Genomic DNA, 54,080 nt, shown 5'->3' with positions numbered 1-54,080 from the left:
CCTTTCTTTACTCAAAACAGATATATATTCAGTTTCGCATCATATAAACCAAATTAAATGTATACAACATATCTAGGTCAAGAGTCAAGACAGAAAAACTTATCATATTAAGAATTAAGTTTATTTTAATTTAAAGCTTAGATTTTGATAAATTTGCAACAATAAATAGGAGTAAGTCTCAGTTTTCCAGTGTCGGACTATACATGTGAAATTTATGATAGTTCTAAATCCCATAATTGTAGTTTTTAATAATCTTATAACATAAAGAATTATCATGAATTTTACATAAAGAACTATCCATATAATTTTTCTTTTATTAATCTTTTTTAGATTATAGAGAGAAGAATGATTGTTCTATATATAAAGTAAGTTGTAATATATTTAAGATTACGGTTGAAGCATGTACAATGTAAGAACCCTACTCTCTCTCTCTCTCTCTCTCTCTCTCTCTCTCTCTCTCTTTTAATTCTTTGCTCGAATGCAGGATCGATCGGTCGAGATTAAGTGTTCGATTGTTCGGAGAAATTCTCGATCGATCAAGATATGTAAAATTAGTTTTCCTGCAACTTTCTAGATGACAGTTTTCTGGTTTATCAAACAGCTAATATTCTATGTGAAAGTTATAATCAACAAAAGTTTCTCTCCAAAGGTGCCTATTGAAGGGCCACACCCTCTTGTCTATAAATATGATCCAATGATTCATATGAATTTTAAGAGTGAACTTCTCTCTTCTCTTAGAAACACAAGAAATCTTGTATGTATTTTTCAAAATTGCTATTTGCAAAACCAAATAGACTTAATTGTATTCTGAGGATAAATTTGTAATAACTCATTAGCAAATCTTATGTGGGGGCAAATATTATCTAAGGAAAACATTTCTTTTGTGCTTCCAAATTTCTATTTGATATCTAAGTTACTTTGATCTTTCAATTGTTCATATGCAAATTCCCAATAAATGAGTCTTGTATTTTATTATGACTCATGATTGTTATTTCTTTTATAATGTATTTAAGACACAAAGTTTTGTATTTTTTTTTTCCTTTTCTTTTGAATCCTTCATGTAATATACTCATGTATTAATAAAATATTTAGGGATTTTCTGAAAATTTCCTTTATAAACTAAATTAAGTGACGATTTATTATAATGTAATTCCCTCAGTTTAATGGTGATATATCACGTATTTATAATTTGAATCTTCAACTTGAGATTTGTTATCTGGAGGATACTAATAAAATTGGGTCCCTTCGAACCGCAGTTCTCACAGCAGCAGTTAAATCTAATGATGATGATTTTAATTTTCAATTATGAAGTGTGAAAAAGTGTAGTTGTCTCACCATTGTTTGCCAGGCAATTTGGTAATGTTTGTTGAAGCTAATATGAAGACCATAATATTATTAAGCTTTAAGGATGTTCTGGATCAATTCAGAAAGTTGTTTGGTTTTTCAGCCAACAAAAGCAAGAGTGAAATTTTTTTTTGCACTTCAAATTAGTGAAATGTTTTTTTGCACTTCAAATTATTTAAAAAAAGCAAATTTTAATTGCTCTAGGATTTTAAAGATAAGAACTTGTCAGTAAAATATTTAGGAGTGCCATCAATATCTGGAAGATTATCTCAGAAGGATTTCAAGCACCTTGTGGATAAAATCATTGCTCAAATCAACTCTTGTAGTGGAAAAGTTTTTTTTTTTTTTTTTTTTAATATAATAAACTCGTGAAGTGGTAAAGTGCTGTCATTTCTTGGAAGGTTGCAACTTGAAATTGATAAATTCTATTTTATTTCGCATTTAAAGTCCTTTGGTTTGGTATCTTCTTCTTTCCTAAAGAAAGTCATTAAGATGGTTGAACAAAATTGAATGCTTTGCTGGGGTCTGGTAGAGTTGCTTGGGAAATGATAACTTTCCATAATACTGGTGAGTAGAACGGTAGAACAAAGATGTTGAGACAAATTTATAACTTATTTGGTCAAGTAAGTTCCATTTGGGTTGTATGGGTCTGATTGTATCTTTTGAACAACAAAAGTTAATAAGACATCCCTATTCTTAGGGCTATTAATGGAGTTAAAGGAAATTGCTTCAATTGAGGGTCTTAGCTAGAACTTTGTTCAAGTTCAAGGTTGGTAATAGGACTTTTATTTATGTTTGGCATAAAAATTGCACTATGATAAGCATTTGATTCAAGAGGAAATATGGTGTAACAGGTATATGTAACATGCTCCTCTCACATGGGGATAGACCTCACCCATATGTGGGAGGGGCATTAAATACGGCTGTTATACAATTTTTAAATTTTTTTTGAATCAATCATTTAGGTATATAATCATTTATGACATATGTAGTTTTAAGCAATGTTTTAAAGTCTATTATTTTCTCTTTTTTTAATTATAATTTAATAGTTTTTTTATATAAAAAAGAAAAAGAAAAAGAAAAAGAAGGTGACAAAAACATTTAAATGAAAAGAAAAAAAAAATTAAAAGTGACAAATAAATGTCAGTTGAATTACAAGACTTTTGCTAAATCCGTTCTATTATAATTAAAGCTACTAGTATTTACCATGTCGTTACAATCAAACTTTATATGCATTTGTTAAAACTTTATACCTTATTGGATTGTTTTACTTATTTGGGCAAATTTCAATCATTTTTGGCATGTAAACTTTTTTTTTTATCTAACTTGTAAATTTCATTAAACTACTACCATATGTCCCTCTCTATCCGGGTCCTCACCCTCTACTGTAACTCCTTCGAGTTAGAGAGATGAAACTACTAAAGCTGCTCCCTCATTGGTGCTGATTGCAGAGATGGTCTGTTAGCACCTCTAGGTACTTAGTATTTAGGAGTTTTGGACGGGGAGGATTAGGTGGTAGTAGGCCGGGGGGTTGTTGATTGGGTGGTATTAGGTGATTCTAACCGATCTAAAAATAAAAAAATCAATCATTGGTGAAATAGAAATATATAATTTGGGTGCTAATGTTCCTTAAAAAAAAATAAAAAATGGGTGCCAATTGTAGAAAAAGTTGCCCAAATAGTATTTCAAGTTGACATTAAAAAAAAAAAGTATTTTAAGAATACTATAATGATGATGTTAAGCATGACGTTGACAATCATCATATTATTTATTTATTATCTCATAAATTAATGGGTATTCGATGAAATAGCTCTGGATTGTCTAAATTTTTATTGGACTGGGTCACTTGAGGCTGAACATTAGATCAATTTAGGGCCTGGAATTTAGTGGCTTATGAATCTGTGTCCAATACTTCAACTTTAAAATTTTACAAAGATTGGGTCGGCGCTATTTGGCACCTAAAATTTTTTATTTTTTATTTTTGGTTTGACCCTCTAAAATAAAAATTTAAACACATTGACCCTAAATTTTTTAAGAGCAAGACTTAGATATAGTACTTAAGTACTGTTCTTTAGGTTCTCTTTTTAAGATTTTGCCATATGGGTTTTTATTCATGGGATAGAAGTGTATTTTTTAAGTAGCCACATGGCTCAATCTTAAATGAGGAACCTAAGGAATAGCACTTAAGGTATTGTACCTAAGTTTTGTCCATTTTTTTAAGCCCAACTAAATAAGCTTAAATATAATCATTTTTAAAAATATTTTGGTATTTTCAAACACAAAAAAACCCAACAACAAACCAATTTTATTTTAAAAATTGGGGGAAAAATTAGTAATCCCAAGTGCCCAACAACAAAAGTAGAAATTTGTTTATATATCTTAAATCTCAAAAAAAAAAAATCATTTAGAGATTTTAACAAATTTGAAATAAACTAATGGAAAATTCTTAGTTTACATTGTACTGTCAATGTAAGATTTACATTGTTTTTAAATAAATGTATACAACATTGTACATGTATATGCAAAATGTGTACAATATTTAATATTTTTTTGCAAATGTGTATAATATTGTGCACAGTCTACAATGTTAATTCTGCATTGATATTACGATCTAGACATATAATTGTCCTAAACTAAAGAGTAGATAAAATCATTCAAAACTTTAATAATTAAAGTTCACTTAACAACAATAATTAATATGTTTATTGTATTTAAAATTAATAAATTATTTCCAAAATCTAATTTTAGTAACAATAATTAATATATTTACTATATTAAGAAATAATATGTCAAATAAACTTATAATTTATCCTTTTATTCTTTTACTAGTACAAATTTGTATGAAATAAACCCATAGATAGCAAGATTCATTGTTTTTCCAATATTTTTCTTCTTACTAGTACTAACCCCAAAACAAATTCCTCGAGCGGCCATTTATTGCTGCTTGGGCCCAATTTGTAGCTGTACATGTGTAAAAAAAAAAAAATTTGGGGTAAGTATCACGTGTCCAAGATTTATACATATTTGAAGTCCTAAACCCCTAAGCACTCTCGGCATTTGCAACCTAGAACTAATAAAATTGAAAAAAAAAAAAAAAAAAAAAAAAAAAAAACAACAACAACAATTTCACTGTGTACATAGCTATCACTTTTTCTTTTTCTTTTTTAATTTTGTTTATAAATATAATTCAATTTCAATCAAGAAGAAAAATGAATCTAAAGGAATAAAAACAAGATTACAAAGAATAATAAACAAAAGTAAGTTTCGGTAAGCTCAACTGTTAAAGTCTTTAATGGTTAAATAAGAGATCTGAAGTTCAAATTTCACCTACACTAAAAATTGAGTGGTGTCTTAGTTTGATGATAAAAAACTATCATCAAAAGCAGGCACCATAGGTTGAAACTCTCTAAAAATAAAACAGACAAAAAAGGGAAAAATAAATAACGAAATCACAAATAACAATGAATCGTGAGGGGAAAAAAGGAAACCTAGTCACAAAATTCTTTATTTGTCAGGAGGAATTGAAAGGACGAGACTTGCACACACAACAAAATGAAAAAAATTTCAAACCTCTTTTTAGGTAGAGAAAAAAATTTAGATTATTTTTTTAGGATTTTGTAAAGAGATAGCTTTGATGATAAATATTTATAAAAAAAAAAATAAAAATACAAACTTAAAAAATCGAGGTTAAGAAAGAAGAAATGAGAATTGAGTCGTTTAGTACAGTTTCAAATTGGATCTTTTAATTTTAAGGAAGAATTTTACCTCCAAACTGGTTTGGATGAAACTTCTTTCAACCTACTACATGGTGGTTATAAATACCATTCATGTGTAATTTTTAGTGACATGGTCTTTTTAATAAGTCATGTAACTTGGTTAAATATGGACAAAGCTTGATTTCAAACATGTTTGGAGGCTTGGAGCTATCTTTTCCGACTTGTTATGTGACAAATTATAAAACTATCCATATGTAATATTTATACAAGTTACACAACTTAAACAAAATTATGTAGTTAAAATTACATACAAATGGTCTCTTTAATTGTCACATATTAAGTTGGAGCAAAATAGCTCTAAACATGTTTTGAGCACAACTTTCTCCATTATTAAATAATACTAGTATGTAACCCGTGCTTATGCACATGAATGATGAATTGTAGTGGTGCTAATGATGTTAGTTTGAGTTATTAAACATATAGAACATAGTTTGGTTAAGACATTTGGAGGTACTAAAATAGTTTTTCTTTATAATTTTCATGATATTGGTTATGCTAAATTTCTCATTATATTGCTATTATGCATATAATTTTGAAAATCACTATTGGATCCTACATATACAATATCAATTCACAATTATTATCTGTGAAATTCTACTAAATATAACACAAAATAAAATAATAAATTGATCAAATAGTATCTCATAAATTGAATGAGGATGGGTGCATGAGATCGTTTAGCTCAATTATAGTTTGTTATGTTTAATATCTTTGAATACAAAACATCTAAATAGAAACAGTATAAAAAAATATGTTTATTAGTTCAGAGAAAAAATAACAACAAAAACTAAACAATTTAATTTGTATGGAAAGCTAACAAAAACAAAAACAAAATCTAATTTTGATTATAATTGAATTTTCTCTAAATTTTGGTTTAAAAAAGCAAAAAAAAAAAAATATATATATATATATATACACATATATTACCTAATTAATAATAAACCGTACATAATGATAATATATTACATAAATGACTTATAAATTTGATTTTTTTTTTAGTAAACAATAATATTTATTAGAACACACACGAAAATAGTAATAATAGTGTTTTAAACCAGGTTTATAATACATTACATTACCAGAGTACAACTACAAAGTGACTTAACCTTTGTAGTTGTAGACTGAGATTATAAACAGCAGATAATAAACACATACAACCAGTAGCGGAGTCAGGATTTTAATTTAGGAGGGGCAAGATGAAAATAAAGAGCTGAAGACAAAATCAATTTCAATTTTTTTAATTAGTATAATTAAAAAAAATACTTAACTAATTAAAAAAAATTGATTAACATATAAAATATAATGTTAGTGTTAAGTTTTTTTTTTTTCCCCCTCGTGTGTAACATTAGATTTAGTATAAATGTTGTTGTACTTAAGATACTTCATAGGTGACTACAAGTATATTTTTCAAATAAGTAAAAGATTTTTAAAAAAATCAATATATAGTCATTATTATACGAAGTTAATGGAGCTTCTTACTAATCACCGGCCAAGAAAAGTGTATTAAAAGTGGAGCCAAGAGTGACAGCCCCGTAGCACAATTACATGCAGAGTTGAAGACCATAAGCTTAGAGCAAACAGAAACATATATAAAGCAAGACTAAATCTAAAAGAAAGATATATATATATATATATATATATTAAGGGGGTGGGGTTTGGGTGAGGTCAGGGGGGGCAATTGCCCCCTCTCGACCCCCCCAGCTCCGTCCCTGCATACAACCAATGTGGGATAAACATCCCATTTTTTTTTTAGTAAACAATAATACTTATTAGAACACACACAAAAATAGTAATAATAATGTTTTAAATCGGGTTTATAATACATTACAAAACCAGAGTACAACTATAAAAAGGCCTAACCTTTATAGTTGTAGACTGTGGTTATAAATAGCGGACAATAGACACATACAATCAATGTAGGATAAACTCTCTCTTCAAAAAAAATGGTAATAAATATAAAATTATTCAAACTCTCTATTCCTCTTATTTTATATATAAAGTTAGATATATGATTTTGTTTTTTATAGTTTATTTATATTAGACTCCTCGTTTTCTACACTAAATTAACTCATTTGATACAAAATTTTAAAAAATTAGATTAAATGGGATATGTGACGCAAAATTAAACCCTAATTGAAATACAATATTTACATTGAATTAACTCACTTGGTACAAAAAATTAAAAATTTAGATTAGATGGGATGTGAGTCTCAAAATTAAACTCTAATTAAATTCCAATTTGAAATCTAATTGGATTTTTTATTAGTTTTACCTATATATATATATATATAGAGAGAGAGAGAGAGAGAGAGAGAGAGAGAGAGAGAGAGAGATGGGTACAAGTTACACCTTGTGTAACTTTACAAAAGTTACACATTTTTTACACCGTAAATTTTTTAAAGATCTAATAGTTGAAAAAAACATCATTAAATACTATTCCTTTTCCCCTCATTACCTAATTAATACTACAATTTTTTACTCTCTCTCCTTATTAAATTCTTTCCATTCCTTTTTTTTTTTTTTTTCCCCTTTTTCTTTCTATCCGCAGAGCATAAATCTATTTGCAAGAACTTCAAATGGTACTAGATAAGTTAAGAGACATAATAAGTACAAATCTATTTGCAAGAAATTCAAATGATCTAATCATGGCTATCCCTAAACTTTTTTTTTTTTTTTTTTTTTTTTTTTTTTTGGAGAAATTGTTAAGAATTCAGATACTAAATAGTACTTACTCCTTTAAAATTTTATTTTGTTCTTTTCATTAATTTGCTTTATCCAAACGAACATGCTCTCAGTTAACAACTAACCAAGACGCTAAACAATAATAAACAAGAACTCATTATAGCCACACCACTGTAAACAAGTAAATCTGTAACAACGAAACCATTTCTAAGTTCTAACGTTAACTTGTAGGAGAAAATAATAAAAAATGGACACCTACTTGAAACTAACTTCTCCATAGCACTTTCTCAACCCAAAAAAAAAAAAAAAAAACCCTTCTCCATAGCTTTAGGTAGCCGCACTGATTTTCAAATTGAGTAGAAACATCCAAGGAATTGTAAAGAAAAAGTTTCTCAAAAAAAAAAAAAAAAAAAAATTCAAAGAAAAAGGAAAGAATGAATTAATAAAGAGAGAAAGAGAGACAAGATAAATATTTAATGAGGAGAGAGATAATGTGAAAACTATTAATTAGGTAAGTAATTAATGATTTTATGGATAAATATGTCTTCTTTTTTAACCGTTTGATCTTTGGGAAATCTATAACTTAAAAAATGTGTAACTTGAACCCATCTCATATATATATATATATATATATACTAGTGTATAAGCTCGTGCATATGCAAAGATACATTTAAAAAAATCATAATTACACACATATATGAGTTCAAATTATACCTGATGTTAAAGTTATAATTTACACATTTTTAAATCATGAAATTCTAAAATATGTAATGGTTACATAGATGTGTGTGTGTGTGTGTGATTTAGAATATACGTAATTAGATTTGGACACTTCAGTTTTTGTACGTAGTAATTTACTTGCCACAAAATTAAATGGGACACGTGGTATAAAATTAAACTTTAATTGAAATCCAATTTAAAATCTAATTGAATTAAACTCTATGATTTTTGCACCTAATAATTTACTTGACACAAAAATTTAAAAATTATTTGGGACATGTGATGCAAATTTAGACTCAAATTTATAATTTAATTGGATTTTTTCTCAATTTTGACTTTAAATATATATATAATATAAATACTGTGGGGGCCAGTTAATCAGGAGATACTGTTAAGGCTGTGCTAGCTGGGCCTATGGCCCAATCCAAGGACATTAGACCATCCGAGTAGATCTAGATGAGATTATAAGGAGAACGGAGTAAAGAGAAGAGTAGAGATAATATGAGATAAGTCCAACAAGTGTCTGAGGATAAAAGCCATCTCGGCAACAAGTGTCCAAGGTCAGTAAGAGTATCATATCATCATGGACTTTTTTCGAAGTTACATCATCACTAAGAGTTAGACGTTGGACAAGAGATAAGAAAGGAGAATGGCAACAAATATCTTCAAAAAGCTACTACCTCCGCATTAAATGACTCCCAACCAACTCTCTGGCAGTATTAATGTAGAAGTGATGCCTGAACAGTGATCAAGCAGCCTTACAGCTACTAGTTGATGGTTCTGGGAGGTGATGGATGGGACAGGAAGGAGTTCCCCGAATCTAACCTACACGTGTGTGGTAAGGATGATACCAAGATTGTAGTATATAATATGGGAAGATGTACTAAGAAAAGGGGGATCGGGAAAAACTAAGCAATTTTAGAACAAGACTGCGAACTCTTGTAGAATTTTATTGATCAACATGACAATATAATATAAATTTCTCAAGTTACTCCGATGACAGATTTTCTCATCCTACTTGTGTCTAACAGCCTTAAATTATCAAATTTTATTGTTTTTCTTCTGGAATAGATCTAGTTCTTTCACCCATACTCTTCAAATTTATTGTTTGGGCGGCTTGGGCTAGAACCCAATCCTATATTGGGTCCAATCCAATTTCAGCCCTTACAATTGGCGCTGTCTGTGGGGAGAGATTAATCTAGTCTAAAGGAGATTCGCAGAAGGAATTTGCATGAAGGAATTTGCAGAAGTCACACAGGGGGAAGATCCCTATCTCACCGGGACATTACTCAAGAATACTGGTGGCTAGATATGCAGAAAGAATCACAAGAATATGTTAGAAAATGTGACCAATGTCAGAGATTCGCTCCAAACATCCACCAGCCAGGAGGAGTTTTTAATACTCTTTCCAACCCCTGGCCTTTTGCTCAATGGGGTTTAGATATTGTAGGTTCTTTCCCTAAAGCATTAGGAAATAAAAAGTATCTACTAGTCGGCACGAATTATTTTACTAAGTGGGTCGAAACTGAACTTTTGGCTAATATCAGAGATGTGGATGTGAAAAGATTTATCTGGAAGAATATCGTTACTCGATTCGGGGTTCCTCATACCCTTATCTTAGATAATGGCCTTCAGTTTGATAGCAAAGCCTTCAAGCAATACTGTTTTGACCTGGGGATAAAGAATAGATATTCCACTCCGGCCTATCCTCAAGGAAATGGGCAAGCTGAAGCTGTCAACAAGGTTATAGTGAATGGACTCAAAAAGAGGTTGGACGAGGCAAAGGGAAAATGGGTGGAGGAATTACCACATGTCCTTTGGACGTATCGAACAACGCCTCGACGATCAACAGGAGAGACCCTTTTCTCAATAACATATGGAGCCGAGGCCGTAATCCCTCTGAAAATAGGTTTCCCAACGTCGAGAACTAGTGCATTTACCTCGGGCAGTAATGATGGGCTGTTGGAAAAGAGTCTGGATTTGATCGAAGAGCGAAGGGAGAATGCAATGGTCCAACTGGCTTACTACCAGCATAAGCTCAAGCAAAATTACGATACCAATGTAAAACTGAGGCCGTTGGCTGTAGGAGATCTGGTACTGAGGAAAGTTTTGGGGGCCACCAAGAATCCAGCCTGGGAAAAATTGGGGCTTAATTGGGAAGGACCATATCGGATCACTTCAGTGGCAGGAATAGGTACCTACTATTTGGAAGATCTAGATGAAAAAGCTGTACTCCACCCTTGAAATGTAAATAATCTAAAGAGGTATTATTATTAATAAAAATAGCCCTGTTTAGTTTCCCTTTAATTTATTTCGATCATATGTCATGTGTTTACTCATCTATTGAAGTATTAAACAGAAACTAAGTTATGTCAGGTTCCTCGGACCACAAACTTAGTAGAAATTAATACCTTATGACATCTATTGAAGTATTAAACAGAAACTAAGTTATGTTAGGTTCCTCGAACCACAAATTTAGTGGAAATTAATACCCTATGATATCTATTGAAGTATTAAACAGAAACTAAATTATGTCAGGTTCCTCGGACCACAAATTTAGTGGAAATTAATACTCTATGACATCTATTGAAGTATTAAATAGAAACTAAGTTATGTTAGGTTTCTCGAACCACAAACTTAGTGGAAATTAATACCCTATGACATCTATTGAAGTATTAAACAGAAACTAAGTTATGTTAGGTTTCTCGAACCACAAACTTAGTGGAAATTAATACCCTATGACATCTATTGAAGTATTAAACAGAAACTAAGTTATATCAGGTTCCTCGGACAACAAACTTAGTGGAAATTAATACCCTATGACATCTATTGAAATATTAAACAGAAACTAAATTATGTTAGGTTCCTCGGACCACAAATTTAGTGGAAATTAATATCCTATGACATCTATTGAAGCACTAAAGAGGTTCAATAAAAATTAATACACCCTCGTACTATTAAAATGCTAGTTCAACATGAACTTGAGCATTTAAAGGGAGTAAACCCTTAATTCCCATTCTCGGATCACAGGGTTTGTGATCACCTATTAAAGATATAAACCTCAATAAGCCTATGAGCATCATTTAAAGCATACTGAGGTGCCCTGGACTTAACTTTATTTAATCAAACGTTTGGATGTTTTCTTGAGGTTAAACTTGTTAGAGTAGATATATATGTACTCAAAATATGTCTATGTAATGTTACGGATTCAATGGTTATCGTCCATTTTAACTACCAATTAAAAGCATGTGTAAACTATGTTTTTTCTCTTGTACAAACAAAAGGTGGTCAAGATGAAAACTACTCAAAACCAAAGTAACAAAACAGATAAAATAAAAATGAAATAAATAATAACTCAAACAAATTCAAGAGGGTAAAAATGCATACTTCATTAAAATATGTCTAAAAAAAAAGGGGGGACAAAGTCCCTTACAAAAGTCATAATTATATTACAAAGGAAGGCTCATTTTTTCAACTTGATCTGAAGCTTGGAGGTTTTGTTGGTTGGGTTATCTGCCTCTGAGGTAGTTGTTCCTTCTTTATCTTTGGAGGCTCCCTTAGCAGGCATGACAGTTGAAGCCAAGTCTTGCTGAAAGCCCCGGGAAGTTGCTCCTACCTTTGGAACAACTGCAGCCTTGTTCGAGGGTACTTCTTGAGAAGCATCGGGTTCTTTTATTGGCCCTTACTGGTTGGGAAGAGGAGGATCCTGAGGTTGTACTTCTTTATTTGGATCAGCAACTGTGGAAGCCACTTCGTCTTGAGCAGAAGGAAGGTCCGAGGCTCATATTGTAGAAGGGTAAAATACATTTTCAGGTTTCCTCAACTCAGAAGAAGCCTCAACCTCAGCTCGGTTAAGGGATTCATCCCAAGTCTGGGCGCAGTAAATACGACACACATCTGGGACCTTTGCCCTAAGGGTTTCCTTGGTCTCAACTACTCCAAGGTCGTAACCCTTCTGCTCAGCCTCGTCCCTAGCCTTCTCGGCCTCAATCCTTGCCTTATCAGCTTCAACCTTGGATTTTTCAGCCCGATCCTTAAGCCTTTGGGTTTCTTCCAGTTGTTTTTTGAGTGCTACCATCTGCTCCCTGGCAGCAGTCAATTGATCAGTTGTCTCGCGCAGACGCTTCCTTTGGTCCTCGGCTTGCCTTTGTGCGCCATCTAAGGCCGAGTCAGCACTATGGCGAGCATGCTCCTCCTCAGTCATTTTTTTCTTCAGTTCAGCATTGTTTATTTTCAGCAATGGTAAGTGTTTGTATAGCTGCCGTTCGTCTTTTCTTTTCATCTTCCAATTGCTGGTAGCAATTATTGGTAATTTCCTCAAGCCTGAAAGTGGCTTGGACAGCCTAAAAGAAAAGGATTAATACCATAGCCAATAAAAAGTACATATCTATAAATAATAATTATAAGCAAAAAAAAGGGGGGGGGGGTTAACATTGTACCATGCCCAAATATCTTTTACAATTAAGGAAGACCTCATTCTTCCTCATGCTTCGCAATTCAGACATGTCTTTTGGAAGCAGCAAGGCCTCCTCCACGGCCGAGGCAACGTGGCACCTAATGCTCCCGTTGAAGTCCCCGAGTAATGCATCATCCCTCAGGGGCTCCCCGCCGTGCATGGGTGCGGGGAGATAGGCTTGTGGCTCTGGAGGCTGAGTGTCCAACCTCTCCAGGCCCCATTGTGATGCGTGGCTAACCTTTTGTTGCTTTGCAGCTCGTTGAGCCTCGTCTTCACGGGTCGGACTAGATCTTCCAGTCTCAACCACATCTTTCCCTTTCTGCTCCCTTTTTCCTTTTTGGATCACTAGGTTCAGGTCCGATAGGTTGAGGTGGGTGAGGAGCAGGAGGAGGAGATTTGGGAAGAGGATGGGAATCTGAGACTGTGTGGATTTCCCCGATGCACCTTTTCCAGGTTAATTTTCTATCAGCTCCATTAAACTCCTCTAGGGTTTCCTCTGGACATCCATTTCGTCAAAAACGTCCTTAGGGGGTAGAGTTTGGTTGAAAACCTCGAATTCATCCGAGGAATCTGACAAATCTACAACCTCCTCTAGGCTTCTTTCTTCTTCTTCTTCTTTTCTTTCTTCCTCTTTCTCGAGAACGAGCTGGGATGAGGATGCTCCTATTGAAGGAGTGGCCACAAAAAGTGGTTAGGTGTGGGGAGTATCTTTAGGGATTGGGACACCCTCTGGAACAACGAACGCTTGGTAGGCAACACTGATACGGTGGAGCCAAGGGTCGCGAGCTTTGATTACGTACTTAGGGGCTTGGAAGGCGAGCGAGAGGGGTGTGTATCCAAGGATCAAATGAGCTACTCGGAGTTGACCGTCAGCTTCGTTCACATACACCTCGACTTGCAAAATCCTATCTAAGCTCGCTTTGTTAACTAAGCTGAGCTTGAGTTTGGTAGCACGCTTATCTACAAAACCATTGAATTAGAATAAAGCTTCGTTAGAGACAAGGATGTTGGGAAACAAAAGAGAAATGCAAACCAAAATTCAAAAATCTATGGCTATACCCCCACTTGGTTTTCCCTCCTCAGTCAAACAGGGTAAGCCATCGTGCCATTCCCCATAAAAGATTAGGAAATCCTCCTTTAAATTTTTGTTTAAAATAGGGAGGCACTAGATCAGCCTTACTTCGGGATGCCTCGACTTGAGGTAATATCCCTGCCCTTTCAAATTGTGCAGATTGTATACTCAATTCACATCGTGGTGGGTCAGGTTTAGGTTCATTCTCTCGTTTAAAGCTTCTATACTCCTCAAGACCCTAAACATATTTGGGGCACACTATGTGGGAGATAATCTAAAAAACCTAAGGTAATTCCTAGTAATAGTACCCATGGGAATGATCATCCCTCCCTTTATGAAGGCAATCATGGGAATGATCACCTCTCTTGTTTTCCTAGCATCGACACATTCCCCCTGGGCAGCGTACCTCATGCCCACTGTTGGTGGGATCCTATACTTAGCCCTAAAACTCCTCATACCCTCCTCGGACTTGACCAAACTTTTGAACTTACCAATTTTCCTAAGAGGTTTCGAAGAAAAATTAACAAGTTTAAAATGAAAGCTAAAGGGTTTAAGAAGACTTACAAGTTTGAAAAAGGGTCATCAGACAAGTTTCTAGTATTTGTAGACACACAGGGAGATGAAAGAGAGAGACAGGTTCAGTGTATGAGCTCTAGGATTGTGTGATTGCAGAAAGTAAGAAAAAGAATTGATTTGAAAAGCTATTTATAGTGGCACAGAAGTTACAAGCGGGAAAGTTCCCGCTCGTAAAACGAGAAAAATCTCCCACCGTATGATTTACATCCTGCCATTGAACGTGGGGGACAAAGGCGCTGCCAAAATTTGATGATGGCATGCTCTGGACGCTGAAGCGTCAGGAACGTGCCTTGAGCAGGTAAAAAAACATATAGAAGGTCAGGAATACAGAATAGGACCATAAACAAGAAAGGCTGAGGACGTCAAAATCATCCTTTCCTCCCGGGGAGTCGAAAAGCAAGATTTTGTGGGGCTATTGTGGGGGCTAGTTAATCAGGAGGTACTGTTAAGGCTATGCTAGCTGGGCCAATGGCTCGATTCGAGGACATTAGACCATCCGAGTAGGTCCAGATGAGATTATAAGGAGAACGGAGTAAAGAGAAGAGTAGAGATAATATGAGATAAGTCCAACGAGTGTTCGAGGATAAAAGCCATCTCGGCAACAAGTGTCCAAGGTTAGTAAGAGTGCCATATCATCATGGACTTTCTTAGAAGTTACATCATCACTAAGAGTTAGACGTTGGACAAGGGATAAAAAAGGAGAAGGGCAACAAATATCTTCAAAAAGCTGCTATCTCCGCATTAAATGACTCCCAACCAACTCTCTGGCCGCATTAATGTGGAAGTGATGCCTGAACAGTGATAAAGCAGTCTTACAGCTACTAGTTGATGGTTTTAGGAGGTGCTAGATAAGACAGGAAGGAGTTCCTCGAATCTAACTTACACGTGTGTGGTAGGGATGATACCAAGATTGTAGTATATAACATGGGAAGATGTACTAAGAAAAGGGGGATCGGGAAAAACTAAGCAATTTTAGAACAAGACTGCGAACTCTTGTAGAATTTTATTGATCAACAAGACAATATAATATAAATTCCTCAAGTTACTTCAAGGACAGATTTTCTCATCCTACTTGTGTCTAATAGCCTTAAATTATCAAATTTTATTGTTTTTCTTCTGGAATAGATTTAGTTTTTTCGCCCATGCTCTACAAATTTATTGTTTGGGCCGCTTGGGCTAGAACCCAATCCTATATTGGGTTTAATCCAATTTCAACCCTTACAAATACATTGATAGTCTTATAAATCACTATGTAGTAAAATAGAGAAAGTTTCATCCAAGCTAATTTGAAAGAATGCATTGTCTTAATTTTAATTGGATGAAATAAAATTTGATTACATTATATTATCTTAAAATCATAGGAATAAAAGTTTTGATCTCAAACTTCAAAGTCATATTTTGTACATGTTGCATATCTCACTCGGTGCTTTAATCTAATAGATTACAATTTGAACCAAAACAAAAAACACTATCTCTACTGAAAAGTCAAGCATCAATTTCATTATAAAACCTCTTGTTTTCATTATATTTCAAATTCAAAAAATAACTGCAATAAACTCTAATTTTATTCAAAATTACAAAATTGGATGGAACATAACAACCCATCCTAGTTGCAGAAGTTGCTAAAAAAAAAAACATTGGATTTTACAGGATCAATTGCATAAGTGACACAGTTAAACAATTAGACCAACTTAAGTATCGGTTCACCAAATTGGGTTAGGTCCGATCGGTCTACTAATTAGAAAAAATATTTTGTATAAAATGATATTACATTATTCGTATCAAAATCCAATAAACGAAAGATATGTGTGCAAAAATAACTACCTACTACTACATGTCTTTCAATTATTAGTAAGTTAATTATTTTTGGCTGGCTGACATCCTTGTTCTTATTAGTTATTAGATTTTTATAAAACTAACGTCGCAACTTTTTTACCAAGTCGTTCTCAACAAATAGATACAACCTAGAAGTACAAACTTTGTGCACATGGGTGCGGACAGGGGAAAGCGAACGTGGGACCCAGACGAAAAATTAAAAGAGAATGAAAACGGTTGGGATCCTGTTCGTTGTCAGACATAAACATCTTTATCGTCATGCGTATTACGCATTTACCCTCGTTCCATTGGGAATTTCATTTTCATTTTCCAGCCCTCCCACTACTCTCCTACAAATAATTTCCAACTGATGACCACCCCTCACCCGGTAGAATACAATTAGAATTAGTCTTTGAAGTGATTTTAATTAATATCCAAATTTTAAAAAAAGTTTTGAAGTGATTTTAAACTATTACTTATATTTTACAAAGAGATGGCCTTTATTTATTTATTTATTTTTTTGAGTTTACATTCTCACTCTTATTCCCACTCAACACTTAACCAACCTTAAATACCAATCTATCTATACTATACATAAGAAGATTTTTCTATTTCAACTAGACTTTTAGATGTAAATTATTAAACTTTACTTAAAAAAATAGAAACGCCTTTGATCACACACTTGAGCACGTACTCAAATGCTAGTACTATTTATAAGAAAGTTCTTTTCTTTGGACTGGACTTTTATATGTTTCAGAAATACCTTTAAGCTTTACATTTAATAGAAAAAAAAAACTTGATGACAACCCGGTAAAAATAAATTTCTAATTTTACTTAAAATGCCTACAAAATAAGACACTTTCCTACTAATCCATATCTTCAAAACAAACTTATCCAAAATATATATAAAAAAAAATTATGACAAAAAAAGCCTCATGGCACACGCAAAATGCGTGTGATGAGGCTAGTTTAATTATAGTCTCAAAAACCGAATTAGGTAGAGAGTTAAAAATGAGACTAATTTATGGTATTTTGATTTGACCGGGGTCGGATCAATAGTCATTTATTGTGCCAAGAAATTTATTGTGCATTCAGGAAAAACTTTATTAGCTAGGTTTCAAGAAATTTAAAATTCTACCAACAACAATTATATTTCAAGAATTTAAAAATTATTTTTATTTAATATGTGCATCGTACATACACAATACAAGTCTAATTTAAAATTTTATAAAATGTCATGTCCTCAAATAAGAGACTTAAGTTCGAATATAACCTACATAAAAAATTTTGGTATCTTGATTTAATTGTAAAGAACAATCATAATGAGCTGATGTCATAGGTTCAATTCCTATCACATTTATAAATTAAAAAAATGGATGTTCGTTAATATTCACCCTAAAAGAGAATGTGCAACTTTTTAAAAACATCATATTTTAAAGGTCTAATTATAATTAGACATAATAATCAAAATAAACATATGAAAATAAACTCATCTAAACACACTGGAATTTTTTCATTCAATCCTTCTTTTTATTAAGTAAAATTTTTCATTAGTCATAATGAAGGAAGGGACCTCAATTAATATACCAAGTACCAACAACTTATGGAGATAAGATTTCATTCATTAAATCTTCTGGTTCTCTCCAAGAAACTTCAATAAAATGTGCATGTACCAACAACTTTTTTGGATAAGATTTATCCCTTTAAATCTTTCAATTCTTTCAAATTTTCCTTTAATGTAAATGTAAGATTAAAGAGAAATGTTATATTTACAACATTTTCATAATAAATCTTAGGTAATATGTTTTTTTTTTTTTTCAAAAGAGTTTTAACCTATGACGTCCGTTCCTAATAATAGCTCTTTATCATCAGGCCAATATATCAATCAATTTTTGATGTAGGTGGAGATTGAACCCCAGATTTCTTATATAACCATCAGAGACTCATCAGAGACTTTACCATACAACCATGAGAGAGCTAACATGTTGTTAGTAATAAATAAAAAAGAAATTTCAATAATGAATTGTAAAAATGTTGTAGATATAACAATTTTCAAAATTAAAATATGTTGCATTTAAATTTCAAGAAGATGCTGGCTAAAAATGGGAGGGAATCAAAAGATTGAATTAGGAAAAATTCCTTTCTTAAAAAAAAAAAGAATTAGGATAATTTCAAATCATAAAAACCAGAACAAGAATGGCAGTCCCGAAATATGAGGGGAAAGAGAGAGTGAATGTTTAGATAGAGAGAATTCTAAAATGATACCCAAAAAAACACACGCGTCAATCTCTGTCAGAGTCCAGCTGTGCAAAACCAAAAACGTAGCTTGAACTCGTACAGACTTTCTCTCTCTTTCACACACACTACTTCAGTGCCTCTTCCTCATTCCTTACAGTATATATAGAATTAATAATCATTTATTTACAAAACAACGAAAAAGCACAGAGAAAGCAAAAAAGAAAAGCAAACAGACAATTCAATTTCAATCAGAGAAAGAAAAAGAAAGCAAAGAAGGCAAAGAGACAAAGCGGAGGTCATTTCTGCATTTTCTGACTCAGGTGAGAGAGAGAGAAAAAGCGAAGCTTCCTTCTGACTCAATCGGTGGAATTTTCCAGTGTTTTCTCGCTGGTTAAATGGTAAAATTCTCTTGCTGTCTCGGTCCGAATGAAGGTTCTTGAATTTAATTTTTGCGGTGGAAAGCTTTTTTTGTCTGCAATTGCGACTGATTTTGATGTTTTTGATCTTCAGTGTTTGTGTTTTGTTTTTTTTTTTATTCGCCGTGGTTGAACTGGCAAATCACTACCTGTATTGTCTTTCTTGCTCTAATTATTTTTATTTATTTTGTGATGATGAGTCTATAAAAATGAAATTCAATGCTAATCTACTAAATGAGAATGTATTTTTCCTTTTTTTTTTGGGGGGGGGGGGTTGTATATGAGAGTTTATTATATTCGTGTGATAATGACTGAAATATATTGATGCGTATGGAATTGTGGTTGATTCTTGCAAATGATGACTGAAAAGCAAAGAAAATGCTTAACACAACCCTCATTTTTACTGTGATGGGGAAATTACACTTTTAAGAAATTCCGCTGTGCAAATTGTTTATCTAATGCTGGGACGGAATGAAATTAACATGATCGTGAATGTGTTCGTTGCGTGCTTGATTTATGTAGGTCAACAAGGGTGTAATACTAATTATTTATGTCATTTACAAATGGACATCATTTTGGTTTATGAATTGAAAATCAGTACATTGAGCTCTAGTACTTGTTGAATGTTGAGTGATGCTTCCGCGTGGTAATTTCATTAAACAACACGTAGAAGTAATGCTCCTTGTTAAGCAAAGCACTTGGCTTGGTAAGTAAAATGGAGCAATGGCTGTGATACTATACCAATGGTAACATGGCGAGGCAATGAGGTGAAATTCATGAGATAGGGCTACGTATGACTAGGGCAACAAAGTTTTAACTCAGGCCCATAAGCTAGTTTTGAGAGTGATTGGAGTCTTGCAAGAAACTGTTAAAAATAGTTGAGTCAAAATTGAACTATACAATTGCCAATGTGTTTTTGGCTCAAATCGCACTTCGTGGCTCCTGCTCCTATAGCTGGAGGGTGAGGTCTTAGGTTCAAAAATAAAAACCCATTGCATTTGTGTGTGTAACTTACTAATTAAAAAAATGTAAACCATTAGAAAAATATAATTTGAATTCATTGTGGCTTCTAAACTTCCCTATAAAGTTTCATAATAGTACCAAAAAGTTATGAGTTGTTAACTTGCATTTTTTTCTACAAGGAAAGAAGCCTCCTTTCTTTCATGTAAAAAGTGGTTAGTGCTTTTCATATTTTGAAAGAAGGCCCTTCTTTGATGCAATTCTTAGGAAATCTTTCATGTTTTTGTAAAGCACAATCTCTATCTACCCAATATTTGGCTTTTTAATAATTTTATTTATTATAGTATATTTTAGCTTCAATAACAAGACAAATTGCACAAGTGATCACTAATTTCTATGTCAAAAATACTGTATCCTCAATTTATTCCCAATCATTTATTTTCTCATTGATTGGCAACTGTAGTTCAGTCATGATCTCATACTTTGTGCTGGTCTCAAGTTATATTCTCCAAAAACCAGATAGTTGGATTATTTTGTTTAATTTACTGCTTGATTTTTTAACATTCTTGTTTGTAAATTGTTTTCTTATGGATGGTATTAATGCCAGGATTCTGAAGATCTGGGCCTTGGGATTGATAGCTTCAACAACAATCCTTGCTTCTGAACATATAGAGGACTATATAAATGAAGAAGATGGTTTCAAGTAACTTGATATCTTACTGAAAAGTATATAACTACACTACCTGTTCAGACTGAGTTGGAAACCAAGATTTATGTGAAGTTTTATGAGCATATGACAGAAATTCTATTTTGTACATGTCTTGAGTGGTGATGCATCCTTTGCTAATGCACGGTTACCTTTGTTGGTGCATTCTGTTGGGGTATCTTTATGTGTCTGCCCTTTCTCTTGGTTCAGTACATTATAGAGGTAGGGGAACCGGGTCAGAAGGCTGGTTGCGTGATTTTGGTTCAGCTTTAAGTTATGGTTCTAAAAGTAGCACCACTAAAGATCTCAAAAGATCAATCTTTTCATCCCCATATAATGATTTAGTATCTTGTGAGGACCTAGAAGGTGTTGGGTCATTTAATACCACCTGCTTGCTAAACTCAAACTTATATTTGAATTCTGATCTTTACATTTATGGTACGGGAAACCTAGAGATTCTCCCGCATGTTTCAATTGGGTGTCCTGTTGAAGGCTGTATTATAGTTTTTAACTTGTCTGGCAATGTTAATGTGGGTCAATATGCAACTATTCGTGCTGGTTCTATAGTATTTTCTGCTGCCAATTTGACCCTAGAGCAAAACTCCTCTATAAATACAACATCATTGGGTGGATCACCGCCGCCTCAAACTAGTGGTACACCTGTTGGCTATGATGGTGCTGGTGGAGGGCATGGTGGCCGAGGTGCATCCTGCTTGAAAAATAACTTGACGAGTTTTTGGGGTGGTGATGTTTATGCTTGGTCATCTTTGTCTGAGCCCTGGAGTTATGGGAGCAAGGGTGGCGGCACGTCTGCTGAAAACCCATTTGGAGGGAATGGTGGAGGACGTGTCAAGCTTCTTGTGAAAGAAATTCTATATTTAAATGGATATGTAACAGCAGAAGGTGGGGATGGAGGACCAAAAGGTGGAGGAGGATCTGGTGGAAGTATCTTTATACATGCTGTAAAGCTGTGAGTACTTATTTTTTGGTTATATTTTTTCATGCTTGTACCTTTTGGGTTCTGATGCTCACTAATTCAAAACCTTGAACATACCTATCAAATTAAGATTATTGGTTCTCACACAGTTAATATGCATGCCACAGACGCTGCAGATAATATACAAATGTCTGACTTTGCAGATAATATACAATTGTCAAATGCAGTGGGGTGCCATCGCCCTCCCAAAATTTTTGAATTTATTATTTATTTCCCATTGTGATATAATTATATTTACAAGTAGTTCTCGAGAAAAATACCACTTGACCCCTCAAAATTTTCAAATGTTTGTATTCTGGTTGGTGTATGCATATTTCTAGACAATACCCCAACAAATTAAGTCATAATCCTGCTAAAATCTGTGTCAAGTGATGAATATATATATAGCGTAAGTGTATTTTTTTGGGTGTGTGTGTGTGTGTGTGTAAAATGTAATCATGTCTCACTATCCTTGATTCCTTTATTATAATGTCATTTAGTTTTTGATTGTTTTGATAACATGTTTAAGATTTATAATTGATATAATCACAATCTTGGTCCAATATACTATCAGCAAATTGTTTAAAAAGGTGTTTCATATATGATGTAGGACAAATTGCTGAATTTGTGTACATGTGGTTGTGGTGGGTTTGGTGTTAGGAGAACTCATGAATCTATAGAATTTTTTAAGAAAGGGTTATGGGGTTGTGTTAGTAATTAAAAGCTGGTTTGATGAGTTAATTGATGGTTATTTGAGAGAAGAAAGTGTGTGGTGTGATATGAAGGAAACTGAGAGATTGTCCACTTGGCGTAACCACCATGTGTAAATTTCAATGGTATATGGTGTGGTAATATTAAAGTGGTACATATGAAAGCTTCTCGGAGGTTTAGCCTATCCATAAAATGTAGCGACTCAACAGGTTTTTCTTAGTTTAGATTCTAGATTCCTTAGAGCCGAAACTTCTTGTATTGTTAAGAATGACAAAGTTACTGGTTATAATTACAACACAGCTAATAACTACCAACTACTAGAGGTAGTGTGTGTGTGTGTGTGTAAAAATACACACCTCAAACCTCCTAAGAACTTAAATCTGACAAGCTATTAATGTTGCGCAAATTTGCATCAAATCTCTATTTTTCTTCCGACAAATATTCTAAATGCAAACAAAATTCTCTATATGTATGTGCTTGTATGATGTTAGAGAGATAATATTATATTGTGTCATACTCTTTTGCTGTATGGGTGGTACTCTTTCAGAAAAATCTAGAGTATTTAGGTGATGAGGTGTGCCTACTAGGTTGCCAGCATTAGAATATTCTCCATCATATTGTAACCTATTCTCTCTCTCTCTCTCTCTCTCAATATATATATATATATATTCACTTGTGTACTAGGTTGTCTTTTTTTAGTATATTTTATAATTTATTTTAAAAAAAAAACCTCATTTTCAAAAAATTTCCCAAACCTCAAGTTTGGTGTCTCAAAAATTTCAAATTGAGGTGTGGATATGACTTCTAAAGAGCTTAGGCTACCTTTTTCTCCAATGTAATGGGAATAATTTTGAGTGACCAGTGCTCCCTGTAGTTGGTGTTTAATTAGCTTTACCAAACCAGTTGCACAGTTTTGATGATACTCTAGAGTTTCAACCCCAAGTTATATATAGTTTGTCTTCCAAATATGTGAGCAGTTACTAATCTCTTCCTGGATTGTAGTGTACACCAGCAGAATCCACTATTTGGAACCACAGATATAATTTATCATCTTTATTTGCTTAGGGTAATGCAAAAAATAATCAACAATTATATAGATAATATATTTATTTCTTTGTGTCAATAACCTTGTAGCTCAACTGGCACCTTCTAGTGTTTTCAATGGAGATGTTTAAGGTTCAAATCCCCCTCCCCCATCTATAGAGTCATTAAAAAAAAAAGGTAACATTGGGTGACGTTGTGGATTCAAAACCCACTAGATTTGTGTGTAAATTACCCAAGGAAAAAGAAGTAAGATAGGCTTATTCCCTATCTATTGATTATATTTCTTTTTGCCCTAAATTTAAATATCATAAATATATATATATATATATATTTATTTATCAATATTGCTGAAGATGAGTGATATAATAATTGTATTACACTCATTTCATTACCATAGGTTTAGTTTTGGTTGTAGATAAAGTATGGAGGAATTTGTTCTAATCATATGTATTAGTTTTTTCTTGACTGTAAGCATTGTGTGTGACTGTATAGGAAGGGATATGGTACGATAAGTGCAGCAGGTGGGAGGGGATGGGGTGGAGGTGGTGGCGGAAGAATCTCTCTGGATTGTTACAGCATACAAGAAGATGTAAAAGTTACTGTGCATGGTTCGTACTGCTCACAAATCTGTATCTGGTAGTAGAAGCAACGATTAGTCAACTGCTATATATTTCATTATTATGTAAGAGTCTCAACTTGTTTTGTTGATCTGAAAAATCTGAAAAATTACATGCCAAAAATTGTTATTAACAGAGTTAATTGGTTCACTGGAAATTTATGGAAAAAATATTCTTTTTGGCTGTATAATTTTACTTAATAGTTACTAAGAGTGGTGGGATTAATACTGTCTCTGCCACAATGTGGCACCATGGAGTCTGTCCAACAAGTGATTTTGTTAATCTGAAGCGGTATCAACTATATATGATATTAAGGAGTGAGATGCATCAATTTGAATTGAGTTTTCAATGTTGGTGTTCTAGTCTTAGTGGCAATAAAAAGCTAATATGATCTTTTTCTGGATTTCATTTTGTGGAACTTTAGATTTTAACCTTTGATAATGATAGTACTAGTCAAGATGCATCAACCCCATTACTGATGCTTGATCTTGTCCCAACTGTCACATTTCTGGAAAAGAGGCTCCTAAGTTTAAAATTATGAGTTTGCTGAATTTTTCTTGTGTTAAATAATAATGTACGTTTTAACCTGGAGTTTTCTGTAAATAATTGCAACCCTCCTTTTCCCTATTATGTTTTCAGCTTGGACTAACTGATCTGGTGGTACTTTCTGTAGTGAGAGTTTATGCATGTCCATGGATGTACACATGCACATATGGACAAATTAACATTCACATGTGCATGCACGTGTTCACATGCACACACATACACTCAAACTTAATTGTGTGGAATAAAGAAACAAAAACTTCATTGCAGAGTGAGTATAACAATAGAAGGTAGGAGGAGAATCCCTGGAAGAATCACAAAAAGGGTAAGGAAATTGACTTTGAATCTACAAATTAAAATTGCCACCTAGCCTGGTGGCAAATTTTTTTTTTTTTTTTTTTTATTTGCTGTAGGAGAAAGGGACAATTTGGTGGAAACAAAATCACCGTACGTTTGAAGATGAAGAAATTACAGGGACTCAATTGTTAGCTTAGTGGTTCTTTTTGATTGGTCTCGAGCTTGGGGATTCACTAATATCATTATTGTCTCTCTGTACATAATTTTGTTCTATTGTATTCTTTAGACTCCTCTGTGTTCATGTAGTAGTCTTTTTGGAATAAAATACATCTTACTTGTCTATATATATATATTACATGAGTGTTTTGTTTTAAAATACACTGTATTTAACTACATGGCTTAGAAATGATTTTTTTTTTCAATCACTCTCTATATTGTAGACACTTCAAATAGAAATGTTTGGTTGTAGCTTGCCTCTGCTAAAACCCTTGAAGTGTTGAAGAATACCTAGGAACAAAAGCTTGAAAGCTGGAAGAAGAGCTAAAGTTTTAGAAAAAGAAATATAGCAGATAAGGGTCTGAAATCACTGAGGTGTGAGATAAGTACAGATAGAACTTATTAAAAAAAAAAAAGTACAGTTAGAGGAATTACATTGGCAAGAAAGATATTCACATTATCTTTATGTCTCCAGTGAGATTTATTGACACTGTTACGGACAATATTCTAAAAAACAGCCAACAACTATTAACTCTTGATGACAATAGACTTTTGGATAAATCTTTCATTACCTATCAAAAAAAAAAAAAGAAAAGAAAAAACCATACACTTTTATATATGTACTGTTGACAACCACAGTTTGGTCTAGAAATCAAAATCAGTAATATTGATGACTACGCTGATGTCAATATATGTTCCTTGTTCATAAGTACTTGAATACACAGATGATCTCTTTAGGTGTATATGGGACAATGCCAAGGCCTGAGGTTGACACTATATCAAAGTTCTGTTGATAGTGTGCTAAACGTGTGTATATGTGCTGATGACTAACATATCCATTTCCTACCTTTAATATTTACTTAGATTCATAAACGGCTTGCTCAAGTTTGCTTTAAATATAGGACAACAGAATTGAAAAAACGGCTGCTTTCCTCAATGCTCTTTTTTTCCTTGGTGCAGGTGGTTGGAGTATGGGCTGTCCTAGGAATGCAGGAGCAGCTGGCACATACTTCAATGCAGATTTACTGAGTTTAAGAGTGGGCAATGACAATGTCACAACAGAAACTGAAACTCCTTTGCTTGATTTTCCTACTACAATTATATGGTCACATGTTTTTGTGGAGAATAATGCAAAAGTTTTAGTTCCTTTGCTTTGGACCAGAGTTCAGGTTACAAGATCTGCTTCCTTTGAATAATTTACATATTCATGATTCTTAATATGTTCTTGTTCTCTATACATTCCATGAAGGATGAGTGTTGGTTGGATGCTCATGTTCCATCCATATGTCATCTTTATTATTTTTCTTTTTTCCCTCATAACATGTGTGCACACGCCTCATTTATGGTTGCAAAATGCACAATATGGAAAATAGTGCAATTAATTGTGTAGTTCTTTGTGGAATATCTCTCTATGCTTGGGCAACATTATCATCATCACATGCTTTCCTTTTTGTTCTTTGTACAACTTTATCCATAGCACTGAAGCATCTGAACTAGTAACTTGCTCCCCCCCAGTTCAGATATTTTGCTTAATCTCTCCTTTAACATTCTGTGGTCAATGACATACATTCTCCTTGTCATTTGTCATTAACATATAATAAGTTGATCTCTCACTAAGTTTTTGTTGACAAAACCTTTTTTGACTTGCCATGTAGACCAATAAAGGATGTTCATGCACAGTAGTTGTTGGGATATGGTGTATTAGCATAAGATCAACGTATCAGTAGTTATGTTGCTGACTCTGTAGGTGGAAGATCCATGATATGATTGTTGGAGGGGTTGTGGTACTTTACGAGTTCTGCAACCATTCACCTGTGCATTATAGAACATTGGTGAATTCACACCTCAAGAAGCTTCAAAGTCTGCTTGAGCTGTAAGCAAGAAAAAAAAAACTGCATGAGGACCTATGTGACTGTCATATTTAACAGATTTTAAAGTCTTTATATGGGCTACTGTCATCAACTGCTAAAGGACTGGGTTTTTTGTGGGAGCAATGCTGGATGAAGCAGAAGCGGGAGTGTTGATTTTACTTACTCATCTGTCACAAGTAGGGGCTGAGTTGACTCAACCAAGTTTCTTCTAAGTTCTTGAGCTCAGCTAATTGGAAATAATTAGAAGCTTGAGCTCGACTTAAGTCTGAAGATTGAAGCTTACCCTCAACTCCGTGAATACTCAACGAGTTTGCTGTATGCTCACAAGCTTAAATTGTTTTGTTGACCTTAGCTTGGTCACTTAAGGTTTGCATCACCTACATGGCTGGCTCGTTGTCATATGAGACATTGACCATTTGATGGGTTAAGTCCCCAACTCCAAGAAATAAATGACAAATTCAAATAGTTGGGTTGCTTTCAATAGAGTGCAATCCCCCTCCTTTTCATATCTTATTGGTGTGAGACCCTGAACATCTTTGTAGTTTTATTATTACATTAAAATGACACCTATAAACCACTTATGGCCAATTTCTGATGCCCAGACCCACATCAGGCCTAAGTGACATATAGTAATAGAAGTTTTAGGTATGTCTTATGAAACAAGCTGGCTCATGAGCTTGATGAGGTGAGCCCTGGTATATTTGGGCTTCGTTATCATAATGAGCACCTAAACTAGTAGGCCAGTGTTGAGCTTGTCATATTCACATCCCAAACTACGAATCTTCTTATGAGGAAAGTTTGGTAAGAATAATCATAATTTTGCTCAATTATAGTGTGTCATAGGAAAAAAATGGTCCTACATATTTCATTTTATATACTTTAAATAAGATATGAATAATCAATGTATGGATGACCTTAATTTTACTGAACTTTATGACTATTGTCTGTTATGTCCGTGTGCTGGAATGAGAATGAATAGTGGCACCATTTATTTCTAGCAGTCAATTTAGATTCCTTGAAGAATATGGTGTGTGCTACTGCCATTATCTATACTAAGTTCAATGTTGGTAATCTGGTTGGAATAGAATTTGCAGGATATTTAGGGTGGCATGTAGACCTTTGGAACATCATGTATATGGTCCAATGAATGAAGTAATACGTCTCTAAGGGATTCCAAGGCTTGGCCTTTTTTATGGGATGGAATTAGATATTGGGGTGCCATGATAATTCAACTTCTCCTGATAGGCGAACTCCTGTAGATTGCTATTTTGTTTGAAACTCTTATGAGGTTTGTACAAATCAGTTGGATATGGTTACCCTATGTTTAATGTGGGTTATGTGGAGGGAGAGGAATGCTTATTCGTTTAATGATGTGAAGCATTGGTTATAGAGATGAAATATTTGTTAATAAGATTGTGGTTTCATTGGTCTATTATCCTTGGGGATACTGATTTGAGTTCTATTGTAAATTTCATAGATTCCCTCTCTTTTTTATTGTAACTTTTTCCATATTTGTAATTCCTTATGAGAGTGTTGTGTACATGAGTACATGACATTTCTCCTGATTTCAATACAATATTATTTCTTATCCAAAAAAAAAAAAAAAAAAAACATTGGAGAGGTTTTATTGGAAAATCATTCTAAGGTTGAAATCCCAGTACTTTTATGCAGCCTCATGGAGCTTTAAAAGATGGAGGTTGGTTGAGACAAGGTCGGAGGAGACTTTTAGCTCAACGAAAAATCAAGAGTAATTTTAGGAGTCTATGTGATTAATTTAAGAGAGAGTATCTTGAAATTCTTCCAAATTTCATTGGATGTTTTTTACAGTTGTTTGCTCTCTTTTAGGTAAATAACATTGGGAAACTTGAAACTAAATTTCTTCCTGGGTCCTTTTTCTTTCACTGTTAAAGTATAGTGATACTTATTCTGCCCTTGAATTGGCCAAGGCAAGAGTTTTGCATTCATAATTTAATATCAAGTAAGATTTTTTTTTTTTTTTTTGGTTGTATATTTTGCAGTCTAGTTCCCTCTTTTGTTAGATTTTTTTTCATTCATTGTTTATATAATTTAAATTCTGTAGAAGTCTCTTTGATCTTATCTGTTTAATTCAATTGCTTTCCTTGAAGCTTAATTTATCATCTCTAAATCTTTGCTTGTGAAGGTGAGGGGCCAAATTAGTCTCTATCGTGGAGGGACCATTGTATTTGGACTGTCTAAGTATCCAGTCTCTGAATTTGAGCTTGTTGCCGAGGAACTTTTGATGAGCGATTCCATCATAAAGGTATGTTAACTTTTTTTTTTTTTTGGGTGCTTTTGTAATTCTTGTAGATGACCCATATAGTTAATACAAGAGACTTCAACTTGAGTTTTTTCTTGCTGAGCTTCACCCCACCTTAAACCCAACCCCCCCCCCCCCCCCCCCCCCCAACCCCCCACAACACAACACCAAAACCCCCTTTTGGGGTTTAACTGTCTTGTTGCATCTTTAGAATATCAATACTCAACAACTTATCTTTATCTTTTGATAAGTGAATTTAAATTAATAAAAACATAAAAGAGGGGCACAACCCTAATATATGAGGGCTATACTAGAGAACTATAAATTTTTTCTATGATCATTGTCTTACAATCTATTCAACTTGGGACATAAAATATTTTGGGTACTAGTTTTGAGAATTTCAAATAATGGTAATCTATTTTGTAAGCACTTTTTTTTTTTTTTTGGGAAAATTGTTGTTTTCAAAATTTTTCATTAGGTATTGTCCTATTTGTTTTTGGAGGTTCTTTTTAGATTGAAAGGAAACATTTGGACCATCTCATTTTTCATCATTTGCCACCGCAAGAAGTGCAAAATAATTCTCCATATGTTGCTCAAAGTTCAAAGCTATTTATTTGAGTACTTGGAGCCTAACTGTTACAAATTTGTTTTCTAATAGTTGATAGCACATATTTTTTTCTCTTGTAAAGTGGGAACCTACAAAATGTATTAAAACGTGTATATGAGATGCTTTTGAGTTGAGTTGAGCTGAGTTTTTTGCAAGAGTATATGTTTGTTTACTTTTGTTATATTTGTCTTCGTATTGAAAATTGGGTTCCCAAAATAATAAGCCTTATGATTTGAAAAGCCATTCATGGGTATCTTGGCAAAAAAATAAGGCTGTACCCAGTGCACTAGGCTCTCACATGTACGGGGTATAGGAGACGTGGTTGGTGGGCAGCCTTACCCCCAATTTTGGGGAGGCATATTTTCTAATTTGAACTCGCGACACATTTCTTTAGGTTGAGGGCACTTACCATCAAACCAAAGTCCAATGAGTTCAAGACTACTACTATTCCTCTAGCTCGGCCTTGAGATCTTGTACGTTGGGGATGTTTTGATAAAAAACATGTGACAGGGCTTTCCCTTTCTGGATTAAAAGCATTGTAGCATTGGTGTGAATTATAGGAAGAGAAAAATATTGGTCAGTCAATGATTGAAAATGTTGGAAGGCAACCGGAGTTGATACTGCAAAGCATCTCTGGCTGTTAGTGAAGGAATGAGATTCGCTATTGGCTATATAGATTTTGCTTTGAAAGAGTTGCTTGGATTCTTATCATAAGCTTGCATGACAAAAAAAGAAAAAGACATAATGATTTTATTGTCACATGATCTTGGGCAACATTTTGTCAAAAGCATGGGTGAGACTAAGTGGCCCCCACCCATGCACCCACCCCTTTCTCTGCACCTAGTCCCTCCTCAGTCCCCCACATCTGCCCCAGTTGCATGCCTCACAACTTCCACTCCAGCCCCATGACACAACTGCCTACTCACCTTATTCTTCAATATCCTCTGCCAACACCAGTATGGCCCTTCCGCCCACATAGACACCAATTGTTTCCCTTGGAACTACCAAAATGCATATACCGTAAGCCCCACATCTTTTGTCCCAGGGTCAAATCTAAACCTAAATACTAAACCACAACCATAACCAAAACCAAGGACCATCCCAACCCTCCAACCAGTCCAACACCCACACCAAGCACCACCCCAACCAGTAGCACAACCATTAGGAGTCGCCAACACTAACATCGACAACAACCCATTTCCAGATGGGGTTGGGTGTTAATTGCAATTGATAGAAAAACTGTTGACAGTCAATTTGTCGTAGGCAGAAGTAACCCCGTCAATATTTGCGAAAGAAGAGTAGAATAGTTGGGGAATTATTGGTGGGGCTAGTGGGACTGAAATGGATTGTAGGCCAATTACGTGCAACAAAATCCTATAAGTTGAAGGAGTTATTCTTTAGGCAGTATTGGGGCGGTTTTTGGGCTATCCATATAATTTTGTATGCAAATCTTCGTGGATATTACCTAGAGTTGACCAAATTCCACAGTGGTGGCCATCAAGGAACAGTTTGAGTGGAAGGAAAGGGTGGTTGAGGGTGGGAAACGTTGTTTGAGGAGATTCGCTACTAGTTTATGGGAGTGGAGTGATGTGACATCCCTGGGGTTCAACCTTACTAGAGGAGAAGGGGGGGGGGGGGAGTAGATGAATTGAGAATGGGATGCAATCAGAAAGAATCACGGGATGCGAGTTCTTGCCAATAATGACGAAAAGGCTAAGGGGGGCTTCATGAATAATGATAGAAATTGTGGCTACCAAGTAGAGGGAGAATTTAAGTCCCCTTTCTTGCCTAGTCTATGGACAAGCAAAAGTCTATGGCCAACATAAGAGAGGAGTTAAAAATCGAAGTGGAACTGCTGGCTCTGTTGGAAAAAATTTCATGGAGGCAGAAATATATTGCTGTATGGCTAAAGGAAGGTGATAGCAACACTAAATTTTTGCATAGGCTGTTTCAGTCATCATGTTAGTTGTCTGAAGGTGGATTGTACGGTCTATATCAAGGAATTGGTGATCCATGAACAGATTGTTAGTTTTTGCACGTGATATTATGGCATTATTTTAAAGAAATTTATGATTCTTATTAGTTTGAGAAATCTCTACATGCCTTGTTTATTGCATTAATCCCAAGAAAGAGTAGGGCTTTAAAAATTATGTTTTTTAGACCCATCAGATTCTAGGTATGATTTGTAAGTTGGATATTGAAAAGGCCTATTATCATGTTAGTTGAGGAACTTTGCTTAATTTCCTTGGGAGGATGGGGTTTGGTACAAGATGGAGAGGTTGGATTCATATGTGCATTACGACATTTCGGTTCTCAGTCTTAGTCAATTGCTCTCCTATGGGTCTTTTTGATAGTTCAAGGGGCTTAGGGCATGGTGATCCCCTCTTGTCTCTGCCTTTTATCTAGATAATGGAGGTTGTGAGTAGGATGTTGCGTAGGATGGAGCCATGGGTTACATTTCTAGCTTCAATGTTGGTGTTTTGCTAATGATATGATACTATTCTATGATGAGAGGAATCAACTTCTTTATGTTATAATGGTATTGAACTGTTTTGAGGCTGTAGGTTTGAAAGTTAATTTGAATAAGAGTGAGGCAGTTTCGGAAGGAGATGTTAGGGGACTGGAGGAGTTGGCTGATTTTCTTTGTTGCAAAATTGGGAGTTTTCCAATGAATTATTTGGGTATGCCTTTGGGCTTGTCCTTCAAGGCTATTGCATTGTGGAATTCTGTTATGGAGAAGATGTAGAGTAGATTAATGGGTTGGACAAAGCTATATTAGTCAAAAGGGGGAAGATTACTGTTAATTAAGAGTGCATTGTTGAGTCTTCCAACCATTGAAAATAGTTCAAACATCAATTTATTACATGTATATTTTGAATGTCATATCAATATAATTGATTACTCCTATCCTTTGATTTACTCCAGACAATAAACAAAAATAACCTTTGTGGAAAGTGTCATACATTCCAACAAAAACAATGCTAACCTTTCAGGGTTTAATATCTCCCTGTATATATTGTCTAACCCTTGTCTATGGTGGTGCATAGGAAGAGGTATGAAAAGCTTAATTTATTGTGCATATTAATATAACTTGTCATGTAAATATTTGAATTTTTCTTTTTCTCCCAGTCACATGTTGTATGTTTATACTCTTGAAATTTGGAGCAGAATGTCCAAGCATGTTGTTAGAATTGTGTGGTTAAATGATTAAATTTATCATATTCCAATAGCTTAAGTTTTTGGGACAATCGGTAATTTAACATGATATCAGAGCAAGAGGTTCTGAGTTTGATCCCTGTCTTCTCCGCTTTACCTCCCATATAAAATCTCATACAATGGTAGTTTCGGCCCACACGTGAGGGGGAGTGTTAGAATTATGTGGTTAAATGATTAAATTTACCATACCTCAATAGTTTAAGTTTTTGGGACAATTAGTAATTTAACACATGTATTTGTCATAATTTTTCATATGATTATCAGGATATAACTACTTGCTTGTGGTAATGTCACTTGCAAATATTATTGCTATGATTAGTTATAAAATCAAGGGGAAAGCACTTGCAAATCATTCACTTATTTTCATTCTAAATCCTTCTTTCTGTCCTCTTAAAGACTGCCTTGCATTTATTTTAATTTTTTGAGAAAACAGCCTTATGTTTGTCAAGGTACAGTTTTTACTGTGATTTCTAGCTCTTTGAAGGTATATGTCATAGTTACTATAGATGGTCTAAAGTATTCTCATTTTATAAATGAAGGTTTTTGGTGCATTTAGAGTTGCCGTCAAAATGTTACTTATGTGGAACTCCAAAATTCAAATTGATGGCGGTGGAAATACCATTGTTACTGCTTCTGTCCTTGAAGTCAGGAATCTGGTTGTTCTAAGGGTAATATGGTTTTAAGTCCATTAATATAATTGATTGTGTTTTGTCTATTAACACAATCTTTTTCATGGGTTCATTGAAAATTGGGGACATATTATCATTATCGTTTACAGGAATACTCTGTTATTAGTTCAAATGCGAACTTGGGTGTGTATGGTCAAGGACTGCTAAAATTGACTGGTCATGGTGATGCAATCAAAGCGCAGCGACTTTCCCTATCTCTTTTTTATAACATAACTGTAAGTCATTAACATAAACATTTCTGGCATATATTTAATTTTGAGGTTTACATTTTTTTTTTCCACCTAATAAAAGGTTTTCTTATAATTGTTCAGGGTCCTGGTTTCTGTTATAGACACCAACACAAAGTAGATGTGCAAAATAAATATGGCTTTGCTATGAGCCTGCTACAAGTGATAGGAAAAGCATATAGATATACTATAGAATATAACAGAATTCAGAATTTGTGTCACCCTTCTTCCACCACCCCCCCCCCCCCTCTCCCCCCGCCCCGCCCCCTCCCCACACACACACACACTCACAAAAAAGGTATATAGATCCCCCTCGACTAAAAAAGGGGGGGGGGGGGGGTAAAGATAGCATTTCCTGTTAGGAAGACAAATATCAAATATGCGAGTGAAATACAGTTTCTTTGTTCACCTGTTAGTGATAAAAGAAAATGCTTTTCAGATCATGGAAGTACTTCTTACCCTATCCTTTTATTTATTTATGTTTATATTGGAGAACATAACTAGCTGAAAGATAACCCCCCTCCACCTCAAAAAAAAGAACCCCACATCTTCTTCCCATTTAATGCCAAGATTTCTAGACCTTCCTTTACAGCTTTCTAATTCTGTTTGTGGGTTTGTACTGGTTCAACTCATGTATGGAAATTTTCTATGTATTAGTCTCTATATTTCATGCCTGTTTAATTGATTAATTTTTTGGGTTCCCTTTAGTTGAAGCTTTCTTAAAATTCCTTGCTCATGACAGGTTGGCCCTGGTTCTTTACTTCAGGCTCCATTGGATGATAGTGCTGGTAGAAGCATGTGAGTATGAAGCTGTGATTCATTTTTTAAGGACTTCTGATTTTGTTTCTTTGATTTTGTATTGGATGATCTTCCAAATCTTCAAATTTGAATACCTTTTTGTAGGGTAACAAAGTCTCTTTGTGAGAGTCAGACATGCCCTGTGGATTTGATAACTCCACCAGATGACTGCCATGTCAATTATACACTCTCCTTTTCACTTCAAGTAAGAGTCACATTTTTATCACTTTTAACCTTCCCAGCATCAATCATATTGTGTTATAAGGAAATTAACGCATTGGAAAACTCATGTCCAAGTGGCTCCATTATGGAATTCTGATATTGTTTGCTGGCCATCATTGTCATGAGCCTTGCAAATAAGAGTTTCAATTTGACCATTGTACTCTTTTAGCAGCAATATGCGCTTTGATGTTTTAAATTGTATACAGGTATCACATGATGAAGTGCTGTTTACCTATCTAATCTATTAAAAAAAGAAATAAAATTTATTAAAAGAAAGGGAATATCCTAATGTACTGGAATATACAAGAGAAACCCAAAAAAATCAAAGGTAATTGAGATCTAAAATTAAGTAGATCTAGAAATTCCAAAAGCTGAGAGTGCGGATAAGAGTAGAGTAGCCTCAACAGTCGAACAACGACCTTAAAACATCATTTACAATTTAATCTGTAAGATGTTTATTGTCTTGGGAAGTGAGTCTAGGGCACAATTATTTACCCAAACGCACATATTATTTATATATCTGGGTGATTACAATGATATTGCTCTTTTGCCTCTAACTTAATACAAACTTATAACACTCCCCCTCAAGCTGGGATGTATATATTATACAGTCCCAGCTTGTTACATAACACATCCAAACAAATCTTACACAAAGCTTTGGTAAACTTATCAGTTACTGAGCTCTAGTAGCAATCATACCACTTTCCATTGTCTGAACCAAAGTAGCTGTTGAATTTGATTCAACAAAATTAGACTGCATGGACACTAACGGTACTTTTCCTCAAGGATGGATACTATTGATGTTTCAGTGTAATTTGATGTGAAGTATGTTTTTTCCTCTTGAAGGCTGACCTGATGAGCTGAGTGATTTACAATGCAGATCCCAACAAAAATCCAATAGAAATCTACAATATTACTTTCTCCATGACAATAAGTGCATTTGTGAGGATCATATCCTCTATCATGACTCCCCCTTCTTCTTGACCTCCACAACCACGACCTCCATAAGCCACATCTAGAGAATCTACCACCCTCCCATACCAACAGAAAATGCGTATTTCTCAGTGGATAGTAAAATAGAATTAGACTCAAATAAGGAGGTTTGTCTAAGTCAACTAAATACTTTGCCTAAAGATGGAAGTTCCTTACCATGCAAAATATGTCTCCACTGGGTCAAAGTTGGAGGTAAACCAGAGAGAAAACAAGCTACACGCATACAGTCTCTTAGCTTTTTATTATCAGTAGAGATACGTTGGTAGAGGTTCAAGTTCTTTATGTATACCTTTAAAGTCTAAACTTTGCATAATAATCCTCTAAAGAGAGATCATTAAGAGTAATGGGGAAGTAGTTTTGATGAAGATCATAAATATGTTGGAGGTTATTAACACTAGAATACAACTCTTACACAAGTTTTGCAGTGGGCCAAAAAGCTAAACTACAGCTCTTCATACTGTTCCACAAACCACTCCTAATCTGTGCACCAACCGCTATCCAATCAGCATACTTAGGATCTGTAGTAGGAGGTGTTGGTACTGTATGTGCAAGGCGAATAGGGAGACATTTAATCATCTCCTAATTTTGTGCATCATGTGCCCTCCATTGAGCTCTTCATACCCAACCACTGCCATTACTTTTGCTTTTAATAAAGAAATGGTGATATATTGAATCGAGTTTGGATATCTTTATTCAAGTTAGGATCCATGTTTTTGGCCCATTGCCCATATTTGGATTGCTATTGGTCTTTATTCTCTTCTCAAAGACCTTTTTATGTTGCTAATTGCTTCTTGTATCTTTAAAGCTATTGCCTGGAACATGTGTTTAATGACAAGTTACCATAAGAAGACCAATTTGTATTGTTGCATGTATCATTATGTAACAGGCAATGGTATCTTCTGACCCCTGACAGATCTGTCGTGTTGAGGACCTTCTTGTGAATGGACTTATCAGAGGAAGTATTATTCACATCCACAGGGCACGGACTGTCATTATTGATACTGGTGGTGTGATGACTGCTTCAGAATTAGGTACAAGAGTGTATTGCAAGAATAAAGTTGTTTAGATTGTTGACTCCTTGTTTTTTCTGTTCCATTGTTGCAAGGTCATAATGCATTCATACTAACAACTTGTCAATTTCTTGGAAAAAGGATTTGCTGTACATATTTTTCTTTAATAGACGGAGGTCCTTTTCCAGGTTGCAGTGGAGGTATTGGAAAGGGAAACTATTCAAATGGAGCTGGCAGTGGTGCTGGACATGGGGGCAGAGGGGGCTTTGGGTATTTCAATGGGAGGGTGAGCACTGGAGGTAACAAATATGGTGATGCTGATCTCCCCTGTGAATTGGGAAGTGGAACTGAAGGCCCTAATCAGTTGTACGGACATGTGGTTGGAGGAGGAATGATTGGTAATGTTTCTAAATTAACCCCAGTTTTCCACCAAAACGTTCTCCTGCCTTTTGATTAAGTAAATGGGAGGTGTTATGTTTAAAATTAATGAGCCTCCACTTTTTACATCAATAACATGTAAGTTAAATGTTATGCCTAGATCTTGTATCTTTTAATGCCACCACCTTTATAATGTTTAAGAGTTCATTTTTCATGTTTGCTAGTGATGGGATCCATCCAGTGGCCGCTCTTAAGGCTTGATATTTATGGATCTTTGAGGGCTGATGGTGAAAGCTTTCGTAGAATGGCAGGAAATGGAAATGGTTCTTTGATTGGTGGACTTGGTGGAGCTTCTGGTGGGACAGTCCTCCTTTTCCTTCAAGAGCTTAGGCTTTCAGAGAACTCGTCTTTATCTGTTGTTGGGGGCAACGGTGGTCTTCTAGGCGGTGGTGGGGGTGGGGGTGGGAGAGTTCATTTTCACTGGTGTAAGATAGATGTTGGGGATGAATATACTCCAGTTGCAAGTATAAATGGCTCCATAAATAGTCGGTATGCCTATTATTATGATAAATGACTTACATATTGGTAGATAAATTTAAGGTTAGTGCATGTACTTGTGCTGACAGATCTGCAGATTTTTTTATATCCTTGTCAACTGAAATATGAAATGAGCATTAGGGGATGAAACTGTTTCAATATATTATTCCACGATATTTCATTACTTGACAACACAACAGTATGCATGTTATTTATAAAACAAGTAATAGAAAGAGTATTTTTTTCTGTAGAGGCTTTTTTTTGGTTGGATGTAGAGGGTTACTCAGAATGCCCTTTTTCTCAGCCAAAAAAAATTGTCCTTTTATGGTGGAGCAATACGTAAATATCTGTAGTTTATATATTTGCTGTCCATAGACTTTTGGATGAAACTAATATTGAATTGAACATTATGTTCCCCTGGTCATATTGAGATTGCATCCAACTAGACCAAGCAAGCACTTTGTCCATTGCCTCTGTGTCAGGACCTTGATTATTAAACATGATGACCTCAGCTGCTGTGTAACACAGGAGTTGCCCAGGCTGGGACATGACAGTGGGAAGAAACATAAAGACAATCCCCAACTTGAATTTATCCAAAATTTGTAACATTCTTCTAAGCCAAAATTGATCTATAAAGGAATCTTTTTTATTTTTTATTTTTTATTATCAGTAAATAAATTTATTAATAAAAAGCAATCCCAGTACAGTAGTTGTGTACAGAAGAAAGAGAGAAGAGAAGAGGAAAAAAGAAACAGAAAATCAGCTAAGTATTGTGCCAGGATTCCATGAAGTCTAAAAATCCATGCACAGAAAAAGAAACAAGTGCAAAAGTACAATGTAAACCCTATAAGTTTAGTGAATTGTCATTTTCGTCCACTAAGTTTAAATTTAGACATTGTAGTCTGTTAACTATTTTGTCATTGTGGTCTTACAGCACTGTAAGTTCAGTCATTTTGTCCATTGCTGTTTGAAAATCTCTGTTAACTCTTTCAAAACGATGCCATTTCACACGATAAAATAATTAACAGCATTTTTCAAATGGCACTGGACAGGATTGACAATAACATACTAAAATGAAAAAAAATTATACTTAGTGGAATGACAAATTTAAACTTAGTGGACTAAAATGACAATTCACTGAATTTGTAGGGTTTAAATTGTATTTTTGCCTTTTTTCACATTTACCTATCAAAAATAATTTTTTTCACATGATGATAAAGATAATGTTAAGTGAATTCTTTTTATTATGGTGTCAACTATTTTTTATCCAAATAATTCTCATAGCATATTATCTGTTGAAATTCCTCAATAGGAGTTTATTCAAGAATTTAAAATTTTATGCAGACTTTATTTTCTGACACCCCCATCAATCAGGATAAACTCTTAATTGTGTGTGCGAGTGTGTGCAGTCTTGGTGTTTCAGCCAATGGTGATTTTTATGTGACAATTTCTATATCCTTATCATCTTTTCTCTCTTTTTGTTTTTTTTTTTTTTTTGGGGGGGGGGGGGGGGGGGGTGGTTGGGGGTGTTAAATAGAAACCTTTGAATCATCTTAACAATTAGCTACCTGTGAACTATTAAAGAATTTATGGTGCCACTGTTAAGTGAGTGAAGGTTTAATAAAAAAATAATGCTGAAAGGCCATATAGATTTGGTTTTCTGCATCAGCTTAGAAGAAAATAGCTTCTGTCAAGATGCCTTAAATTTTTATTTGTTATGCTTTTTATCAATTAAATGCCCTTTCTATCTCAATTCAAAACCTTTCCTTTTTAGCCTGAAGGCATCATTTTAGAACTCTTTGTGTTACAATTGACAAACTTGAATGATAAATATTGGTCTGGTTTTAAAAAGATCTTAAAAAGACCAGTCCAGGTAATAACAGCATATTACTTATGTCTAACAGTGGAGGTGCTGGGGACAATGGTGGTCTTTATGGGGAGGAGGGCACAATTACTGGAAAAAAATGCCCTCAGGGCCTCTATGGTACTTTCTGCGAGGTTGGCTTGCTTTAACACTTGACTTTGATATTGAAAACATGCATCCATCTTGTTATATTGAGAAACTACATCACTTGTAGTGTCATGTAATACAAGCATTTTTTTTCCATTTACATTCTATGAGGAGCTGTAACATTTTCTTTGATCTTTTAAGATTCTCAATCATAATTTTATTACCTGTTACTAACTTATCATAATCAAGGGCTGTTACATTGGAAGGCTTGGTGTATCTTCATTTTTTCATGAGGATAATTTTTTCTTCTTTATCGTTATAGATGAGAGAAGACTGTGACTGCCCCTCTCTAGGTTACTATTACAGGCTTAAAAGGTTAGAAAAAGGTTCCCTAAGCAATTGTTTTTAGAGAATAGCACAAATGCTCAAGTGCCAGATGAACCCTTCTGTGTCACGGGCTCAAGGACACATCCAAGAATTCAATTTAGGGAAATTGTGGAAAGATGTGTTTGCTCTCTCAATAAATTGATCAAGAGGGCAGACTGTATCTTTTCACCCACAGTTTGTACCATAGTGATGCAGCCTGAATAAGGCAGCAAAGATGACGTGTTTGCTGTAAACAGCAGATAAAGCCTATAAGGCAGAAAAGGGAGTCAGTAACCCCAGAAATAAGATTAATTTTCTGTCAAAAATAGCCAGTTTTCTTCAGATTATTACTTATTTATAAGAGAAGCAATGCCTGACTAGTCAAAGACACATAATAAATGCTAGACAGCTGACAATACATTTAGAGATTGGAGCATCAAGTGGAATTATGCTGATGTAGGATACAAGAGTCATAGATAAACTTGAAGAGGCAGTAAGTGATTTTTCAGTTTATTCTTGATTTCAAAATGTGGTTGATGGTTTTGAATGGACTTTTTTTGGAGTGTATGATCCTAATGCAGATGCAAATAGATAGCAGCTTTGGGAAGAATGGGCAAGGGTATATAGTTGGTTGGTGCATAGGGGAGGCTTTCAACATAATTCCTTTCCAAGCAAAAGGATGAGCTTTAAGAACAATGGTAAGGATGTGGCATTTTTCTGGAGTTTATTTCAGAACATAGCCTAATGGACTTACCATTGGAGGAAGGTGTTTAAACTTGGTCAAACGATCATGGTCACCCATCAATGCCCAGGTTGGACAAATGTTTGATCTCACTAGATTTGGAAGAACAATTTCACTATTTGAATGAGAGATTTCTTCAAAGATCATATTCAAAAACTGTTTTCCCTTGTTACTTGATGGTAATGATATCAACAAGGGCAAGGGCTTATTTACATTTGAAAATATGTGGTTAAGAACTGAGGGCTTTGTGGATAAAGTGAGAAATTGGTGGGGGAGTTATCACTACCATGGGTCTCTTAGTTATATATTGGCTTCGAAACTCAACTCCTTGGAAGACAATATGAGAAATAGGAGTAAGGGGACTTTTGGAGATGTGACAGCATGGAAGAAACATTTATTGGTGCTAAATGAATGGAGGAAGAGGGATGCCTGATTGTTGAAGTTTCTTTTATTCCAAAAAATATGGGGGCTTCAGATGCTAAAGATTATAGGCCGATCAGCCTTATTGGTAGCGTCTATAAGATTGTGGCTAAAGTGCTAACTAAAATATTGAAGTTGGTTTGGGGTTTAATATCCCAGACTCAAAATGTTTTACACAAGTGAGACAGATCCTGGATTCTTCCTTAATTGCAAATGTGTGGATAGTTGTTTGAAAGTTGGTAGCCCAGGGATCTTATGTAAGTTGGATCTCAAAAAAGCTGAAGATCATGTTAGCTAGAAGTTTTTGTTATACATGTTAGAGCGGTGTGCCTTCCTGAGTAGGCGGAGAAACTGGATTTAGTTTTGCTGTGGCTTCCTGAGTAGGTGGAGAAACTGGATTTAGTTTTGCATATCCACAGCTCATTTCTCCATATTGATCAATGGTAATCCTAGTGGTTTTTTGATAGCTCGAGGGGTCTCCACTAGGTTGATCCACTTTCCCCCTTGTTGTTTGTTAAAGTAAGGAGGCTTTGAGCAAACTCATGGTGTGAGCAGTTGATGGCCATTTTCGTCAGTAGTTTGAAGTAAGAGGGAAGGAGAATGCACATGTAATGATATCTCACCTTTTGTTTGTTGATGATACATTAATTCTATGTGACCCTGAGCTGGATCAAATAGGGTATTTGAAGTGTATATTGTTGTGCTTTGAAGCTGTTTCTGGGTTAAAGATTTATTTGTCCAAGACTGAGATGGTTCCTGTTGGAGTGGTTCCAGGTATTGAGGAGCTAGCAGCAAATTGGTGTGCGGAGTTTCTGCTTTGCCCATGAAGTATTTGGATTACCATATGGCTCTTGGTTTAAATCTAAGGCTATTATGGACCCAATACTTGTAAGGAATAAGGATGGAGAAGTGGTTAGTAGGGTGGAAAAAGCTTTACCTGTCCGAGGGAGGTAGGATCAGTCTCATTAAGAGCACTCTCTCTAGCCTGCCATCATATTTTCTCTCGTTATTCTAATTCCAATAAGTGTTGCTAACCGTTTTAAGAAGTTACAACATGGTTTCCTTTGGGTTGGGCTACTTATGTTAATGCCAAACTATAGGAAGTCACTGTAATTATCTGTTGGTTTCAACTGTGGAACATTAATTACTCAAATGGAAGTATATGACTTAGATTACTAGGCTGAGAGGAGTACATATGATCTGAGGTTGCCATGAAATAAGACTACTTCTTTCATATGTTTGGAAATGTTTAGATGTATGTGTGTGCATGTGGGCATGTGTAGCATGTATTTTATATATGCAAGATTTATCGAGCAAGTATAAATGTTCACGTCTTACTTCTTACTCCATATACATTATTTAGATATTCCTTGGTTGTTTATGTCTGTTATTTATTATTATTACATAAAAGCTTTTGGCAATGAAATGTTGTATAGGAATGCCCCATTGGTACTTACAAAGATGTTGAGGGCTCTGATGAACATCTTTGCACACCATGTTCCCTTGATCTTCTTCCCAACCGTGCTAATTTCATATACGTGAGAGGTAATTTTGCTATAATCTCTCTCTCTCTCATTTTTCTTTTGGCCCACGTCTCACTTGAGAGCACTTTTTTCAGGAGGAGTAAGTCAGCCATCGTGTCCCTATAAATGTATATCCGACAAGTATAGGATGCCAAATTGCTATACACCTCTTGAGGAGCTGATGTATACTTTTGGGGGCCCCTGCCCTTTTGCACTTCTGTTGTCATGCATTTTGGTGCTTCTAGCTCTGTTCTTAAATGTTTTGAGAATCAAAGTAGTTGGGTCAGGTTCTTATCACAGGGAAAATTCAATTGAACACCACTGTCATCACCCTTTTCCATACCTTCTTTCTTTGTCAGAGGTACATTGTTGATTATAACAGACATTCATTTGTTTCAGCTTATGCTGCCTGCAGCGATTACTAGGCCTACTTCAGCATTTTACAAATCTGATTTGTTTATCATATACTTAAACCTAGGTGCGTGGAACCAGAGCAGAAGAAACTCAAAGCCATGTTCACAGAATGTACTTCATGGGTCCCAACACGTTTAGAGAACCGTGGCATCTTCCTTACTCTCCTCCCAATGCAATTATTGAAGTAGTGTAAGAAAACATTTCAAGTTAAAATGGATATAGGCATAATCTGAGATTAAATGTCATATGTGATATTTCTGAATGTCTTGACCCGGATTTTTTTGCCATTTAGCCTGATTTTGCTAACATTTTCATTATGTAGCATCAAAGCCAAACATATTTGTTAAGCAACATCTCAAGAATCAGAGACTCAAGTTTAATGAAGAAACTTGAGTCTAAAGAGACCCGGTTTTGGTGCTCTCGCAGAGGCTGATGTGGATTTTTTATCCACATGGAACTTGAGCCTAAATCCACATGGAACTTGAGCCTTAAAGGCTCAAGTTTCTTAAAGCAAACTTGAGTTTCTAAGACTCGAGGTGCTACTTAACAAATTAGTTTGCAAAGCTTGTCAACTAACGAAATTGTTTGTAAAATCAGGCCAAATGGCAAGAAAAACCTCTTGACCCTAGTAAACTCAGCCAACTTCTTGATATTAATCATCAGAGTTCAACTCTTTTTCTGATGATTTTGGCTTAGTTGGGAAGAAAACTGTAATTGCTCTTTTGGCATCATGCAATTGGAGTAGTTTTTATTCCAAGATACACTTCTTAGTGACACTTTTTGATTAAAAAGCAGTACAAACTATGAAGCCCATAAGATAGAACAATATTATGTTAACATCAATTTTCTGTCTTATATCCTAAAATTTTATCTGTAACGTACAACCCTTCTTGTTATGCAGGTATGAAGATGCATTTAACAGGTTTATTGATGAGATTAACTCTGTTTCTGCATATGATTGGTGGGAAGGGTCAGTTCACAGCATACTTTCAGTTCTCGCATATCCTTGTGCCTGGTCCTGGAAGCAGTGGCGTCGAAGAAAAAAAATTCATCGCCTTCAGGAATATGTGAAGTCTGAATATGACCATTCATGTCTGCGCTCATGTAGATCCCGAGCCCTATACAAAGGGATGAAGGTTTGACTTATTATGTGTTTATTGGTTTAGAGCCAATTTATTTGTGTTATGCAAAGTTTTAAATTAAGTTTTGTACCTGGTAATTACAGCTGAAATTCTTTTTATCAGCAAGCAAAACAGTATACCAACCCCCCTATTTTCTGTCTTGCTGAAATTTCCAATCTGTAGTATGTTTTGGCCATTTCAGCCTATTTTGGTAGTTCTGGATGATATATGCATATCAGCCTGGAATGATCTGCCTAGAGTATAGACTGCATATTTTTGGTTTCTTTTATGAATATACAGACTATGTATAAATAACAGTAACTTTGAAACAGTACATAGAAATGCGATGGTACCAAAATATTTTGTTCCAATGGACAAACTAAAACATTCATCAAAATGGAGTTTAAAACTTTGCTGTGATATTAATTCAGCACTCCCTAATAAATACCACTCACTGGATGGTGTTCACAAGAAAGTAAGTTCTCATATCTGTGTCATTCCCCCTCACCCCCCTCACCCCCCCCCCCCCCCCCCCCCCCCCCCAAAACTTTTCCCATTTGTTTATAAGATCACCTCCAGGGATAGTTGTAAGTCTAAAACAGAGAAAGGAAAGAACTTTTGGATTATTTGAGCTTACCAAAAAAATTAAGACCTCCAGTTTGCAGTGGTGCAAGACCAGCTATTTGGATTATTTGAGATTTATTGTGAGATAAGGTATTGATATTCCAGTGTTTTAAAACTCCACTTGACCCCAAAGTTGATAGAGTCTACTATATTTTGGCTGGGAGTCACCTTAGATTTAGTCAGGGGGCAACCCATGACGACCTGGACATGATATATACATGCGTAGCTAATATCTACATATATGATTCTTCAATCTTAGAATAGAATGGCAAAAAAGTATACATGTGGCTTACCCTGTTGAGAATGCATAGCTGATCCTGAAATTTTGAGACTAAAGGCTTGGTGGTAGTTGTATGATTCTTCAGTCTGGTAATATCATCACTAAAGATTTGAGGTTATAGATTCTCAAATAAAAAGTGTATTCAAATAAATAGATTCAAAGGCTATCAAAATTGTTTACCATTTGTTTGGGTTAGGAATGATTGACCAGAATCTGAGGTTAGGTCAGTATTTTCAATTATGCTATCTGCAATTCTCAAGTTTGGCAAGTTAGAAACGGAAATTGTTATTTTCCATGGAACTTTTTGGTGGAATTTGTAGAGGCAAAATTATGATTACAAATTCCACCTAAAAATATGTATAATTTCCACATTCTATCCAGTTGACTCTTTCTTGTGTGTCACACATTGTTCCACATATAACTTGTGTTCATTGCTGACTCAGGCTAAATTTTTCAGATTTTTTTTTCGATACCAACTCTCTTTAGATTTGATAATTATATATTGTTTATGTAGTTTTTACTTAGTTTAGATGAATATGATTTCTTTATTGTGCTAATCAATAAAATTAGTAATTGATGGGATTGTAAATCCAATGATTTTAAAATTTCTATAAAAATTATCAATTATTTCATCCAAACACAATGTGAAGGAAGAAAAAAATTTTCTTTCTTTGATGCCTTGATTTTGATATATTTTCTCAAAATTTTGACTTGACTTGCTTCTAAATTTTGTGAGTTATCTTTTTACTCAAGTGAGTTCAACTTTTTTTGTCTTCTTTGTTTACCTTTTTCCCAGTCAAGCCATGTGTTCACTTGATGAGTTTGGAACAATGGACTACGTAATAATGTATCTATACCTTATTGAATGGGTTTGGATCATCTGATTATCTTTTGCTTTACATCATCTCTAATCAGGACACCAAAACTTGATTCCAGATTTTTGCTTAATGGACATACATTACATTTTGTGGTTATGAGTGTCACACACCTATGTGAGTCATATGATAAAATCTGAGAGACTGTGACTGCGACACAAATATTGTCACTGAAACATTAATTCTCTTTGGAACACATGGCAATATTAATGCCCACCATCAACTTGTGTCAATGATTATTCTTGTTCAACTTATTGGCTAGTGGGCTTTTGAAATGTAAGTGGTCAACTGTAAAGAGGTAAAAAAAATTCTGAGAGTCCTGATTGTATCCACTGATGTTCGTTAGTGTTACAGGTTATAGGACATTCTAAATGTCATGAAATGTTTTTATACTCCTTGGATTCTATCTCATTTCCTCTTTAGATTTTTTTATTTTGTATTTTTTGCTGTGTCAAATAACTGTGGATACTAATCATATCCATTATCTCTGGAGGGGTTAATTATTTCTAAAATGTCTAGGAAGTCACCTCATCTATTTGTCCTGTACAGTCAGCAAACAAGAGGCATGTGTCTGTAATCCTCACTATTTTACTAAAACTATATACAAAATATCCCTTGGAAGTGTGGATTTCCATTCAGTTTTGAACTTTGCATAATTTCATTTTCTTTAACATGAGTTAATATGAGTGGACATTAATACAGGTTGGGGCAACACCAGACTTGATGGTGGCATACATTGATTTTTTCCTAGGAGGTGATGAGAAGCGATTGGACATGGTATCAATTATTCAGAAGAGATTCCCTATGTGTATAATTTTTGGTGGGGCTGGAAGCTATATGTCACCTTATAATCTTCACAGTGATACATTGTTGACCAATCTTCTTGGCCAGGTCTCTTGGTTGTTTATGATCTTTTAAATAGCTTCAAAATTATTTCTCTTTTGGTGTCTCTAAATATAATTTTTAATATTTATATCTGACAAAAAGAAAACCATATTTGTTTCCCAGCATGTCCCAGCAACTGTTTGGACACGTTTGGTTGCTGGTTTGAATGCTCAGTTGAGGACAGTGAGGCATTGCTCCATCCGTTCTGCACTTATACCTGTTATTGACTGGATAAATAGTCATGCAAACCCTCAGCTTGAGTTCCATGGGGTTAAAATTGAGCTCGGATGGTTTCAAGCAACAGCTTCCGGTTACTATCAGCTGGGTATTTTGGTAGCATTTGGTGATTATTATTTTCAAGATATGCTCCAATCTGATTTATTGGACAGTAGTGATGACTCTACAAGGTAACTTTAAGCGGTTGCACGATTGCTTGAACCAGAGCTTTTACCTACAGTTCCTATACATCCTGCACCATAGATTTTGCACATTGCAAGACTAATACATCATAAACTGTCCGTATAATAGTTCATATAACCTAATACCTGTTTCAGATGCATGCAACTAGCAACTATCTGTAGATTACCTACTTTCTTACTCTGGTGACAAGAGACAACTATGCCTTCTATTCTATGCCATTCATGCAGCCTACCTCAGAGACAGTTTTCTGTGTTTGTTGCTGAGGAAATTTTTTATGGGGATGTAAAATGTTGTAGATATGATTATTTGTCCTTAAGTAGAGAGACAAGAAAAACAGAGAAAAGAAAAGAAGAAATGAATTGGTGGAGACAAGATTCAAACATAGGACCTTCTCCTCTGAAACCATGATAAACTACCACTTGTCCCTAAGTTTATACTGTTGGAAACTGGTGATTTAATCATTTAAACATTATTCTAACAAATAATACTACCTATGGATGTAGATTTTTAATGGCATTAAACTCATCTGTGTCTAAAGGAAATATAACAGTTTATCTTTCAACAATAATATCAAAAGGGTAGACTTAATACTTCATTCATTTGGCATCATCTGTGGTTAGGATAAATAGCAATTTCTCTCTCCTCCTAGTCTCCGGTGAATGCCCACGATATCAAAGGATCTATTGATTCTTTAGTCCAGAATATATATTTGTTAGTCCAACAATGAAACTATAAGTTGACTCTTTTGGTGATTTATTGAATAATGTTTCAGGAAAAAGGTTGTGTCTCCAAGAGAAAGTCTAAAGCAGAAAACTTGGGCTCAGACAAGTCAAGCATTTTCTCTTAAAAGGATAACTAGGGGAATTAATGGAGGACTCTTAAATGATGTTACATTGAGATCATTAGATTTTAAAAGGGATTTTCTCTTTCCCCTTTCTCTCTTATTGCACAATACAAGACCTGTTGGTCGTCAGGTACTTTGATGATAATACGTCTATCACCGCTACAATTTACTGAGTAATTCTGCTTTCTAATACTTGAAATTTCTGTGTTTCAGGACAGCCTGCAGCTGTTAATCACTGTCATGCTTTTGTCAGATCTTTCTGTCACCCTCCTTATGTTGCTTCAGTTCTATTGGATCTCTCTTGGGGCTTTCCTTGCTGTGTTGCTCATTCTTCCCCTATCGCTACTTTGTCCCTTTCCAGCTGGATTAAATGCCTTATTCAGTAAAGAACCTAGAAGAGTTTCACTTGCACGTATTTATGCATTGTGGAATGCTACATCTCTGTCGAATATTGTAAGTTATACCAAGTACTTGGTACTTTTAACAAGAGCTTGACCAATTGCCTTCCTCGCTTTTTTCCTATCAGTGACAGTGTGGAGCATCTTAATAAATTTGGCTTATTTTTTTATTATAACGTGGGAACCTTTATAAAGAAGAGCCCTTTTCAGGGGCAATTTTGTGATTTCCTAATTTCTGGATACCTGTGCTAATGGTCCATTGGGTCTTATTTTGGGTTTTATTTAATTTTAGTTATTTAGTTGGGCTTAGTAATAAAAGCCCAAGGTGTCCAACTCTTATCAGGGTTTTAAGAAATCTAAGTTCTACTATGAATAGGAATTAGTCTTCTATTGAAAGAGATGTAATGCTTTCTGTAGAAGAAGAAGAAGAATAAGTTTTCAAGAAGCATGAGTAGCCTGTATCACAAACTATATGTGGCATGAGATGCGTTTCAAGGTGGGAAAATGTCAGAATAGCAATTGTGGACTAAGTTTGGCTCCAAACATGTTTGGAGCATTAGGCTTCAACCTCCAATGGGAAGATGACATGTGTCCTTGTCATGTGCAATGCAGACGCTTGGTTGGATTAAGTGTGGTTAAGTGAGTCATGTGCATTGCACATGAAAATGACATATGTCATCTTCTATTGGGGGTTAAAGTGCAAGGCTCCAAACATGTTTAGAGCCAAACTTAGTCCACAATTGCTATTCTGACATTTTTCAACCTTGAAACACATCTCATGCCATGTATTATGTATAGTTTGTGATACAGGCTACTCATGCTTCTTACTGTTGTATCATAATTTTAGGTGATTGATTATATAATTTTCTGTAGTTGAGAAGTTTGCATACCAACATCGTCAAAATAACACTATCCTTACTCCCTAAGTCAGTATTGTTAAAATTGTAGGCAAGTCCCTTTTTATTAAGAGAAAGTTTTAAAATAAAAGAAAATTGCATGGTGAATGTGCTCTAGAATTTTTTTTTTTTTTTTTTAAAAAAAAAAAGTAGTTTAAAAGGAAAATTGTGGGGTTTTTTTTGTTCGTTTTTGAATTTCCATTATTTTGCTTACATCTCAGTTTTCCCCTTGATCTGTTAACATGTATAAATTAAAGATAGAATTGCAGCAAAAAGTACATTTGTATATTAACATAATTTTAATTTTTGAAGTTTAGTTCATGAAAATCTGTCATATGAAACCTATAAGCTGATTTGCACAATAGAACTGTGCTGTGCAGAGTGCAGACTTGTTAATCTTCTGCCACATTTACTTATTTTTCATTCTTGAACAATTTTATATCGTCATTGCAAATGATTACTGGGATGTAAAAGATACATTTGCTACTTCCCTGCTATAAATGATTACTGGGCCGACAGTGGGCTATTATTTGTGCAGTTCTAAACTCAGTTGAAAAGGCTCATAGTGTAAATATTTGTAATCTTCTGGTCATATCTATTATCTTTGCTTGTGTCATGTAATGACTGTCTTCTGCAGGCTGTGGCTTTCCTTTGTGGCATTTTTCGTTATGGATTTTCCTCTCTCCAGCCACCTGACAAGTCAAGTGCATCCACAACTAGAAGGTGAGCCTTTTAATTTCATATTACAAAACCATATTTAGCAAATAACTCAAATTTTTTGCAAAATCACAATTGGGATCTAGGACAACATCCCAGGTCAGGATTAGATTTCCTTGTTCTCATATCTTTCCACAATTGACCTGTGTTTAGCAACACAGTTTGCAAACTGATTTCCTGTTCTGTAGGTATAATGAATAAGAACTTACATAACTGCTTTTTTCAAGGCTGAACTCTTACCCTATGCTCTATAGGATATTTAAGTGGCCTAGTCAATAATCACATAAATCACTATCTTGCATGAAAATGTTTTGTTGGTCTCACATGTATAAAAATCAGCCTATATGTACTTCTGCCTTAAATACCAAAGTGTCTTTTTCTTTCAAAAATGATTGGGCTATATTTTGGTGTTTCAGCTTTCTTCTTTCTTGGCGTCTTTTTTATTTTTTTTAAGAAATTTTTTCTTCCTTTGGTCAAATGTTTTAAAAGCTTTTAATTGTATTTGCTGACAGGGAGGATGATAAATGGTGGCTTTTGCCTACCATCCTTCTGCTATTCAAGTCAATACAAGCTCGTTTCGTCAACTGGCACATTGCAAATCTAGAAATTGAAGATTTTTCCCTCTTCTGTCCAGATCCAGATGCTTTTTGGGCTCACGAGCCAAGCTGATGACATAAAGTTAAAAAAGGCATTGCAATGTTACTATAAAACTCAGCTTCAGCAAATTTTCAGCTGCTTTGCCTTGTAAATATTTTCAAAGTTGTATAAAGTCATATAGAGTATAGGGTGCAGGTTTTCTCCATTTAGAGAGAGGTATGTCAAGGAGTATAGAGGATAGATTTCATAGTTCAATTTTCACTGGGAAATGCTCCAATTTGAATATTAATTCTATTTATAGAAATGTAATTTTTGTGGGCTACTCTCTCTTGCCCCTAGTCTAAGCAACGATAGGTAGGGGGTGTCAAATGGGTGGGTTTGGGGTGGGCATAATTGGGTTGGGTATTTAAAACTCATTTAACTAATTGCTTCTAACCCAAACTCAACCCAACCCAATTATTAGGGATAAACTCCAACCCACCCAATTACTCAATTATCAAAATTACCAAAATGTCCCTAAAGTGAAAAACTCAAATCTCCTTACTCCACCCCTTATCCTTCTTTGGTTCAAAAAGCGAGGTTGGAAAATTTCATCAAATCTAAAAAAAAAAAAAAAATTTGCCACCATCCACTAAATAAAATAATCCAAAATTCAACAAATTTAAACCCTTCTACTCATTTTCTGCAACCTCATATTTTCCCTCTGCATTTAATTGCTAAGAAAATGCAGGAAAATGCAGCAACCAAACACTCCCTAAGAAATAGAAGTGGAAGTGAAAGTTAGACTCCTAGACTCAACCTCCCACCAAAAACTCTCTGCACTCCTCTCCCCATTCTACACCAAAAGCCTTCTCCAAGAAAACGTCTTCTCAAAGCAAAACGGCCAAGTCAGTGAAATGGCACTCTCGAAAAAATGGCAATAGAGTTGGAAAAGAAGTTGATAGAAGAAGAACTCGGGTACCCAATTCGGCTCTCGGAGCAAGTTTGGGTTGTGATGGACGAAGCCAATTGGTTCAAACTTGAGTGTTCTGAAGTGGGCAAGCAAGTGGCCAGGTCTCCCAGATGCTCCGAACCATGACCCGATTCGCTTCCACGACACGATTTCTTTACGATTGTCCGATTTGACAAGTGACCGTCGAGGTGTCTGAGAACCTAGAGCGTGCCCTAACCCTAGTCCGGAAGTGCAAGCATCGGAGCGTTCCGCAACACGTCGTAACAATCATGAGCGCCGCCACCACTGTGTCTTGTGGCTGCATAGTCGAGCCATGGCGACTCTTGTCAGTCACCGACTCCACCATTGTTAAGAGAGTGAAGCAAGAGTTTAGGGTTTCTGAGTTGGTTTGCTTAGGTGGGTTTAGGAATCTGAATACATGATTGGAGGCTAAGAAAATGAAGGAAAATTTTAAAATTTGAAACCTAGTGAAACGATTAGAGAGGCTGAAAGAGGGGTAAGGCTGGGTTTTTTATTTTTATTTTGGATGGGAAGGGTTGGATTGAATTTGGGTTGATTGTTTTTGGGTTAAATGGGCCTCAATGAGTTTTTAGTTAAAACTCAATAATTACTGGATCTAATTGGGTTGATGTCCATTTAACCCAAATAATAATCAGGTGGGTTTGGGTTCAATTAGAGTGGGTGGGCAAATGGGTTTGGATTTATTTTGCCACCCTTAACGGCAGGCAAGCACTTGTGGTTATTTGTACCTTACAAGATGGTATATCATTTAATGCAACTTTTGTGCCACAACTCTAATGTGGCTAACTATGACTGGTCGATTGTTATCTTCTCATTGATTCGTCACTTTTCTCTACAACTCACAGTCAACCATATTAAAGTTGCGACATAAGTTGTTGCAAAAAATTATGCCTCTAGAATTTCTCTTCAATGATATCAATATAGCTAATATTATATTACATACTAACATAGGTTTTTGCCTTATTTAACGTAGGACCCTCAGATTAAATGAAAATGTACATTTAATCACTATTTTTGTGTTCATAAATGTCAATTTATTCTTTCAATTTTTTATGAAAGACACCATTTTTAATCATATGTGCACCTAGGTTAATTCCTACATTAATAATGAGAAACAATTATTGCTTATTTAGAATACAAAAGAGCAGTTTGTGGTGTGCTTTTGAGTTACTTAGAAGTTAGCTCTTATATATATATATATATATATATATATATATATGTATGTATGTATGCACGTGGTTCTCCTTGAAAACCTTGTGAAATGGTTGTTTGCTTAACATAGGGATTTTAGAGAGGGCCACATGCCTAACCAATGGTGAATTGGAGTAGCAGGCAGCCCTCGTAGGGACTGAGGGAGCCCTGGGGTAGTCATTACGTACCTCGTACAAAGGGCTCCATAGTAGACCTTAAAAGAAGTTCAATGAGAGCCCTTATACCTATAGGTAAATGGGCTAAGATAGAACCGTATTATGGTATATATATGTGAGAGGAAGATTTAGATTGGGCTACTGCGGATTAAAAAAAAAAGGGTTATTGTACCATGTATCACTTGGCTATGGTCCTATGGATCTAAAAAGCCAAAAAAAAAAAAAATCCAACATTTTACCTATATATATATATATATATATATATATATATACACACACGAGAGGACGGTTTAGATTGGAATACTGCGGATTAAAAAAAAAGGTTATTGCACCATGTAATTATCACTTGGCTATGGTCCTATGGATGTTAAAAAGTAAAGATAATGCAAAAAATAAAAAATAAATCTAACATTTTACCTTTTTACTTTTTAATCATCTTAAAATTTTCACTCTCATTTTGGTAAATTTGCTAATCCAATTCATTTTTTAAGTAGTGTCTATGGTTAATGAGAAATTTTGAAATAATTGCAAAAATCTTGTGTGGCCTGCAGCACTCTTCCTCTTATTATCATATGGATAATAAATTAGGTAAAGATTGGGTCTTGTGCATAGGAGCATTGGATCCAATTCAAGTGCATGGGAGCACTGGAAAAAATGTGTAAAGCTCATTAGAAAA

General features: G+C 34.8%; 1 protein-coding gene across 2 annotated transcripts; it reads left to right on the top strand.

Annotated features, from left to right (window-relative positions):
- The first annotated feature begins 18,845 nt into the window (after window positions 1–18,845).
- LOC126707967 (uncharacterized) lies at window positions 18,846–51,386 on the top strand. 2 transcript variants are annotated; one of them, XM_050407736.1, is made up of 23 exons: window positions 18,846–19,077; window positions 20,673–21,731; window positions 23,985–24,100; window positions 26,126–26,334; window positions 29,198–29,317; window positions 33,677–33,805; window positions 33,916–34,041; window positions 34,796–34,851; window positions 34,957–35,056; window positions 36,980–37,097; window positions 37,265–37,474; window positions 37,679–38,003; window positions 39,896–39,989; window positions 42,907–43,015; window positions 43,089–43,354; window positions 43,472–43,596; window positions 44,309–44,543; window positions 47,010–47,198; window positions 47,316–47,599; window positions 48,385–48,586; window positions 48,670–48,909; window positions 50,388–50,473; window positions 50,980–51,386. In XM_050407736.1, exons 2-23 carry the CDS (start codon window positions 20,887–20,889, stop codon window positions 51,134–51,136), a joined length of 4,341 nt encoding a protein of 1,446 aa, XP_050263693.1. In that variant the 5' UTR covers window positions 18,846–19,077; window positions 20,673–20,886; the 3' UTR covers window positions 51,137–51,386. The 2 variants fall into 2 exon arrangements, with proteins under 2 accessions (XP_050263693.1, XP_050263692.1); XM_050407735.1 differs by having other exon boundaries at window positions 20,663–21,731.
- The last annotated feature ends 2,694 nt before the right edge of the window (window positions 51,387–54,080 follow it).

The sequence above is a fragment of the Quercus robur genome, chromosome 12, assembly GCF_932294415.1.
Source record: "Quercus robur chromosome 12, dhQueRobu3.1, whole genome shotgun sequence".
NCBI classification, from domain to species: domain Eukaryota; kingdom Viridiplantae; phylum Streptophyta; class Magnoliopsida; order Fagales; family Fagaceae; genus Quercus; species Quercus robur.
This window is presented reverse-complemented; position numbering and strand designations above follow the sequence as displayed.

What these genes read in the sequence shown, in the direction of transcription:
- LOC126707967 (XM_050407736.1), top strand. Translation starts at nt 20,887, where the DNA reads ATGCATCCTTTGCTAATGCACGGTTACCTTTGTTGGTGCATTCTGTTG. An exon ending in GATAGTGCTGGTAGAAGCAT is followed by an intron (nt 34,852 to 34,956) that starts GTGAGTATGAAG and finishes ACCTTTTTGTAG; the next exon opens with GGTAACAAAGTCTCTTTGTG. An exon ending in AGTAGTGATGACTCTACAAG is followed by an intron (nt 47,600 to 48,384) that starts GTAACTTTAAGC and finishes ATAATGTTTCAG; the next exon opens with GAAAAAGGTTGTGTCTCCAA.